This window comes from Adiantum capillus-veneris, chromosome 12 (genome assembly GCF_014529385.1).
Source record: "Adiantum capillus-veneris isolate H3 chromosome 12, ASM1452938v2, whole genome shotgun sequence".
Lineage (NCBI taxonomy): Eukaryota > Viridiplantae > Streptophyta > Polypodiopsida > Polypodiales > Pteridaceae > Adiantum > Adiantum capillus-veneris.
This window is the reverse complement of record NC_140942.1, coordinates 45,018,123-45,089,511: the sequence shown is the minus strand read 5'-3', so window position 1 is coordinate 45,089,511 and position 71,389 is coordinate 45,018,123. Positions and strand designations below refer to the sequence as shown.

Here is a 71,389-nt window from a genome sequence, read left to right as displayed (position 1 = left end):
CAAAATATGGATCACTAATCTTGAGAAAATACAACATTCATTCAACTGCACCTTACAAGCGTTTTCCCTTTGATCAACGTTTTCCTGTGCTGGCGTTTTCCCATCAGGTAGGGCCAGCCCTTGCGTATTTCCCAAAGCAAGAAGAGCTTGCATTTTTGCCTCAGTTTGGGCATCAGATCGGCCAGTATTAACATTTTCAGCTTGCTGGGCTTGGAGAGTTGGAGTTCATTGCTATCGTACTACCTCAGTTGATCACCAATGACTGATCCTATGGCAGGTTTGTCTGACACATGCCTATGCGTGTGCAAGAAGGCACAAACAGTCACCACGAATTTAACGTGGCGGGTGCGGCGGATGTCAAAGCTTTGCAAGCTTCAGCTGAGCATGAGGAATGGTGGGATGAAGACAACTGCTCCACTCCCAAGGCTTCTGAATTCAAAATACCAAATGATGCTGGCCTTGTTTTCCCACCACGGCTAGCATAAAAAACGTCCTGCAATGGAAAATGCAATATAACATGGAAGAAACGTAGATCATGAACCTTCTAAAGTGGTTTAGAACTAGGTCTCTGTAAGTTAGGTTGCATATACTCTACCAAAGACATCTTTGTACATGGCCGGTTATAGGGAGTTCTTGCCAACGTTTTCCCTCTTGTCAGTGTTTTCCCCTACTGGCGTTTTCCCATTAGGAAGGCCAGCCCTTGCGTATTTCCCAGACCAAGAAGAGGTTGCATTTTTTCCTCAGCTTGAGCATCAGATCAGTTATCAATGTTTTCAGCTTGCCGGGCTTGGAGAGTTGGAGTTCTCCATTGTTGTCCTACTACCTGAGCTAATCACCAGTAATAACTGATCATATGGGAGGTTTGTCTGACTGATGCGTATGCGTATGCAAGAAGGCACAAGCAATTGTCAACGTGTCCACGCCAAAAAACGCAATAAAAGGTGGCTGAAAACAGAGAATTCAGAAATCCACTAATGCTCAGAAGACGCATGACGCCGGAGGGCTACGGAAGAGGACGGGAGAGGCACCAAGAACCGGCCGAAAATCAGCAAAAACAGTCCCAAAACTGAATATGGAAGGTCAAGAGTCGGTACAGGAAGCAATGGAGAACTTCACCGTATTCGTATGCGTCTGACTGATGCGTATGCGTATGCAAGAAGGCACAAGCAATCACCACAAGTTTAACGTGGCGGGTGCGGCGATTGTCAAAGCTTTGCAAGCTTCAGCGGAGCATGAGGAATGGTGAAAGGAAGACAGCTGCTCCACTCCCAACGCTTCTAAATTCAAGATCCCGAATGATAATTGCCTTGTTTGCCCGCCATGGCTATTTAAAAAAACGTCCCAAAACGGAAAACACGACATAAGATGGAAAACCGTAGAACTTGGCCTATGTTTGTTAGGTTGCATACCCTCTACTGCACACATCTTTGTACAGGGCACGTTACAGAGAGTTCTTGCCAGTGTTTTCCCTCTTGTCAACGTTTTCCTGTGCTGGCGTTTTCCCATCAGGTAGGGCTAACCCTTGCGTATTTCCTAGACCAAGAAGAGCTTGCGTTTTTGCCTCAGGTTGGGCATCAAATCAACCACCATGAACATTTTCAGCTTGCCGTGCTTGGAGAGTTGGAGTAAATTGCTGTCGTACTACCTCAGTTGATCACCAGTGACTGATCGTATGGGAGGTTTCTCCGACTCATGCATATGCGTATGCAAGAAGGCACAAGCAGTCACCACAAATTTAACGTGGCCGGTGCGGCGGTTGTCAAAGCTTTGCAAGCTTCAGCTGAGCATGAGGAATGGTGGGAGGAAGAGAGGAATGGTGAGAGAAAAACAGCTGCTCCACTCCCAAGGCTTCTGAAATCACAAACCCAAATGATGCTTGCCTTGTTTTCCCGCCACGGCATACCCTCTACTACAGACATCTTTGTACGAGGCAGATTACAGGGAGTTCTTGCCAACGTTTTCCCTCTTGTCAGTGTTTTCCCTTGCTGGCGTTTTTCCATCAGGAAGGGCCAGCCCTCGCGTATTTCCCAAACCAAGAAGAGGTTGCATTTTTGCCTCAGCTTGAGCATCAGATCAGTTATAAATGTTTTTAGCTTGTCGGGCTTGGAGAGTTGGAGTTCCCCATTGTTGTCCTACTACCTCAGCTGATCACCAGTGTACTGGTCGTATGGGAGGTTTGTCTGACTGATGCGTATGCGTATGCAAGAAGGCACAAGCAGTCACCACAAATTTAACGTGGCAGGTGCGGTGATTGTCAAAGATTTGCAAGCTTCAGCTGAGCATGAGGAATGGTGGAAGGAAGACACCTGCTCCACTCCCAAGGCTTCTGAATTGAGAATCCCAAATGATAATTACCTTGTTTGCTCGCCACGGCTAGCAAAAAAAGTCCTGCAATGAAAAACGCAACACAAGATGGAAAACCCGTAGATCATGCAGTGTCTAAAGTGGTTTAGAACTTGGCCTCTGTTAGTTAGGTTGCATACCCTCTACTGCACACATCTTTGTACAGGGCGGGTTACAAAGAGTTCTTGCCAGCGTTTTCCCTCTGGTCAACGTTTTCATGTGCTAGTGTTTTCCCATCAGGTCGGGCCAGCCCTTGCGTATTTCCCAGACCAAGAAGAGCTTGCGTTTTTGTCTCAGTTTGGGCATCAGATCAGTCACCATTAACATTTTCAGCTTGCCGGGCTTGGAGAGTTTGAGTTCATTGCTATCGTACTACCTCAGTTGATCATCGGTGACTGATCGTATGGGAGGTTTGTCCGACACATGCGTATGCGTGTGCAAGAAGGCACAAGCAGTTACCACGAATTTAACGTGGCGGGTGCGGCGGATGTCAAAGCTTTGCAAGCTTTAGCTGAGCAAGAGGAATGGTAGGAGGAAGAGAGGAATGGTGAGAGAAAGACAGCTGCTCCACTCCCAAGGCTTCTGAAATCAGAATCCCAAATGATGCTGGCCTTGTTTTCCCGCCACGGCTAGCAAAAAAACGTCCTACAATGGAAAACGCAACATAACAGGGAAGAAACGCAAATCATGAACTGTCTAAAGTGGTTTAGAACTAGGTCTCTATTAGTTAGGTTGCATATACTCTACTAAAGACATCTTTGTACATGGCCGGCTACGGGAGTTCTTGCCAACGTTTTCCCTCTTGTCATTGTTTTCCCTTGCTGGTGTTTTCCCATTAGGAAGGGCCAGCCCTTGCATATTTCCCATACCAAGAAGAGATGGCGATCCCTAGAGCTGAAAATGCGATCTGGAAACACGTCGTAGCAAGCACCACACCAATGCAAATAGAGGATAGAGACCTATGAAGAAGAAAGGTCTCTGACCAATCATTGACAAGGCAAAGGGAAGGTGTTGGCCATGCTAAAAAAAAGCAGCAAAAGGGTGCTGAAAACAGAGAATGCAGAAATCCACTAAGTGTTAGGAGACACTGGATGCTGGAGTTTTGGGAAGAGAACGGAAGCGGCACCAAGAACCGGCTAAAAATCAGTAAGAATAGTCCCAAATCTGAATGTGGAAGGTTACGATTGTTTTAAGGTCATATGGATCAGACCTTGGTATATTTCAAACTTGTAAGTGGAGGTTGTGGCATCAACCTTACAGTTAATAACTACAACAATCTTTTCAGTAGTTCAGGCCACTTTGGCAATTCGACAATACATCATATTGTATTGGGTGCTTGCTGAGGACCCAACATGAAGCTTCAAAGATGGGGATCTTCAACATATCATTATACGTTAAATCTTCAACATAGAATGGCTCCTTCCTTGCATAAATCTCAACAAATATGCTCCCAAGTGCCCGAGTTAAAGCCAGACGGGAAGCTTAGGGCATGTACATATTAAGCTTGCGCCTTGTACATACTACCTCAATACTAACCTCATGCAAAGAGAAAAATCTGAAATAAAACCACAAAGGTACTCATTAGTAGGGCACTTGGCATTACTGATGGTAAGACCATAGAATGCCAAAAGAATGTAGTCTCAATGCTTTAATCTTCCTTTTCATTAACCCATTCTCAGGACCAATATTTATCCCTCTCCTCCAACGCCATCAGCCTTGGCCCTTCTTAACTGTTTTATGGCTGATCGTCCATCTCCATCCCCTCCATCACCATTTATACGTTGATCCCATACTTCCAAAGAGTCTGAAAGCCAATCAGAGACAAAGAGTTCATGGCTTTCAACTGTCCCGACTCCACCACAGAGAAGTGACAGAGATCACACACCACTACATCAGGAGATGGAGACGAGGATCACCCAAATACGAGCCGACCCCTATCGCTTCTAGATATCGTCTTATACCCCATCATTGATACAGGATGGAGATAGGTGCATATCAAACTTAGTACACACCAGACACATATAGAGGTGCATTACTTCTAGTATAGAGCTCCATCTTGTCTCCACCCTAACACGTTTTGGGTTATATCCACATCATTGAACATCAAATATTGTATCGTGTCATAGCTATAGCTTCCCCAACTAGTAGTTAAGAGTTCTCATATTTTTCCAATTCGGTTTTCATTTTGGGATATCAAAGAACAGATCACTATTGTACATAGATTGTCTCATAGGTCGATTGCAGCTTTTCGTAGGCCTTAATATTCTCTCTCTCTCTCTCTCTCTCTCTCTCTCTCTCTCTCTCTCTCTCCCCGACCCGCTATCGTACTCTTACCCTTTCCTTTGAATTTTCAGTCAAGAATTTTTATCTTAATTCTATCGTACTCTTACCCTTTCTTTTGAATTTTCAGTCAAGAATTTTTATCTTAATTTTTCCCAAATCTCTCTCTCTCTCTCTCTCTCTCTCTCTCTCTCTCTCTCTCTCTCTCTCACACACACACACACACAAACAAACAAACAAACATATATTCTCTCTTTCTCTCTGTCTCTCTCTCTCTCTCTGATCTCTCACACACACACGCACACACATACACTTTCAAGTAGATAAAACTCTCTCTCACACACACAATACATATACACATTCAAGTGGAAATCTCCCTCTCTCTCTCTCTCTCACACACACACACACACATGTAAATAATTAAAGAAAGTAGTCTCTCTCTCTCTCTCTCTCTCTCTCTCTCTCTCTCTCTCTCACACACACATGTAAATAATTAAAGAAAGTTCTCTCTCTCTCTCTCTCTCTCTCTCTCTCTCTCTCTATACAAAAGAAAGGTGCAGGCGAGCTCGAGGACTCACCTGTGCAGATCAAAGAGCACAGAGGAAGGCGAACAGCAGAGAAAGAGAAGCTGGAGAGCGAACATGCACAGGACCTCGAGGAGGAGCTCGTCTCAGCGCTCGCGGGTAAGGCGTATCTCTAATGCGAGCAAAATCGCGGCAGTATTTGAGTCTCAGCCAAGAATTAGAACAAGACTTTGTTGTGTGCCGTTAAAGGTAGAGAGAGTGAAAAAGAGGAGAGAGAGAGAGAGAGAGAGAGGCTTCCTGTGAATCCTATATAGGAAATAACTTTTCCTATTTAAACCCTTTACTCAAGTCCACTTTTACCTGGGGAAAGGGCACGTGTACCTAAGAAAACTTGTTTTTTTCTATATGAAAATATGTTTGAAAGTCCTTGTGTGTTGGCTGGTCATCTTCAACCTCACCCACCATGAAATAACCGGTAATCCGAAAGCAGTCATCTAGTAAGCAAAAAATTATGGCGATGACACTGAGGTAGAGTGGGCCGGAGTAGGAGACTCTGCGTATGAGCTCCCAATAATACCATGCTTGTGCGATATGGTGCGACTTGATGAGCTGGTGGTTGGAGGAGGTAGGCGTTGGGTGGCCATGTGCAGGAAACGACCATCAATAATTTGGAGGCAATCATCCAACGACGACGATGATGGTAAGGAGGACCTCAGAGGTGGGCGGGAGTAACAGACTCTGGGTACAATCAGAGGGGAGGAGCATGGGAGAAGTTTGCAAGCAATGAGGACGTGGGAGTAGGACTCCGAGGATGATCAGAAAAGGACAGGATCAACATGGGAATATCAATTTGGAGACAGGATCAACATGGGAAGATCAATTGGTGAGCGATGAGGGCGTCGTGGTGCGATCTTATGGGCAGGAACCCTGAGTATGATAAAAGGGGAGAAGCATGATAGGATCGGTTGGCAAGCATGAGAGAAGTTCGCAAGCAATGCGGATGTGGGAGCAAGACTCCGAGTATGATCAAAAGAGGGGAGGATCAGCATGGGAGAATCACGTGGTGGCCAGACTCCACAAGGAAGACATAGAGGAAGACACCACATTTAGTTCGCTCATCACTATTGCAAATGCGGATTTGGCGAACTTTGTACTTGTTTACTTCAGTGGTAGATGCATAATGTCAATCTGCATGTGTCTTGTTATATTCTATAGATGTTCCATAGCAACGCCCACCAAGCACATTTAGTTAGCACAAAAGGGTGTATGTAAGAGCTGATGGTGAGGATGCAATGTGTGTGTTAGGAGGCTTAGAAGTGAACGGACTCTAGGAGGCCGCCTCGTGGAGAAAGACTCGTAGACTTCTTGAGGAAAGACCCTATGTATGATAATATGCTACTACATGACCGACGAGTTGTATAATTGAAGAGAAGCCTTGCCTGGTCTACAAGGAGAAGGCGCACTGCAAATAGGAAACTGGCTACAGAATAAGGCAGGAGAAAGAGTTGATGGTTGAGCGAAGAGAGATAACAAGGGAAAATCTATCGAAAAGCACCCATAACTCTTTATGTAGCGAACCTTCGACATATAATATAAAATTAGATATGCTTCTCTTTAAGCTTAATCAATATGCCACATCTTATGTATTTTTCTTAATGTGTGTTTTGTGTATGGTAGAGGACATATAACACTGGATGTTTCAATTGCACAAGCGCGACTCCATCTTGACAACACTACAAGGTTCATTATCTGTATCCAGCACCCCATGACCACGCGTTTGCTTGGCGTAACACATAAATGCTACGAGATCGTGCACGGCTTTTGTTTCTTATCATTTTTGGAGAGACCACAGTGCCAACTCTCCACCATACTTTTGTATGGCACCTCTGCATGACGTGCACTGTTTCAGTTTGTGACCTTTCATTGCAAGATGATATGTTTAACTATTCACATTGCTTTTTTGTAGCTTGACCTCAAACATTGTCTACCGGCTTGCATGATTGGATGACATTCGTACACGATCATCATGTCAATAGTATAGTTCAATTTTTATACTTTGCTTGTATTTTTTGTATTTTTGAGTTTGTCAAAGCTTCCTTAAGTTTAGTTTAACCATATGTTTTCCTCACGAGTGCATGCTCAATTTCAATCATCTTATCAATAAATCAATAGACATGCATTTCGTTTCTCACAGTCTGGCAATTCAATCTATATATTGAAATAAAGGAAACTGAACTACGCTTGATTGAGAATAAGATGGGTGTTTCGAAGATGGTTCCACGGTTTAGAGACTAAATGGTCGATATTACTAGGTTGAATGGTGCAATTTGCACCAAAGTAGGTTAAGTTGCAACCCTTTTGCTCAATTCAGTTACCCTCTTTAGCAGCCCTTAGTCGTATATGGAGCACTATAGGACACAACTTGCTTCTTCCGAATGCTCATCAAGTCCCAAGCTGAGCTATTATTGGTGCCTATCAACTGTTTCTACTCATTTTCTCGTGTCACCGCAACAAAAACCAAGACGATAATAACAGTAACCAACATTGCTTCAAAATCTATCAGATTATGTACGACATAGGCCCACCAAGCAAGACTAGTTTAAATAAAAATCAAAGGTTTCTCGTTAGCAAAAAGGGGGAGCATCGCTAAGGCCGGCCAAAAAGAGCATTGAAAAAAAAAAGGTTTGAGTGCTCCTGACTCGTACTAATACTGAAACCCACATCCTACATGTGGCCTGCCTTTTAGAGCTTATTAGAAGCATAAAGTTGTAGTGTTTTGAGAAAGCAAGGTCTAAGAGGTTCTAGTACGTGCAAAGCATGGCATATGGTATTGCGTTTTAGGAGGGGTGAAGTCAAGCACACAATTTCCAACTCCTTTAAAAATCACGTAATTCCTAAAACATCCTTAAAAGAAACCAAAGGCGAGGCTTTTCACATTCTTAGATAAAAAGGTGAGAAATGTGAGGCCAAAACTTGGCTTTTTCCTAGTGAGAGAAAATATTGATGTATTGAAAGAGATGCAACTAGTGCTTTTTCTAGTGAGAGAAAATATTGAGGTTACACTCTCTTGAGAGAGATGCACCTCATGCTCGCATATTTTCGATAAAACTCCTTTAAAATCCTCGTAGTAATTTCTTTCGACCATAAATATTTTTTCTTTATCGAATTTTGGACATTTTAGTTGAAAATTGAAGTAAATAGCTTTTTGATTTTAAAAATCAAGGCTTTCTACTCATCTTGCCTTCTTTTTCCTTTGGATAAAAATATTTGGCTTGCCCTCAAAAATAAAAGCCAAGTAAATGTTTTTTTTAATTTTAAAAAAAGCAATGGATGCATCTTTGTTTGTAAATAGAGAACAACACGTCACAAGGGATTATCAAAGCAATGGGTCCTCGCTTGTTGCCAATGGGCGTTGTAGCACCGCAACAACGTGTGTGTGGACATGTAAAGACCCACCCTCGATCCTCATTGACAAGAGCATAATTGTCATCGTAAGGAGAAAGGTTATCCTAGTCTCCTTATCTCATTAGGGTTACTCTTAGAGAAACAATGTTGTTTGCGTGCTCTTTGCACATACAAGGGAACACGATTGTGCTAAACTAGTACGGTCGGTTGCCTTTGGCTTCTGCGGCCTCTCTCCCTCTTTATCGTGTGCAGAGAGGCTTTTCGTAGTTTTGGAGTTTAGCCTTCATGTCGCAGAATTTGACACGTGTAAAGAGCTCCCCTTCCACCATATTACATTAGTTTAGATTTCTAGTGAAAATTTTATTTTTTAAAAAGAGGAACACAAAATTAAATAGTGATTTTTTTTTAGTGTGATGCAATCAGGACTTCTTCAAGGAGGAGTATGTGTAAAGAGATTTATTTTCCTTGGGAAAATTTCTAGACATGCATAATTTTTTTTTAAAATTTTGAAGTGGTTTTCTAACATGAGAGAGAGTGTGTGTTATTTATAGCGAAATAAATGTAAATTGGGCCAAGAACTGAAAATCTTGGGGTATTTACTTTCGGTTATACGCTCTCTCTGCGAGTCTCCCTTCCCCCCAAATGGCAATTCAATGTGGGCGTAAAATTTCAATGATGGGTTTTTTCGAAGAGCAATTTTATGTGTGCTAATTCAAGTGGGTTTATGTGGCAAAAGTGCGAATGTAACACTGCAAACGCTCTGCTATTGCCACAATGCGCGCGCGCTCTCTCTCTCTCTCTCTCTCTCTCACTCACACACACACTCTCTCTCTCTCTCTCTCTCTCTTCCCCCCAATCTCCCAATCTGTAGAGAGACGCACGCACACAACACCTGGTTGCTACCAAGTCAATCGGCTCATTTGAGTCGTTCGACGTCAGACTACAGACAGTGAGAAAGAAACAGAGCGCTTCCGCTTAGTTTGAGAGAGAGAGAGAGAGAGAGAGAGAGAGAGAGTCTCTGCAAGTGGTTTTGTGTAATTTCTGCCTAAGGACATAACTTCTGCACGTTTGGGCTCGAGAAACAAAGACTCTCTGCAAGTGGGTTTGTATAACTTGTGCGTAAGGGCATCGAGTCTGCACGTTTGGGTGCGTCTAGAGAGTAAGAAAGAGGCATAGACTCAGAAGGAGGGAGATATAGAGTGCTATGGTGAAGCAAACACATGCAGATCATCATGCTGACACCGAGAAAGTAAGCAGCCTGCTCGGCATCACATTGTCTGGCAAACCGCGATGGCAGCAGCTGCTCATTTGCGGCGGTGGTTTTTTCTTCGGTTACATGATCAACGGCCTCTGTGAGGTAGTTACCATCCATCTCTTTGTGTCTGTTTGTCTGTCTCTCTCTCTTTCTCTCTTTCAATTACTATTTTGTCCATTCTTAATAATCACAAAACATTCATATGCAGGAATTTGTATATAACAAGCTTCAATTCAGGCAAGTTACACTATATGCTTTGCCTTTGTGCCATGCACAACTCTTGTCTATCAATTCAAGTTGCCTCTGGAAATTTGTTCGGTACATTAAATTTCATTGATATAGTTTTTATGATGCAATCATCATCGCTCAATAGCAGTGTAGAGGATGCGAGTGCAAAGGTTTTTCTCTTAGAATTTGAGCTTCAACTGGACAATGTATTCACGGTCTCTGTGTTTGCTTGGAATGAGTTTTGTGAAGATTTTCATTAGTTGTATGCTATGTCTAGCAATGGAGAGCTTTTGGTTTGCTATCATGTGGATTATGGATCATAGCTCGATAACTTTTTAGGCATTGAAGCTTTGTTTGTACACATCAGGTCTTATGCATGAGCAGCTTGTTAGCAAGTCTGTTTGACCAAATGGGAATGTTGTACTATTTAATCAATACTTTGCATGGTGGAGTTGATCGTTATCTTGTCTTGTGGGTGGCTAACATGAGTCTATACCTTGCACTTTCCTATAAGGTGAATCTACATTAACCTTGGATGCACCTAGGTATATGTAGTCTGTTTGGCACAACCGCATGTGATTAGCCGAGTTGAAAGGGGTGTCACTCATAAATATGTAGATGTACGCAGATTGAAAAAGAAAAGGGTGTATTATATTCTTGAAAAATCTACAGTTGTGGGGATTTTACTACCGCCTTGAACGCATGATATGGAGGGTTTACATATAGTGAACCCCCCAAGAAATGGGTACACAAGCATTATAAGGCAACTTAGAATGATTTTTCCTGTATATGAGAGAGAGAGAGAGAGAGAGAGAGAGAGAGAGCCTTGATTTGCAAGTGTTCATTTCGACGTTTTTCTTTGCTGAATATATATACCAGCTATGGGTGGTACTTTACATTTGTCCAGAGCTTTGTGTATCTGGGGCTTATTGCCTGGCAAGGGTTCAGGCCAAAGCATATAGTGAATCCATGGAGAACATATGTGAAGCTTGCAGGCGTATTGATGGGATCCCATGGACTCACAAAGGGCTCCTTAATGTTCCTCAATTACCCTGCTCAAATCATGTTCAAATCAACAAAGGTATAACACAGGATGTCCATACCTAGTACATAAGCCTGCCTTTATGGACCTTTCAATCTCAGCTTGTGCCGTCGCATTTTCAACAGGTTTTGCCAGTGATGATTATGGGGGCATTTATACCAGGTCTCAGAAGGAAATACAAGCTTTATGAGTACATTTCAGCGATAATGCTCGTCACTGGTTTGATTGCGTTCACTCTTGCGGATGCCCAAATCTCTCCGAACTTCAGTGTTGCTGGAGTTGTGATGGTGTCTGGGGCTCTTGTGCTCGATGCCTTCTTGGGAAACCTTCAAGAAGCCATTTTTACCATGAACCCTGCTACTTCACAAGTAATGATAGACTGCACAAACTTTTCTCTTAGTTGCAAGATATAGTACCCAACTCTCATGCAATCACTAAATGGTTCTACATTTGCAGATGGAGATGCTCTTCTGCTCTACTGTTGTTGGCATACCCTTTCTAGTGGTACCCATGGTCTTGACAGGGGAGATTTTTAGGGCATGGATAGCCTGCTCCAAGGTACAAGATTATCTGTTAGTGGAATGCCCATTTTATATATGTGTGTGCATATACGGATGCTCATATATGTGGGCATGTTCATGTGATATGTGTATGCATGCATGTACATTTATATGTGATATGTGTATGCGTGCATGCACATTTATTTGTATTAGCAGAAGATTATCTATTAGCAGAAGGCCCATTTGTATATGTGGGCTTTTCTATGGATATGTATAGGCCATGTGATTTGTGTATGTGTCCATAGACATTTAGGCTGGATACACACTGCCAATGCGGGTGCCCGTCACTTTTGATGATGGGCGGGCATGCATTACACACTGGCTACATTATTTTATCATAAAGCAAAATCATTTTCAGCAGCTGCGTCCATCGCATTGGTTCGCCGCTTGATTTTGGCTGACCTGGCAAAAGCTCAACCCCCGCCCGAGCTTGGGTAGGGGGTATCGCCTGTCCAAGACCTTGTCCTCTGCCCTTTCTGCCCTGCGTATCAGCAAACACTGCCTAGCCTCCACATCTGCACGCCCAAGCTTGGGCACGCGGTCTGTAACCAGCCTTAGGTGCATTTGTATACATCCTTGTGAAATATTGTATTGGCAAATTTGAGTTGTTTCAGTACTAATGGTGACATGAAGCAAACGAGGTTAAGGAATCTTGGCGATAGTTACCTAGATAACATTTATTTATGTACACTACTATAATGCCATCGTGATATGCTCAAGCCATTGTTGTTCTTTTTTGTTTTATTACTACATAGAAATCTATTTTGTTGCTAATTAATAGCAATAATATCGCAATAACATTTGGGTGCGTAGCTTAGATGGTAGAGCATTGGGCTATTGGTCGTAGGCTCAAATCCCATACTTGAGACTTATAGTAATGTAATGATTATGTTTGTTTGTGTGCTTTAAAGATCACTATGCCTCGGCCTGGTTGTGTTAAAGGGGCCATCTAGACATACATGTTCATGTCTAAGTAGTGATGTAAAAGCTTATTTGTATCGCTTATATCTGTTCATGCATGTCCATATGTATGCACGCACTCTCATCTACACATGCATTTCGAAATCTTGTTGTGTAAGTGCAATATTTCATTGTTGGGTTTCTTTGTTTTTTGATAGAGCTTGTACGTGTACGGCGTTCTTGTCTTTGAGGCCATGGCTACTTTTGTTGGTCAGCTGTCAGTGCTTTCTCTCATAGCAATTTTCGGTGCCGCAACAACTGCAATGGTAATGTTCCATCGACAAACTGAGAGATTTGAGAGTTTAAAACTTTGTCCACCATCACTCACCACATATAAATGATGTATCCATATTGAATTGGATTGTTTATATAAACGCATGTATCCATGTGTATGAATGCATGATGCAGACAAAATTCACCTATTTTTCTTCATATGTATGCGAGTTTTGAAGCTGTGTACATATGCCTAGGGCGATCACTCATCAAAAGTGCCCTGCATCACGTGCATATTAGAGATTATCAATAATATCGCTATATACATGATATATTTACACCATTGAGGTCTTTAAAGACCCTTCTCTCTAATATATACAAAAAAATACATTTTTGGATTATATATTATGCAAAATTACCAATATACCCCTATAATCTGTGGAAACCCATCAAATTTCAAAAAAATTCAATATACTCTTGTATCCATTTTGGATAGATTACCCCAACTATTACACAGTCTAATCTTTTTGACAATAGACATCTATCTTTAAGTGTCTTAGACAAAACTATTCACCAGCAAGCGCACAAATAGAGGCATCTATGTCTAAAAACAATGAATTATGCATCTTGAGAGCTCACAATACCATTTGAAATTCTAGCTTACAGCTTCATAATCTTTGGGAATATAAGTACAAGTCGGAGTAGATGACAATGAAATTGATGATCAGGTGACGACAGCGAGGAAGGCGCTGACGCTATTGTTGTCATATTTAGTTTTTACAAAGCCATTTTCAGGGCAGCATCTGACAGGTCTGCTGCTAATTTTCATGGGTATCATATTGAAGATGATGCCGGACCCATTTGAGAAGCCAAGGCAGTCGTCATACGCCCTTTTGCCAACCACCACCAATACTACTCAGACCCCTATGGCCAGCAATAATGCCGCCTCCAAAAGCTTGCATGAGACTAGCAACCATAATTTTACTTCAACTGACCCTTCTAAAAGCCATCATACAATGGAGTCCTCTCACTTAACCTCCTCCGCTATCTCTAAGTGAAAATGGTAAGGTTGCTTAAGTTGGCTATCTTTTTAAGCCTCACACACACACACACACACACACACACACACACACAAGATCTTCATGGCGTCTAGCAGGGATTGAGCTTCCGACGTCCTCGTGAACAAGGGGAGTTCTACCTATCTTTCCTTGGCCAAATGCTCTCTCTCTCTCTCTCTTCCCCCCCCCCCCCCAAAATGTACACATTGTAAGACTATTCAACCATGCATGTTCATGGTTTCTTATGTACTAAAGATTGTAAGTCTACATTGATTTTTGATGTGTGTGTAGGCTTTCAGTTTAATGTGGCACACCAAACAAATATTGGCACTCAATATCACACACACACACACAAATAAAAAGTGAAAAACCAAAAATAGAAAATAATAATGTAAAATAGGATATTTTGAGATTTTGAAACAAATAAACAAAAAAAAACTACATATAGAAAACATGAAAAACAAATAGAATCTTAGAGAAAGAGAGAGAGTAGAGAGATACATATCCATACGGTACTTTGTTTCAATTTTTTATTTTTTATTTTTTTATTTAAATGGGCCTTACAAGAAATGTGTAGAATATTCAATTTGCATTATTTTTTATTTGAAGGTTGTTTAACATAACTTTGGTATGCACGTTCTGGTTATTCGAATTTTGGAAGCTTGTTGTAGTTGTGAAAATTAATTTGGTTGCTTTGTTGCCTCCTCTTAAGGAATTATTGAAACATGTATGGAAGGTTATATTTTTAAAATTTTTATTTTGCCATCCTCATGATTGTGAGTGGAGATAAATTAACTTAGAATGAATTTACAATAAGCCTCAAGCACAATCTATGCCTTGAGGAGCCAAAAGATAGAAAAGATTCCAGGCCTAACCACAATTACAATTCAAGATGTGATATGACCTTAGCAACCACTTCCCCACTAGCTAGTGTCTACAAGACACTAGTGTTTATTTCCATTTATCAAATTTTTTTGTTTTTTACTAATAGGGAAAATCCAATCTTTGCTATTGTGTATGATTTCTTGTCTGGTTGTCTCAGGGTTTCTTTCAAAACTTGAATGTTTCTCGCTTTCCAAGTTTGTTTAAGAAATCAGAAGCCAACAATTTGCATGCACACCAAAATGGCTTGGCTTCTAAAGATCTTTCCTCCTAGGAGGAGATCATTCTTGAAAAAGGGGATCTACCTATTTGTAGACTTTCTTTGCAAGCCCTCTCGTGGACAGGTAGTCTATGAAGAGGTGCTTGGGGTTTTCAATTGCTGCTTTGCATCCTTAACATATGTTCGTGCCTATTCCTCTGGTTTTCACCTTGATTCAAGTAGGAATGGCTCCTCAAAGTACCTTCCAAAGGAAGAACTTCATTAAGCTAAGCAATTGTGGATCCCAAATGTTCATTGCTATTATCGCCCACTTTGATTCAAGCCACAACAGCTCCATTGTTTGTTAAGCGAAGAGAACCAATCTACTTTGTAAACAAGGTTGATGTACGTTCCAACTACTTGGGGGAAAGAAAAATTCTTGTTTTTGGGCCAATGCTAGGCTTTCCAATCCAGTTTTGCCTCACAAATAGGTGCAATAAGTGTACTAAGCCCTTCAGCCACATTGTTGAAGACTTTCACTTTCGTTGAGGTTGTATTGATTAGTCATCTAGTCAGCCTCTTTCTGGCTCAAGCTGTTTCTGCCCCAACAGTGTGTTAGATGTGTGAGCCCTCTTTGTTTTTTATGTTTTTGTCTATTTCTCTCTAGATGTCTGATCATAGAGATCCAGGGAGACTAGTGGGTGATGGGATTTCTTGAAGTATTTGGTTCTCCCTCCCCATTTAAGTGCTTCTATTGCTTTGGCACATTTACACACCAGCTCACCCGTGTTGTCGCCTATCTTTACGCGAGCCCAAGGCGGTGCCAATAGTTTGTAATGAGCTTCTCTCTTTCCATGGGTCCCTTCAAGAAAAGAGCTTTACCTTGTTTAACATATCCCAAATCATAATAGCCTAGCCCTAGTCCAAATTCACAAATGACACCACAAATTGGTCACATTGGGCCTCCGCATGGATCGTTGGGTCGAGGATGCCAATTTTGCCCTGCTCCTTAGGTCTGGCAACCCACTCTCATTTTCCCCATTGCCATGGTGTCATATCTTTGAAATTGTTCTTCCATAAAAACTGTTTAACAGGTTTCAAAATCTCTTTCCAATTACATTTGAATATTTTCAATATTTGGAGAGAAAGGATAAGTACCTTCACTCTATTGTGAAAGGGAAAGAGTACAAACTCCCATCTTCTCATCTTGCTCCAAATTTTGTCCATGATCCCTTGAAACTTTTACTTGTTAGAGATTCCAACCCCTAGTGGGACCTCACGGTGGCGAAATATCTAACCTTTAGTGACAATTTCTCTTGACCAATCTAATAAGATCAATGAATCATTTTCTAAGAGGGAGATCGCTCTTCACTTCTCGATGTTGTATTTAGAGCTTGAGGCCGTGGCAAACGCGAGCACCGTATCAAGAGCCTTTATGATTTTATTTTATTTTTAATTTTTTTTTTGGGGGGGGGGGGGAGTGGGGGCTTTTAAGAATAGCAAAGATTCATTAGCAAACAACTTGGCCAAGAGTTGCTTGTTATCTTGGAGAGAGAGGCCTTGAATGTCCCCTTTCTCAATGCTCATCTCGAGTATGGTTGCCAGGGGATGTAACCTGATAGCAAAGAAGAGAGAAGTCAGAGAGCATCCTTGTTTACTTGGCCTTTTATCTTTGAAAGCTCCCACTACTCTATTGTTGAAGAGATGTTCTGAGGAGCTACCAACTCCTAGGGTGTGCACCATCTGATACATGCGTGGACCAAAGGCCAAAGCCTTCATGATGTCTGCTATGTGTGACCAAGAAATCTGATTATGTGCTTTATCAAGGTCAAGTTGAAGAAGGGCACATTCCTGGTTAGTGAAGTTTGCATACTCTTTGTTGACCATTGTTGCAAGAATGTTGTCATGTATTGACCTTCCTTTAATGCATGTTGGTTGGGGGTGATTACCATATCCAAGATTGGGAAGATCCTTAGAGCGATAACTTTGGCAATAATTTTGTATGCCATTGTCATTATTGTCATATGCCTCTAGAGCTTTAGCTGCAAGCAACACACTTGCTTAGGTCTAGGTTTGAGAAGACCTCTTTTCACACTCGGATCAAGTACTCCCTCTAAAAGGGCTTTGTTTGCCAATTAAGTACCTCAAGAAAATGACATTGCTGAGAGGAAAAACATGTCACTTATGGACATGGCTCAATGTAAGGTCAAAAGCAACACTTTGTTATATGCTTTTTGGATTGAGGCTTTCATGTGTATTGCGTACGTGCTAAAAAGATGTCCCACTAAAGGAGTGCAGTCTATCACTCCATATGAGGCATGGTATGGTAACGAGTGCATTTTTAGCGTGTACCAAGGAGACATATAAGAGCTCATTAAGAGTATATGATATGATATTGTCGTTACCTTTGTTTATGGTGGGAGTACAAATCTAAGACCTAGTGAGCACACGTACCACCTTTTCAAGTCTCAAAGGACGTTACATAACCAGTTTGTGATATTGCTTTACAAAATAAATGATGGGATATATTTGAGAATGAGTAGGCTAGAGTTATTTCAAAATGGCTCATGCAAATGTTGTGTGATTGTAAGTTGGGTGCACCATTGTTTAGTCGTACTCATTTAGGTTCCCAACATGCCTCTTACACATAAGATTGTTATTTTTTGGTTGTGTCTAGTAAAGCTAGGTTATGTGGGCGTTGGCCTATGGTTTATGTGTCTTGGTGTGATTACTACTTGCGTACATGGAACCCACTTGGTAGAGAATCATCTGATTACCATGTGTGTAGTACTAGGTGTGCTAGGGGATAGGTGGTGTACTAGGAGACATGTTGATGCATATATGGAGGTCTACAAAGAGGCGTAAACCCAGATTCTAGGAACTTGATGTAGAGGTGAGTTTTCATTCACATGCTCTTGTATTACACCCTTATACTACCTATTTTAACCCTATTTAGAGGTGCAATCATGTACTCACTTTGTTTGTTCAATTATCAAGTTTAGGTTGTGTCTAGTCTCTCTCTTGGTGCATGGTTTGATTAATTTTGTAATTGATTACTTATCTTCGTTATGTGCAAGGGGAGAATGCCTCTTAGATCTTACCCACCATGACCAACCAATGGTGTCAAAGCTTAAAGAGGTTATATGGCCACTTAGTTATTAAGCATCCTAGGTTAATCACTCTCCAAATCAATTAAAAATTATAATTATTTGGGAAAGTTCTAGGAAAGATCTATGAGCCACTAGCTTCATTAGATGAATATGGTTGATTAGAGGAGCATTAGGTACATATGGATGCAATGAGAGAGCATGCCATGAATAATGTGTGGCCAAAGGACGTCTTAATGGTTTGAGGATAAATAAGGCTTCTTAGCCCACAAACACCCCCCCCCCCCCCCCCCCCCCCTCTCTCACAAGATCCTTCAATCCTTTAAGCTCGAGGGGAGGGTGAAAAGAAGTAGCATTGTTTGGTTTATGTAGAAAGGGAGAAATCAAGGCTTTGAGTCCAATTGGGATTGCAAAATGTTTGGTGTTGTGTGTGGCATTGGTCTGTGGGACAAGAGCGTTGTGGATTGTGTGGATTGTGTATGGGTGTTGATCTCGACGGGGATGTGTGCGGTTTGGGGTGTTCGTGTATGAGCATACCTAGTAGAGGTTTGAAAATTGTGTTCTATCTATATGACAACTAGGGGATAGGGGTGTTGTTGCAGTCCTAGTCTATAGAGAGGCAGTTGTGTGTGTGTTGGATATCTTCCTTATTCCCCCTCTCCATCTTCTAGTGCCCCCACTGAGAAGCATCTGCTTGCTCCTTGATTGAAGAGGAGAGTAGAGTTTGACGCCAACACATTGTTTGCAGATTGTTTGGTAAGATGTTCAGTGGTTGAATCAAGAATTGACGAAGATGATGGAGCTAAGTGTTGGCCCTATTTTCATAGGTGTTCAAGATCTGGAGGATCGGGTAGTAGATTTTGAGCTATGGATGTTGTCCATGCACATGGTGTTAGACACAAATAAGTTGCACGTACTCAATCTCTTAGGTAGTTTAGGAATATGAATTCTCTTGAGTAGAGTTTGACGCCAACACATTGTTTGCAGATTGTTTGGTAAGATGTTCAGTGGTTGAATCAAGAATTAACGAAGATGATGGAGCTAAGTGTTGGCCCTATTGTCATAGGTGTTGAAGATCTGGAGGATCCGGTAGTAGATTTTGAGCTATGGATGTTGTCCATGCGCATGGTGTTAGACACAAATAAGTTGCACGTGCTCAATCTCTTAGGTAGTTTAGGAATATGAATTCTCTTGAGGAAGCGGGTGCAAGATGTAAGTAAAGATTTTTATATTTTTCTTGAGCAGTTTGGAGATTGTTGGAGGCAGTTGGAAGTTGCTATGGGGTTCGAAGGAAACCAGTACTTCACAGTGTCAAAATTCATGGATTTCCCGAATCCAAGGATTAGAGAAAAGGTGGAGTTTGGTGCATATAGCTATGAAGATATGGTCTATTTGTCCAAGGAGAAAAGCAAAAAGATAAAGGAAAAATTGGAGATGGGCTTGCTAAAGCCTATAGATTATGTGCTTGTTTTTATGACGGTATGTTCTATGGGTTAGTCAAAGGTGGTTCCAATTGTTTGAAGTGCAAATCTTGTTGTGGTAGGACCTATTGTCAATTGTGCTCCTTTAAGTTTCTAGTTTGCTGATGGTGAATGAGCTCGTCTCACCAAGGATGAGGATTTCGTCAAGGAGGATCTATATGCAAAAAGGATAGCAGATACCAAAGTGCAAGAGCACAGGGTCCTAGAAGTAAACGAAGAGGATGTACTATGCCAAGATAGTGGGCAAGCTTTTGTGGAGCAGTAAGAAGATGATAATGTATATGCGGAGTTGGCCTATGATGATAAAAATGATGATAAAAGCTCAATCTTTTGGGAGTCAAGTAAAGAGGATAGTTTGGATGATGAATTCACATCCTTTGATGAACAAACAAATCTTGAGGGTGAAACTACTTTGTTGTGTGCTTGATGATATGATGGTCGGCAATGTGAATGAAGAGCATGTTAAAGCATCCAAGTTTTTGAATGTAGATATGTAAGTGAAGGTGATGTGTGGTACCATGTTGACGACTCTGCTCGTGAAGGTTGCTATGGAGCACGCTATGGTGGTGCATCAGGTGTGAAGCTTCTCTAGGAGGGACAAGGCTGTCTCAATTATGGAAGAACAACAGATGGATGAAGTGGTGGTTACAGGTCTACCTTGTGACTGTGGTGACATGGATCCAAGCTTGAGATTGGATGAAGCTATGCAAAGTGAGTATACACGCTCTTATGAAGAGGGTAGTTCTGTCAAGGCTTTTCATCTTGAGGATACAATATGGGATGAAACACTTTCTTCTTTATCTGAGGATGTGGCAATAGTGTACGTGTTTGAAGAACATGAATATGAAGTTGGCATGCAAGAGGTGTTGGTTGATCCATGTGGCCAAGTTTATATGGGAGAGCTTGAAAATGTAGTGATTGGAGATGCTACAAATATAGAGGAAAGTAAGAAGCCGATGATGGTAGAGGAGCCTATGCTTGAAGAATTCACAGGGCACCAAATGTGTTCTATTGTGCATGGAGGAGAAACCCAGGTTATGGCTTTGAATTAGCTCTCGAAAGAGGTATGCATATCATGGTTGATGGATTGGCTTGTAAATGGAGTTGTGTAGAGGGTCATCCGCTAGCTATAGGGGTCTTTTGAGGAGATCTCTCCTTTACATGGTTGTTAGGGAGGGTCAGGTATGTGCAGTGAACATGATGATGTGCATTGTGGTGCTCTGTTTGGATGCAAGTGGATGCTTGCAGTGGTGAATAACCGTTGTATGTGTTTTATATTCATCATTGGTCATATTCTTGGGTGCAGTACTACATGAAATTGCAGATGGATGGATATGCTCAGTGCCATGTGTTTGATCCTAATGGCAGCAAGGAAACAAGAATAAGACTGTGCACATATGGTTGCAATTTGTTTAGGTTTGCAGTTACCCTTTTTTTGTTGAACATAAATGTTCAACAAGTGGTTTGGGCAATGGTTCAACTAAAGTGAGTCGATGCCAGGAGAGGAAGATAGCAAGACCATGGGCATCTACAAGTGCATGTCAAGGGAACAAAATAGGTATGAAGGTCAAGGTCACATAGGAGGATCCACATGGGTATGTATTTTGCGGTTGTTTTGGCCAAAGGTCTCTGCTATGGGGTTTCCCAAAGGTGAGTGATTGAAGGGTCTAAAGTGCAAAAATGGATATGCAGAAGGTGGTTTTCAAAGTGCTCTATAGGTTGGTCCAAACGGCATGTCAATCAGAGGCATATAGCTCAAGATATGGCAGTTTGAAGTAAAGAGTGCCTTGCAAATCCTCAATGTATTGGACAGGTCCAATATGATGGTCATATACACGTGTGATACTAGGGCTGAAGTGCTCAATTTAGAGAGCATGCTGGTCTTTTCAAATCTCCAATGGGAGTTTGAATGGTCAATATATGAGCAGCTGAAGTTTTGTTGAGGGCCAATTCTGCACAATTTTGACCACCTTGGTAAGCACGTCCTCGGATGTTTTTTCAAGCTTGCCAGGGTTTACAGAGTTAGTATGAAGATTTTGAAGCTAGTGAAAATTGATGGTTCATCAATCGGAGTTGCAAATGACAAGATATTGAAGATGAAAGTTGGCAGTTGGAAGCGGAAAGGTGGTTGCAAATGGTTTTTTCCCATTTTGGGCCTTTTTGTTCATTATTGTCAGATTTTTGAAATGAAAGGCGTTCCTAGGGTTCAAAGTTGGCAGAGTAGAGCTTCACTAGGGCTTTATATGGAAATCATATGACATTGGATCCAAAAATGGTAGCAGTTCCAAAGTGGCACTAAGAAGAGGTTTTTTTTTTAAGGGGGGGCTTGGGGGGGGGGGGGGGGGGGGGGGGGTGAATTTCATGGATTTTGTCACCCATGGGGTGCAGTTCAAGAGTAGGTGCCATGTACAGGCTAATTACCCCATATGCAGGCGCTAGAGGTCATGAGGTGGGGTATATATAGTGGAAGGTGGACTATATTCAAGTTTTTAAAAGGAGAGAAAGGGGAGTTATGGATCCCTCCCCCTCCTTGCATGTGGAGCGTTGCATTGGGCAGCGTTGGTGCACACAGTGGCTTTGGGCGGCGGTGGTTGCATAGTGGCGGCACCCAATTCAGGGTGATTCACGCGGGGACGGGGGTGCATAGGCCTTTCCTTTTGATGGGCAAGAAACAGTAGACCCCCCAGCGACCTCGCTAGTGCTTCCTGATGTGCTTGTTGAACAACTTTGTCATGCTTGTCCTTCATGTTTTTAGCTACAACCACGAATCCAATTGGGCATTTCCTATCCGTCCAATGTTGCAATTTTCATGGCCCCAATTGGTGATATAGAAGGAATCACAAATGGTCCCATACCTCACTTTTTCAGTTTGTTTGTCTTTTGTTCAAGAGTATAAACAAGCACATAATCTCTTAGTGCAAAGTCTTTAGATTTCACGTGCTTGTGATGAAATTCTTTCATGCATTGCTTCTTACCATATATTGCTACTATTGCTCTTAGCCTAGTCTCGTCCAAATTTTCTGGGTCATCCAAAGAGTCAGACCATTCATGTCCAGTCCAATCAAGTTTTCTAGCTACTTGCAAAGTTGTAATTCAAAAATATATGGGTAAAATAGCATTAAACCCAAACACCATGTTATACGGTGTCGTCCCTAAGACATTTTTGTATGTAACTCTATAGGCCAAACTTCGGAGTGCAACTTTTGATCCCATTTGATCTATTGTCATTCACAATCTTGGTTAAAACCATGCATAGAACTTTATTAGTACTTTCGGCTTGACCATTAGCCTGTGGCTGATAAGGAGCTGACTTTCTAATATCTATGTATGACCATGAACTTGTTAAGTAAATACTTGAGGATTTCATTGACAAAATGTGTCTCTCTATCACTACCAATTTCAATACGTAAGCCATACAATGTAAAAACATTTTCTATAAGAAGTTGGTTCTCGCATTATTTTTTTGTGTAGCTTTTGCCTCAACGCACTTGGTTAGGTAGTTTGTGGCTACTAATATGTATCTTGCATGAGTCTTGTAAACCGATGGTTCTATGGGACCCACAAAGTCTAAGACGCACTTGAAAAACACGTGTGTTCCCATCATTGGTCTCATAGGCATTTCATCCTCCTTAAGTGGAATTTTGTTCTTTGACCCTTGTTGCACCTCTTCACATATCATCAGCATGGTGGCCACTATATTTTGTCAAACATTAGATCTTTAGCCATCTTTTCGGCCGAAAAATGACCTCCAGCTTGCCTCGAATGTGCTTCTTACAAAGTAGGCAAAGTCTAAGCTGATATCTTTCAAACAATACTTATACAATTGAGCTCAATCAACTCATATGGCTGTTCCTCTATTTAGATTGCTTTAATTCTTGTTTTTGACATATCTGATGAAAAGGGAACCTGATTCAAACTGCTCCAGTGAGGTGCTACGGTCACTTGAAAAAATGTAGCATGTTCTACAAGGGGTCTAGCTAAACATGAAATGCAATTTTCAACATACATATGGGCATCAAACTTCATGCTAGGCCAGAAGACTCCCATACTCATCAAATTCTCGTAGGTTGAAGTCTTCACATGGTGTACACAACCCATAGTGGCATGCGCTTCCATTATGTATAAAGGACATCAAAGGCTTCCATACATAACCTTAATATGCCATTAAAGCCTCTATGATACAATCTTCCACTAAGCAGTTGAAAAGGATTGATTTGCTCAACCAATTTTTTATCAGCCATTTTCTCCTGATTTATAGTCAATTGTCTTGTGATTAACTTATGCTCTCACTCCATCTAGGCACCATCTCAGTGTTAAAGAGATATACATAAGGAAAATCATCTTCACTTCCCTTAGGATACTCATGGTTTACAAGTCTAGAAAGGTGATCAATCCTTTGATGGGAAGTACCCTTGTTTACCACAACTATGAAATCAAATTCTAGCAAGATGAGCCACCTTACTATCATGCCTCTGTTGCATCTCTTGTTAACAAGATAAAATAATGCCTGATGACCAACAAAGAAAATGAATTGGTTTGCAAGAAGGTAACGCCTAAATTTATTCCCTGCATAGACCATTCCTAAGCCTTCTCTCTTAGTGGTTGTGTAATTTTGTTCATCACTATTTAATTGGCTATTGGCATAGCAAATTGGAAAATATCTATTGCCTTCTCTTGGTTGTGCGATTATACATCCAATAGCAAAAGAAGAGGTATCAACATGAACATGGAAGATCTTATTCCAATTTGTTGCATTAAGGGTAGTGTCAAGAGATAGAGAAGGAGACAGCTTGAGCTCTTGCAAGCGCACGTGCACGCACGCGCGCGCACACACACACACACACACACACACACACACACATGGAGGCAAAAGATTGTGGTATTTCTTCTTCAAAAACTCAAGATAAGAGGTCTACAAAACATAAGGAAAAATACGACATAAAAGGGGAGCTAGTACAATGGTCTAGTATGAACCGCTAGTGAGTGAAGTGAGTAGATAAGTGTGCCATCACTCCAGTAGGTAGACCATCTTAGTGTAGTCCAACTATAGTATCACTAGCGAAGATATGTGTATCCACCAAGGTGTGCCAGTGATGATGACTATCGGTAGCAATCATCCAGGATTCGTACATGTTGAGCTTGATATCTCAACGCTCCCCCTCAAGCTCAATGCCATCTCTCATATGCCAAGAATCGCTTGAAAACACCATAGCTTTGCCATTCCAAGGGCCTTCGTGAAGATATTTGCAACCTACTCATTCGTCGCCACGTACTCCAGGTCGATGTCGCCTGCTAAGACCCTCTCTTTCATGAAGTGGTAGTGCACCTCAATGTACTTTGTCTTGGCATGAAACACTGGTTTTAATGCCAACTATATGTTGCTTAGGTTGTCACAATAAATGACAACCAGCCTTTGTACTTGTACTCCAAAGTTGTGAAGTAGAAATTCCAACCATGCTACCTCACATGCCGCCACTGCAGCACACCTGTACTCTACCTCTGTACTCGAAAGAGAAGCCGTAGGTTGCTTCTTGCTTCTCCATGTGATAGCAACACTCCCAAGTGAGAACATGAATCCGATGGTAGACCTACGATCGTATGTACCACCAGCCCCCAATCCGCATCTATGTAGCCATAGAGCTGCAACTCCACATTAGCCCTATAAAAGAGTGCATAATCCAAATTAGCACTCACATAGTGCAAAGTACACCTCACTACATCCAAGTGTGGTTTCTCGGGAGACTGCATAAACTGACTCACCAATCCAAATGTGTAGCTCAAGTATGGATGTGAGATAGTCAAGTAGATCAAGCTACCCACAATCTTCCTATACATGGTAGCATTATCAAGACTTGCATCATTCCCCAACTTCAAATTTTGACAAAGGGCATTGCAATTGGCTTATAGTCAGCCATACTATACTTTTTCAACATATTCAAAGCATATTGCCTTTGTGACAGCCATACATCTTCTTCTCTGCAGATAATTTCAATGCCCAAGAAATGCTGCAAGTCTCCCAAGTCTTTCGTGCCAAACTCTTGCATAAGTAGAGAATGCACGCCCTCTACTTTAGCCACATTATCACCTCCAACAATCAAATCATCCACACAGATACATATTACTACAATTCTTGCCTCATTCTTTCGCACATACAATAAATGATTTGCATCAGACATCTCAAATCCCAATGAAATGAGGAATGCCACAATCCTCTCATAACAAGATCTAGCTGCTTGCTTCAGCCCATACAATACTTTCTTTAACCTGCATACAAGGTCACGTAGCCTCATATTTTCATAACCTTATGGCTGCTCCGCATACACAATTTCCTCCAAGTCTCCATTCAAAAATGCATTCGTTACATCCATTTGTTTCAACACCCATTTTAATGTGGCAGCCACTGCAATAAACCCACGAACGGTAGCCTTCTTATCTACGGAGCTGAATGTCTCTTCAAAATCAATCCCATAAGTTTGTGCATAACCTTTGGCCACAAGTCTAGCCTTATACCTGCTCACATTGCCATCATCATTATGCTTTCTTTTGTAAACCCACTTACACCCAATTGCCTTCTTTTCCTTTGGTAATGGCACCAATTCCCATGTTCCATTTGCATCAAATGCAACCATCTCTTCATCCATAGCTTTCCACCATTTTTCATCCTTGACAGCATCCTCAAAACATTGTGGATTCTACTTCCTATGTTATCTTTGCCATAAATGCACAATGACGAGCAACATAAGTATCATAAGACAATCTCTGCACATGATTTCTTGCTCTTTTTGGCCTGCGTGGTCTAGGATCACTTCGAGGTGCCCTATTCCCTGCTTGCATTATTCTTGCACCTGGAGTCTTCACAGAGGGTATTCCAAACTCCTCATCCAAACTCTGCTCATAACCACTACTATCACTATCATCATAACCAGCACTCAAATTTGGCAACTTAGGGGCATCGTCAACTTTTTCCTTTCCTTTACTTGATACATTTGAAGAGTTCGCAGGGCTCACTCTGTCACGTAACCTGCCACTCCATGGATTCTCACCATGACTTGCAGTAGAGGACCCTTGTGGCCCACTCAAAACTTGTGATTGCACATTTGTATTTTTTGTAGCCACATTTTCTCTTACATCAGCCCCCAAATCATCTTTTACATCAGCATATCAACTTGCTATTTCTAAAAAAAAACATCCTTGCTCACCCTCACTTTACCCGTGACATGATTGTAACACTTGTACCCTTTTTGCTCAAGAGAATAGCCAACGAACACACGTTTTTTTTTCTTTTGGATCAATCTTGATTCTTAGCTCATCCGGCACATGCACATAAGCAATACATCCAAACACTTTAAAATTGATACATCTGGCTTTTCACCATTGAAATTTTTCTTCAAGTGTCATATCATGTACTGCAGCAGTAGGGGTCCTGTTTATAATGTAGACACATGTAGCAACAGCCTTAGCCCAATAAACAATGAGGTATGTTCTTCTCATTCATCAATGCTCTAGCCACTTTTACAATGTGCCTATTCTTCCACAATCTCTCTCTCTCTCTCTCTCTCTCTCTCTCTCTCTCTCAAACACACACACACACACACACACACACACCCTTGCGTTACCTGAGCCATTTTGATTCCCGCCTCCCTTGCGTTACCTGAGCCATTTCGATTCCCGCCTGGAAAGAAGCCTCAATTGAGGTGTGGCTTTTTATAGCCTTACCATATTGCAGCCTGCGCCCCGCAGCCCGATTCTTCTTGCCCGCAACCTGACGCAATTCTGTCTCGCAACCCGACGCAAGCGCTCCACGTAGGCTGCCCAAACTGCAAGCACTCTACATAGGTTGCTGGCAAGCAATTGTCGAGGGCTGGTTGCAGCTCTTACAGGGATTTACTGCCATGTGGAGATGACCTCTACTAGTATGGCCAGCCGCCTCCGGCGGCCTCTCTCTCTCTCTGTCTCTCCCCTCCTTTATCGCACGCCCCAGCAACCCCTCTCTCCCTCTCGTGCATCATCATCGAGGTTGCAAGGCACATTGGATCTGACCAATCTCACGAGATAGAACGTTGAGGCCTCTTATGTTTGTTCCTATGATAGATTTGCCATTCCTTGAAGACTTTAAAATGAAAGTGAAAATTTATGTTTTCTAAAAACTTCAAGCCTTTCATGTGTCTAGAGAATGGTAAAAGCCGTGAGCCAAGCTTAGCATATCCAACAACAATCAGGGCATTATAAATTGTCGCATGCTCCCAAAGCATTTCAAAGCGTCGTCATTGCATCAATGTTGGGGATAAACTAAACTATTTTGAATTCCTAAGCAACCCCATTGATCAAAAGATATATAACCTTACAGTCTTAACCTCTTAATATAGTCTCATAGGCAAAACGATTTGAGGCTTTTTTTGAAATCAGGGCATAGGACGATGCATGTGCATACATCCTCCATGCTTTTTCTAATCGCTTGCATTAGAAATTGATTGTCAAGTGCAGCAAAAGCTTTTAAAAGGAGATTTTGCAATGGATAGGTCTTACAAACCAAGCCTTCCTTGGGTTTGTCGTCCTTGATGACAGAGATAGGAGCTTGAGCAAGTTGAAAGAAGAAGGTCATCACAGAAGCAACGGTGATTTTGCTACATCTAGTATATTTAAATATTTTCACACTCAGTTCCCTTAAGCTCTATAGGATTTAGAGAGAATTTATGGGTGGAATTACACTAAACCTAGATTTGTCTCAAGCACTAATTGGAGACATTACTGCAGATCATCAAAGGCTTGCAAGGCCTCCATGAATTTAGAGCTCATTGCATCAACACCATGCGCTTGTGGATGCCCAACCGAATGCCCTGCATTATGTCGCATGTTCGCATGGTCCTCCGTATAATCAAGTGTCGTGGCATGAGTGCCTGCATCGCTTGGCGCCGTGATGGATGCTCTACACTGGAAGCGTTGGAAGCAAGGCGTAAGCTTGTATTCAAAACTGAAGCAGGGTAGCTGCGGCATGTGATGAACACGGTAGGCACCACTTTGGCAAGCACTTGAGAACTAAGATGCCCATACGTGAACATGCACATATGGAAGAGAGAAAGGTCGCAAGTGAAAAACGTGCAAGCAGCTGTGTATATCATCATCAGGGAATGTTCTCCTGGTTGCAGCCGTGTCGTAGCCCCAAAAATAGACAATCCATTGCACTTGTTGATAGCGGCGGTGTACATGCTACCACCAATGACGCAGCAGTGCCATCCTCTCATTGCCCTCATCCTATCTTCCAAGTTGTTGCCTTCCTGCTCGCTCAGTTCCATCTGATGCATTTGCTGCTGCAAGTCAAATCGTGTCATTGCCTTTGTTGCTGCAAGTCAAAAAGTGCAAGTAGCTTTCTCCCTACTCGTTGGCACCCTGAATTTCTCCCAATATTACTGTGCGTAGCGGCGCTCACCCTCTCTTTGAAAATCCAAGCAAATGACCGGATGCAACTCACCTTGAGGTGAAGGCTTTACGATGAACTTATACATCTCACCTGCTAACAATGGGCGCTCTGCATGGAAGAGGCATGGGCTTCTTAGTTTTTTGCTCCTGCTTGTTTAACGCGGGAGACTTTAGAGAGAGAGAGAGAGAGAGAGAGCTGAGCTGCTGAGAAGAGCCAGTGTCTATTGGAAAGCAATGGCTGTGTTCCCAAGAGGCTTGCACACAGGGTAGCAGGTAGGAGGGTTGCACACAGGGCATCTCGGAGGTGAGGACTGATGCGAGCAGGCAATGTGCAGGACGTGCATGACGAACAACAAAGGTGGACGGAGGAGGCCATGCGTAGAGGTAAAGCTTGCAGGGAGAAAGCGGAGGAGGCCATGGGCACAGGCGACAAGGGCAAAGACAGCTCGATGCAGTGCTCTATATATCGTGCCAATCTGTTGCAGTATCCTGCAACCCACTCACCCACCCGCAACTCGAGACCTGCTCCACTTACCCGCAACCCGAGACCTGCACACTCAAGGGCGCTTACACATCGACTGCCCAAACTTGGGCAACAAGGTCGTGTGCGTGCGTGGAATCCACGAGGCGGAGTACGATTGGCTGCAGGTATACCGGGGTGGACAAGGTGCTGGGCAGCGGAGGGCCCCCGTCCAAGCTTGGGCGGGGGCTGCGATCGGTTGATGATTGGCTGCACGCATGTCAGCTCTGTCTTTGCACCAGATGAGCAACGGACGTGGTCTGTAACGCATGCACGCCCATCCCAAAACATATTGGGCAGGCTTGTTTCGGTCTGTAAGCGCCCTCAACATATCGGCAACCCGAGACTGTGCTGGGTGAGGATGAAGATGGGGATGCACGTGGGCTGCTGGTGGCTGTGCCATTAAGGCCAAAAGGTTGGGGGTAATGGGAGCACCAAAGGGAGGGGAAGGCGCAGGCATTTGCAACCACATGGAGGGCCACCCCTCTCTCTTTAATATAGATATAGATAGATAGATAAGATTTCATCTCCTCTACAATCTTTGACTTTCTATATCCTTGAACAACTTTTCACATTTTATCTCCTCCGCACACTATACTTTCCAATTCCTTAAGTTCTCTCATTTTCCGTACATGATCTCACATTTTCCACTAAGGTACACAACATGTGTTGAACACAAAATTTTGATTATATATTCAAATTTGGAAACGTTGTAATGTATGAGGATTTGGATGCTTCAAATCACGTGAATGTGGGTCATCCCATTGTACCAATCTTACAAATGATGACACGACTCTACCCCATTGCTCATGTCAAAAATGTGTCAGTATCTAGGCAAAGTACCCTAGATGTTCCAAGGACTTAAAAGAATGAGGTGTCTATTTCTTGAATTATTGAGCAAGGAGTGCAAGAATTCTCTAGTTGCAGTCTAGGATGTTGTACATAGTAATTGCAAGTTTGGTAGATCGTTTGTAGACGTAAGCATGCCACAAATGAAACCTCACTGCTTGCACATGGTCAAAAACATGTTTTCTAAACAAGCATTTGGCATAAATAAGTTGTATATGATGATGTTTATTTACATATTGAAGTTAGTGCATGGTAGTAAGATTGTGGCACGGGCTTACTAGTTCAAAAATAGATGTCATAAAGCAAAAAATTTGTAAGGCATCTCAATTTGGAAAGCAACAAAATTAAGTGCTTCAATGCAACAAGAAATTTAGGTAGAAATGTGTTTCATACTGTTCATGTTGAAGTGTAGGCTTAGGCAAAGTTCATGTTTACAATTAGTTGTAGGTATTTTTTTTTCCGAGAAAGAGATCCTTCTATTAGTTTATGAAACTGCCCATAAGGCTACAACCACCTCTACTAAAGAGGGCTACAACAATCATAAGGGGAGACTCTCCCAATGAAAAAACAACTTATGTACAATGAGGCTAAATCAGAAGATGGGAGGAGGGAAAAGCCACACAGGTGGACGGTAGTGTCATCCTCGCACACCCTCGACCATGGTGAAGAAAGGCCGAGGTCGCCATAGTCGAAGGAACGCCTCTCTACGCTCCCGCATGCGGTCGGTGCTGCCATGGAGTCCCTTGAACTCTCCCCTGAGAGTATGGATCAGCTCTAGCCAAAAATCTCGAACAGTCTCTGCTGGTGGCACAAGGTGAGCGTGAAAGATGGGGAAGCAGCGGGCCCGCTAGATGAACCAAAGTGTCAGGCCAGAGACGAGCTCCCAACGCTCCTCTCGCACTGCATCACTCTTGTGGAGTAAGCTCTGTAGCAGGTTGGAGTGTAGGTCGACCCCCCTTATCACTATCATCCTGCTCGTGGAGAATAGTTCAAATTGTAATGCAAGGCCCGTGAAAGTGGACCAAGCAGTTGCCCCCCAAGTGTACTGCCGTGATGTGGAAAGAGATGGTATCAACCGAAGGACTCGAAGCCAAACCTGTTGTGCCATAGGACAGTCCTAAAGACAGTGACACTGACTCTCCAAAGGATGGTCACAAGCTGCACATGTTGCCAAGAGGCCACTATGTACAAGCCAGCTCCCCACTGCTGTAGCTCTATGTGCAACTAACCACTGGAACAACATGAGTCACCGCGACTGTCTGGCATCTCACAACCTCGCCCAAAAAGCTGACAAGAACTCAGTTGTGAGACCCTTCTCCTACCAATGAGATGCTACAACAGAACGAGCCTCTCTCCGTGCTACCAATATGTGACGTCCCAATCGAACAATGTACTAAAAGAAAGGGACACCTGGATGGTCGGTTGAGGATAGTTGTAGGTATTAGGTCCCCACAATTTCAAAAAAATGGAAAACCTTGCAAAACGATGAAAATGCAAAAGTGAAAGGAGATGGTGTACAAGATGAAAAGCCTTAAAAGTATCAGAAAGTTAAGGACTTCACATTCTCCATATAAAGAGTTTATGGAGCGAGCATGCTTCATTTCATTTCTTACCTTTTATTGTCTTTTCTTCTCCTTGAGGTGACTTTACCTTTCTTCCTCCTCGGAGTTTCATTGCGCTTTGTATGTGGGCCTATCAAACTTGGTTTCTTGGATGCCATTAGGAGATTCAATGAATTAGGTAATAGGTGTCCCCCAATTCATTTTAAATGACAAATCCATCGAAATCATAAAGGATAAAACAAAGGTTGGATTGAGAACCCCATGGTCCAAAGAATTTGGAAAGTCAAAGGCCAAAAGCCACTTTGCATCCTATATAAGGAGTAGTTCTTGTAATCACATTATGAACTATGCATCATGCATACCCATGTTCATTTTGAAATTGAGCTGGGCAACTAACCATTTTCAGTACCCAATTGATAAAAATATTGGGCCCTTGAAATAAAGCTGTGTGTCTACCTTTCAGGGCAGATGCTTAAGGGATATATCTACTATCTACCATCATGTTCTGATACATCATACAATGTATACTGTATGTATGGAAGTATCAGTATATCTCTACAAAACCTGAAGCTCTGTAAACTGTATATAATTATAGTACAAAGCATGCATGTTCCTCTTTCCAACAAGAAAATTTCATCTACCCACTCTTTGTCAGCTTCTCCGCTCCACTCCTCAATTTCAATGCTTCAATTTTTGCTGCATCTTCTTGCATGCCGCCAGCTGAATAGATCTTCGCCATAAGAACATAAGCTAATGCATCAGTTTCATCCACTTGCACTGCATGCTCAAAGGCCCACCTCCCAATGTCGACATCTCCCCATCTCAAGCAAGCACCCAACAATGCACACCACACAGATCGATCGCGCAATGGCATTTTCTGAGTCAACTCTGCTGCCATTTGAAGCTTCCCAATGCGCCCAAAGAGGTCAACCATACAAGTGTAGTGTTCTAGATCAGGTTCACAGCCATAATTTGCACTCATTTCCGAAAAAATGTTCCGAGCTTTTTCTACTAAACCTAAGCGACTACACGCACTAAGCACACTAGAAAATGTAACTGCATTTGGGGAAATGCCCTCGCCCAGCATGCATTCGAAACAGTTCAATGCTTGCTCACACTGACACTGATGGACATACCCTCCAATTAGGACAGACCACGACACAACATCCCTAATTAGGAGCTCCTCAAGCACCCGTCGTGCTTTTCCAAGAGCACCACACTTAGCATACATGTCCACAAGAGCATTGCCAAGCACAACATCATTCTCAAGCAACCCCTGCCTTGCAATCTCGTTATGTATTTGTTCCCCCTTATCAACAGCACCAACACTGCCGCAAGCTTCTAAGATGCACGAAAAAGTTACCGCATCTGGAGAGAGGCCTTTATGTTGCATTTTCACGAAACAGTCCAATGCTTGCTCACCTTGACCCTGCTGAACATATCCGACGATAAGCGCTGACCAACAAAAGGCATCCTGGACAGGAAGTTCTTCGAGCACTGCATGCGCTTTCACAAGAGCACCGCATTTGGCATACATGTCCACCAAGGAAGTACCAAGAATGACATGATTGGCACTCAACAATCCCCTTCTCTTAATCTCATCGTGTATTAGCTCCCCTTTGTGAGCTGCTCCTATGCTGCTGCAGGCTTTCAAAATGCAAGAAAAGGTCACGGCATCTGGAGAAAGGCCCTCCCGTTCCATCCATTCAAAACACTGCAGTGCTTCCTCACCTTGGCCTTGTTGCATGTATCCTGCAATTATTGTGTTCCAAGACACAATATCCCTGACAGGTAGCTCTTCTAGTACTACTTGTGCTTTTGCCAAAGCACCGCACTTTGCATACATGTCTATTAAAGCATTGCCAAGTACTACATGCTTTCGCAGCAACCCTCGTCTCCTGATCTCGTCGTGTATGTGTTCCCCCTTATCAACTGCTCCTAGGTTTCCATAAGCATTCAAGACACACACAAAGGTCACCACATTTGGCGAAACCTGCTCAACCCGCATCTTCTCAAAGCAGTGAATTGCTTGCTCACATTGGCCCTGATGAATGTACCCGGAAAGCAGCGAGTTCCAAGAGACAACGTCCCGTAAGGGAAGCTCATTGAGCACTTGTTCTGCTTTGTCTAAAGCTCCACATTTTGCATACATATCTACCAAAGCATTACCAAGCACAACATCATTTCCCAGCATCCCTTGTCGCGTAATCTCATTGCGAATGGCTTCCCCTTTGTCAGCTGCTCTTATGAGGCCACATGCTTTCAAGATGCAAGCAAAGGTCACAGCATCCGGAGTAAGGCCCTCCTGTTGCATGCGGTCGAAACAATCAAGAGCATCCTGGGCGTGCCCATTTTCAGTATAAGCTGTGATGAGTGTGGTCCAAGAGAAGAGATCCTTGCACTGATGCAAGTCAAGCAACTCTTTGGCTTTGGCAAGCTGTCCGCATTTTGCATACATGGTGACAAGAGCGCTGGAACACTTGTCGACCAAACCTGATTCCGAAATGGCATCGTGTACTCTGATGCCTCTGTGGAGATCTTTGGTCTTGGTGCAAGCCCTCAGCAAGGCAACCAAATCGGTTGCTCGTTTTGTCATGGATCAGCATGAGCTTGGCCTAATACTGTACGTTCGTTGATGCTTTTGTCTCTCTCTCTCTCTCTCTCTCTCTCTCTCTCTCTCTCTCTCTCTCTCTCTGTTCTTCTTCTTCTTCTTCTCTATCTCCGCAAGTTGCCCTCTCCCCCCTCTCTCTCTCTCTCTCTCTCTCTCTCTAGTTGCCTTGCATAAAATAAATCAAAGAGCTAATGAAGCACAGACGAGCCCGCCGGCACAATGTAACATTTCTCTTTGCCTCCGCTCTCCACGTTCACATGAAACGGAAGCATAGCGAAATTAAGCAATGGCGCGAAATACAGACAGCGCATGGTAGATAGCTGAGCGACGGATCATGAGGCTATTCAACTGTCATGCAAAGTTCCACGCTCTCCGCATTTTGCGGCAGCAAGCTTCTTCCCGGGAGGGGGGTTTTGCCCTCAGGACTAAATAACACATAGTATTAAAGAGGAGGGGGGGGTGGGGGGGGGGGGGCCGTGGTGTGTGTGTAAGGGGATCGAGGGCAGAGAAGTGCGCGCACGAAAATCGGAGAGGTTGCAGCCGTGGATGGGCATTTAAAAATTAAACCCGGCCACAGACTAAACTCGGGCAGCGCCTATGTTTTAATAAAAAAACCCCAAAAACTCGGGCCATGGGTACAACATGTCGCGCGGGTGGGATGGTTACCCCATGCGTCACAATGTGGGCGACGAGGCCCTGGGTTCAAATCGAATCGTCGCCCGGATTCTTTTTCGCGTTGACTTGCCGCGCATCCGAGTTTAATCTACCTCGGGCTCCCCGCATCCACTTCCGCGCCGTCGATCCCCTTACCCCCCCCTCTTTAATGTTATGTGTCACTTAGTGTCGTGGGGGTTTTGCCTCACGACTAACTTACACGGGGTCTTAAGTGAAGGGCGAGCGGTGGGATCAAGGCCAGGGAAGCCGGTGCGAAAGGAGAGGGGATCTCGGCGCTCCACGTCAGCATAAAAAGTAAACGCGGACAGGCATGCTGATGTGGCATGGCTGAGTGGCGTGGCGGGGCTGAGCTGGAAAAAATTTGGATTTGCGTTGGGCACGGGGCGCATGATTGGGGGGGGAGGGAGGGTGGCCTTGGCCATGCAAAGGCATGCAAGAGGCTTTGGATGCAAAATCCGAGGGAGCAGGTCTTGTCGGCACGATTGTTGAGCAATTGCCAATGGGGTATTGCACACAAGGAGGTCCCTGTGATCTGGCATATCCTTTTTGTGGAGGGGGTCGGTGAGCAACAGGAAGTGTGGGGTGCTGGAGAAGCCCAATGGTGCCCACAAGGGGAAAAACACAGCGTTCCAGCAAGAAAGGGGCCAGAAGCGGGCATGGTGTTGAGTAGGCATCCTCGGTTGGGGAGGCTGCAGGGGCAACCACTCCTCCAAAACCTATCCGAAGTAGCCCCCGTGTGAGAGCAAGGTAGATCATAGACTTGAACGCTAGTCCCATAGCCAGCCCTTTTGAAGAAGGCCAACCCCAAACGCCTGCTTCTACCAATCCACGACCTAGGAAGAAGTTGGAGAAGGCATTTGATTGGGATGAGGAGAAGGATGAGAAGATGCCAGCACAACCCATGTCCTACCACAAAAAGGCAGCAGAGGTTGCAGTTGCAAAAAGGAAAGGCAAACAACTCCTTGATGAGGAGGTAGGTGACACCAAGTTGAAGGAGGGGCAGCCGAATGATACAAAAATGAAAGCAGGCCAGCCAGGTGAATGCAAAGAAGATGACAAGGAGATTGAGGGTAGTAGCATGCAGTTCATGTCGTCCAGGTTGATGCCATATGTGGAGGTGTTCTTGCCCGATGGGAAGCTTGCCCGGCAATGTCGTGCAAGTGATGAATGCCCTGGACGGTTTCGCTTTGAGTTGGTGAGGTGGCGCATGGAGAGGCATCTCAAGAGAGAACATGGCCTTGATATACACATCCTAGTTTGAAAGTCGGGTCGTCCTTCCCACACTGAATTGCCCTCGAGAGCCAAGGCACCAAGGTCGAGAGTAGAGAAAGTTGAATGGCAGAAGTTGGCAAAGAAGCGGTTTGAGGACAAAGAGAGGAAGTTCGCAATAAATGTAAAAAAGGTTGAGGATCTTCATCGTCTTCGAGCAATTGAGAAATGGGACAAGCCGCAGACCAGAGTTTAGAACCGTGCCAAAGGAGCAATTTGTGGAGAATATTGTGAAGGAGTGCATGACTACCTACCATGCATCAGCCCAATTGCGCCTTGCGCGCATTCAAAAACGTATCGACGAAGGCTATGATGCGCATGTAAGCTGGTTAATTAATTGGTTAAGTGACTTCTTTCCTGCATGCCTATGTATGTTGTTTATCCCTTGTATGTTTGAAGTTTTATCATGTTAGCATGGTTAAGTTCCTTGTTTACTTATGGTTGCTATGATAAGCGTTTAAGTCTCAAAGGTTAGGTAATTTCACAGCTTTTATGTTTTGAAGGGCAGCTTGTGAGCATGATCAAAGTGTTTCTATGCTTATGGATGCTACAATTTAACTTACATTTCTTGTATGGTTTGAAGCTCCATGAAGCATGTTAGCTGGTTGTAGCTTTCATGGCCATTAGGTCTTTCCTCGCGCTTGTTTGTTACTATGGGCCTGTTTTACCCACCCACCATTGTCCAAGTGTTGCTCCATTTTCTTGTGAGAATGTTTAAGTTCCTTGCATGTTTTGAAGCTTCATGAAGCATGTGAGCAAGTTATAAGTTTCATGGCCATTGTCTTTCTTTGTAATTGGGAGTGCCATCCCACTTCTTACCTAAAGTAGGTCCTATTTTCTCTCATCAATCACCCCTAAATTAGTGGCCAATTACCTTCTTACATTAGCTCCTAGTTTGCTCTAGCTATCACGCACAATGAACTCCCGTTCATGTATATAAACAAGTCTTGTATCAATTCAGCATGTTATTGTGCAATTGAGGTAATACATTCAGCTAAGCTCTCTTTTCCATTCATTATGCACATTAGTCATTAGCTTAAATTGTTTTAGTGTTTGTTTTGGTTTTTCCTACATGGTATCAAAGCCCCTATTAGCTTAATAGCTCACTCAAGCTTGCAAGCAACTAGATCCTTAATCCTTAATCCCTCTTAGCGACATTCATCTTGCTACTTGCTCCTCTCTTCCAAGGCATACGAAAAATCCCTCTTAATGACATTCGTCTTGCTGCTTGCTCCTCTCTTCCAAGGTGTCCGAAACCTAACGGCATGGCAGAGATCTCTTCTACCCCTTCTCTTAAAGCTAGACATCAAACCATAGACAAACTTAATGGTAACGACTATTAAGTATGAGGGTTGAAGACGGAGCTCTGCGTCAAGGAGCTTCTACTATGGGATGTTGTCCTGACTGGAGGTCCAAGTCTTGTGTCAGCGGAGTCTATGTGATCATCCTTCATTGCGGAGATTGACGAGTGCCAATGGTGCGATCTTTGAAGTCGGCAGAAGCTATATGGTTTTTCTTTCACAAGACAGATGAGCATATCGACTTAGTTTACTAAGATTCCTTGATCAAGAGATTGGTGAACACCAACATGCAAGAAGGATAAAGCACTGCCAAGTGTATGGATGCTTGGCAAGTTCTTCTTGATGAGGTCATTATCTGGGGATTGGCCATCCCTGAGACATTACAAACCATTATTTTGATGGTAGCCCTTCTATCCTCTTGGTAGGCATTCATCACCACATATTGTGGACCTACAAGTCCAACCCTTGGTGGCCAAAATCCATCAAGGAGAAGCTCTATGCGGTCAATCTACAGGAGCCCAATGAGTGGCACTTTCCACCAACCGCAAAGCCGGCCAAACCTCACGGCAATACCTCCAAACACCAAGGCTCCTTTAACACCAGTACGCTCCCTCCCTATTACCATTGAAACTTCAATCATGGTGGTCGTTAGAGACAACATCATGGTGGTAAGAGCGATTTTCATGCTTACATTTAATGCAAATTTTGACACAAATATGGCCATCTAGAGAAAGATTGTCCTCAGAAAATGAGCAAGTAGAGGACTTCTCTGAAGCTTCATCCACCAAAGGTTCAATGCATGCAACTTCAGCCCATACCGTCAAGCCCAAGCTCATTATACTGAGCTCTCACAATATGATGGCAGTAGTCAGTCTCTTCTCATGCTGTCCCCATCCACCCATGCAACTATATGTTGTGTGCCTCCATGGTTCAAGTATACTCTGTCCTTGTTTATCTATGTTTTTCATTGATTGTCCTAGGTCTTGGTTTACCAATCTTCACCCGTTTTTCCATGGGGACCTCGATGACCATGAAACCCAGCACTTGATGGCCATGAAATCGAGGATTGACAACCCAAGAGGTCATTGGGGTGTACCTTGAAATCGGCGAGTTATGGTTCAAGTATACTTAGAGTTGTCCTTGTTCATTTATACTTGTCCTAGTTTACCAAGCGCCACCTTTTTGCCACAGGGAACTTTGGGTTGTAGGTTTCATGGCAATCTGGTTGTGGGTTGAAATCAGCCTGTCACCACCAAGAATGAGCATTTGGCCTTTGGATGAGGGCCAGCCTTCTTGATCTTAGAGGAGCGACGGTGAGACGGTGGACAGCGTGGATCTCGAGGAGATCCGACGGCAAACAAAAAGTTGGTGGTTCGTCCTAGATTCGAACCCAGACAGGAGTCATGGCATCTAGTCCCCTAACCGGATTCGCGTGTGCATTTCGTTGAAACGTAGGTGTGTTTAAATCTACTTATGCTTGTCTGAGATTACTCTCTGGGGATGTCCGAGTTTACAAAACTTGGAAGTTTTGTAAACTCGGACATCCCCAGAGAGTAATCTCAGACAAGCATAAGTAGATTTAAACACACCTACGTTTCAACGAAATGCACACGCGAATCCGGTTAGGGGACTAGATGCCACAGCTCCCTTCTAGGAGGGGACTAGCTCTCAATTTTTGACTTACCGTCGAATCTCCTCGAGATCCACACCATCTGTCATCCGCCGTCGATCCCATGGCATCTTAAGGGCGGTTTAGTCATGAGGGTCTTAAGGCTGGCCTCAGGCTGGTTGAGGACACAGTAGGAGAGGTGGTCCAAGTAAACCATGTTCACGTATACTTTGAGTTGCCATTGTTTATCTACGCTCTTCCTCGATTGTCCTAGGTGCCAAGCTTGGCCGTTGTTTCGAAGTGACGCACAAAAATAAAAAAGGCGAACCCTTACATGTGTTCGAGTTTACTTTTTAGGTTCAAGTTTACTTTTCAACATTTTTGTTATGTCTGTGTTTTCAACGCGCGGATTCCATTTGTCTATGTTTGGTATGCATGCAGAGATGCATGATGAGGATTTTACATGCACGCCATAATAAAAAAGAATAGGTGCATCCCGCTCCATGGCCGATTTATTGCATTACTTTTATCACGATTTTGTTTGATTTTAATGCGCTGATTCCATTTAACTATGTCTGGTCTTGGTGCATAATGAGGATTTTACATGCATGCAATAATAAAAAAGAACCCGTGCATCCCGCTATATGGTTTATCGAGTTTTTGTTTGGTTTTAGTGCGTTGTTGCAGCTTGTCTATGTCTAGTCTTGATGCACATGTGCATGACGAGGATTCTACATGTCCAGTTTTTGTTTGGTTTTAATGCGTTGTTGAAGTTTGTCTATGTCTGGTCTTGTAGACGTTGGACATCTCGCTTCATGATTGATCTAAAGCATTGTTTTTCTGGAGTTTGAGTTTTTTCTTAATGTGTTGACCCCATTCTTTTATGATTGGTCTTGAGGCAGAGGCTAGTGAAGGTGTTGCCACCCTGGCTGAATGTGATGATGGATGACATTGAGGAAGAAAAGGAAAATAATGATATGCAAGGCGAGAAGGGGAATGTGTCATAATAATCAATATCTAATTCTCCTAAATGATTTTCTCATATTAAACTGATCATTTAATGTGGGGAAGTGCCAAGGGAGAAAAAGCTAGAATATTGGTTAAGTTAGCAGACCGGCCACAGTAGGGATCCAAAGGAGGGAAAATAGGGATCCAAAGGGGGGGCCATCTGCAAAAGAGCCATGTGAAACAATGGGCTAAAAAGACCCTAAAGTTCAGCCCATTAAGACTTCCAAAATGCTAAGGTTCCAAAATTCAAAGGTTGTGTCCAAAGGTCAACCTTAGGGAAAATTGGATGCTTAGTGTGTACCCAAAAAGTCTTTCTACATCCCTAGATGGGAGGGGGCGAGCCCCAAAGCTAGGGGATGAGAGAGAAAGCCACACACACACACACAGGCTCCCTTTACACAAAGGGAATGAGGGACACATGTCAGCTCCCTAGGCCAGATGCCCACAAGGTGTGCCCAATTCCTATTGGAAGACCCTTGAAGTGGACCAATGAGAATTAGGCTAGAGTAAATCTAGTTTAATTAATTTAAAAACATTTAATAAAAGAAACCAATAAGAATTAAGTGTCCTAGAAGACTATTGGGCAGTCTCCCAAGGGGTCCAATGAGCATTCAGGAGCCCCATGGCTTGCCTGATTCCTATTGGCCAGGAGGCAAAAGGGTCCAATGAGAGTTTAGTTTAATTATTTAATTATCTAAAGCTCTCACAAAAGGGGAAAGGGGGACACATATCAGAAGGCTATCACTTATGCTGCTTAATCCCTATTGGCTTGACCTGGGGAGGTCCAATGAGGCAAAAGCCAGACTAACTTAGCAGCTAGGGCTCGCCCAAGAGAGAGAGGGGGCTGATTTTTGCTTGGCATTAACACACACACTCTCACACTTGACCATGTATGAAGAGAAAATACTCTATCTCCTCCCAAGCTTTAATGGAGAGCTCATCACCTACTCCAAGCTTGTGAGATAGAAGCCTACATCAACACTCTCTTGGCATGTGGATGCAAATCCAACCAAGAGCCAAGCTTCAATGCATGCTCATCTTCTCTACCAAGCTAATTACTAAGCTAAGCTATGCTAATATGAGTGATTATGTGAGGAGATGTACTTCTTTCTCGTAAGTTACTTCTTTTTCCTCTCAATCTACTCTCATACCCTGCTAGCTCTCACCATCTTCGAAGGTGTGTGAGGTCTTGGGTCTGAGAACGGGGATAATTCAAGTTGTGTTTGATTAAGTGTTTTGCTTGGTGTATGAAGCTTCCATCTTCATTGCACTAGCTAGTCTTGAAGGAACACAAAGAATTGTATTGTACAATGTCTCTCTTGATGGGAGAAACCATAATACAAAGCCTTTTGGAGGGGGGACCGGCTCCATGCAAATCCGGTCCTCAACTGTTGTCAATAGTTTAATTGCTCTCTCTTTTGAAAGTATTGTCGATGCTATCTAACTAGGTGTTATGCTTTTTGTTGCTCTCTCCACCCAAGCACTCTTGTAAATCTCATTAGGAATCAACTCTAATGAAATGCCCACTATGTTCATGCTAAATTCCGCTACACAAAAGATTTTAGGCCATTAAATGTTACATTGGTATCAGAGCTCAAGGTTTCTCTTTTCTTGCTCAAGAAGGGAGGTCCTCAAGCTAGCTACAAATGGTTGGTATTATTAATTGCCTGTGAGTAAGTAGAATAGGGATTTTTCAGCCTTGCAGTGCGCCTGCCTTTGTGCAGTTAACGGGGCATCACCGTCGAGAGCTATGGTCTTAATAGTGGAGTCCTACGGGGCTTGCCTACGGCTTAACCACTATTGAGCTATTAGAAGCTTGACAGGAGCCGGTGCTGTTTTGGTGTCGAAAGACCCTCTCTTCTATTCCTTGCAATTAATGATATTCGAGCCGCGGGTACAGTAGCTTGAGTGCTTTTTCTAAAGGGGTAAAGAGGAGTAGCAACTAGGGCTTGAAGTGCCAAAGTACACCTAAAAAGTTTACACCTAAAAGTTGTTAGAATGGCTGACAATATTAAAGAGAGTGAAATTAATGTTGATAACTTTGATTTTGCTCATGAGCAAGCTACTAATGATGCTTCAATGCTTGTTAATTATCTTGTTTCTAGGCTTCAACAAGCCATGGGCAATCCATCTCTCCAAAGTGAAGTGCAACGGCAGCTCCGTGCTCACGGGATTCTCCAAGCTCATCACCATGACGAGAGAACACCTAGGAAGCCTCCTTGTGAGACTACCAAAAGAGGTCTCTCTCCGATTCGGGAAGAAGAAGAGAATCCATATGAAGGGCTCAAGAACTTACTTCTTGATGATGCATCTCCTTCCCAAAGGAGAACTCAAGAGCCTCCATCGAAGGAACGAGAAAGAAGCGAGTCTCCCGCCACCTCGGCGGAGATGGCTCCACGAAGACGGCGGGCTAAACGCTCTCCATCACCACCAAAGCGGAGAAGACCATCACACTCTTCTCCACGCCATAATTCAAAGAGGGATGATAAAAAGCAAGAGAAGAAAAAGGCGAGAAAGAGGACACCCTCTTCTCCATCTTCTTCATCCTCTTCCTCTTATGAAAGCTATGGTGAAGACGACAAAGATCAAGACAAGAAAAAGGCGAGAAAGAGGTCACCCTCTTCTCCACCTTCTTCAAATTCTTCATCTTCTGAAGAAAGTGATGGTGCAACTTTTGAACCATCAAAAAGAAGAGGCCATAGGAAATCCTATGCCGCATGGAAGAGGTCGTCCAAGCTGAAGAAATTCAAAGAGGGAGGGAAGAGCATCTCTTTCCTTACCTATGATGGCACCTTCGGTGCTACAGACAAAGTTTTGGCCTTTATCCAGCAATTCGATGCGGCGTTTGGAGATGAGGGCTTCACGGAGTCCTCTAAGCTACGCCATGTAGCTATGCACTTTCAAAAGTCCGCCAGACAATGGTGGTCTAGCCTACGAGCCAACGGTGAAGCTCCACGAACATGGAAGGCTTTAAGAGCTTCCATTATGAAGCAATTTTTGGCCACCGATGCCAAAGACAAGGTACTCACCGAATGGCGAAGCTTAAAGCTCTCTCCCAATGAATCCATCCACAAATATGTAGACAAGTTTTGGGACCTACAACTCAAAGCCACTGTCTTCAAAAAGTTGGATTTTGGAGAGCAAAAGCAACAATTTTGTGCGGGCTTAACCGAAGAAATGGCGGAGTATGTCAACTCCCAAAGGCCACGTACCATATCGGCGGTAATACACCATACTATGGTGGCCTCGCGAATCAATTTCCAAACGAGGGGTAAAAGAAATAATAAGCCCCCGGAAAACAAAGGTTCCAATGAGCCTAAGGGGAAGGACAATGTCCAAAAGTCTCCTAAGGGCAATTCCAACAAAGCTAAAGAGAAGGGAGTTTACAAAGGAAAGAATAAACTCTCTCCTGAAGAGCTTGAGCGTTATCGTAAAGATAACCGGTGTTTCAAGTGCGGCGAACAAGGGCATGCGTACCGCGCTTGTCCCCAAAAGAACAACCGCCAAGATCCTCCTAGAGCTTCTTTGGTTGAAATCCAAGAGGAGGAGATTCACCAAACTCACCACAAAGGATCTCCTCTATGCCATGCTTGGGGAAAGGTAAGAGAACATGATGCTTTTATTCTCTTTGACCCTGGTTCTACTCACAATTTCATATCTATGGAGTTAGCCACCAAGCTAGGCATACAATCCTATGAGATGGGAGATATCCTACCCGCAGACAGTGCCTTCAAGGGGCAAGAAGCTTCAGTCACTCCCTTAATCGGGAAATTGAGGCTTCATGTCCAAGGCTATGTGGACAAAGAGGACTTCTTTATCTCTCCTCTCAAGCATGAGGATGTAATCCTAGGGGCACCATGGTTTGACCGCCTGGCTGCCCATGTTAAATTTCCTGAAAGGAGAATCTCCTTTAAGTTCAGGGAAAAGGACATGTATATAGATGCTAGGGAGATGGGTAACACCATCCCCATTGTACATACACTAGCTTTCAACAAGTCAATAAAGAGCTCTATTTCCGTGTACATGATTTTTGTTAAAGATTCTCAAAATGAACCTAATGCTTTAGCAAAAGAAAATAAAAGCAACCAAAAGGAATTAGAGTTATCCAATTTTCTCAAGGGGTTTCAAGATGTCTTTATTGACGACATCCCTTGTGAGCTACCTCCTAAACGAGGTAATGACGACCATGCAATTGAACTTCTTCCAGGAAGTTCACCGCCTAACAAACCTCCTTATAGAGTTTCTCAAGCTCAACAAGAGGAGATTATGCGGCAAGTGCATGAGTTAATTGAGAAGGGCATGGTTAGGCCTAGCTCATCTCCATTTTGCTCACCTGTGCTATTAGTGCAAAAGAAAGACAGCACATATCGTATGTGTGTCGACTATAGAGCACTAAATAGGATCACTATCAAAAATAGGTTTCCCGTTCCACGGGTAGAAGACCTATTTGATAAGCTACAAGGATCGACCTACTTCAGTAGGATTGACCTAAAAAGTGGCTATCATCAAATAAGGATAGTTGATCAAGACATTGTAAAGACCGCATTTCGTACTACATTTGGTCTTTACGAATACATTGTCATGCCTTTTGGCTTGACTAATGCACCAGCCACATTCAACCGCTTGATGGAGAAGCTGTTCAGGCCTCATCGAACCTTCATTGGAGTGTTCTTTGATGATATTATCATCTACTCTAATTCATTAGAGGAACATAAGCAACACCTCCAGGTAATATTTCAAGTTTTAAGAGAGAATAAACTTTATGTTAATCGAAAGAAAAGTGAATTTTTCTTGCAAGAGATTCAATATTTAGGTCACATTATCTCTCAAGATGGAATCCAAATGGATCCATCCAAGTTAGAGGCAATAAAAGGATGGCCTAAACCAAGGAATCTTCATGAACTAAGAAGCTTTATAGGTATGTGTGCATACTATAGACGCTTCATAGAAAAGTTCTCACAAATTGCAGGACCATTACATGACCTAACAAAGAAAAATGTTAGGTATACGTGGTCTGCTAAGGAGAACAATGCTTTCGAAAAGCTTATCTCTCAACCTGTGCTTACACTACCGGATCTCTCAAAACCATTTGAGGTCCAATGTGATGCTTGTGGTGATTGCCTTGGGGCTATTTTGCTCCAAGAAGGGCACGTCATAGGCTATGAGAGTCGAAGGCTCGACCCTGTTGAGCAAGCTCTAGGCATATACGAAAAAGAACTCCTTGCAGTTCTACATGCCTTAGACTCATGGAAGCACTATTTATTGGGGACTCCTTTCATTCTGCGAACGGATCACCAAAGTCTTAAGTACTTCATGACGCAGACCAAGCTCTCCGACAAACAAATGAGGTGGGCAAATTTCCTTTCGCAATTTCATTTTCATATTGCTCACATTGCTGGCAAGCATAATCAAGTAGCCGATGCACTCTCAAGACGACCGAGAGTGAATGCGGTTTCCATAGCAACTCACAATGATCTATCTTCAATGATAGATGAGTATGCTATTGATCCCGATTTTAGAGATGTGATTTCAGCCCTTGCATTAGGGAAGAAAGAAGAACCATTTACTTTACAAGATGGTTATCTTCTCTATGGCAATAGACTATGCATTACTAACTCACTACGTGAGAAAGTAATGTATGAATCTCATGCTCCCCCATATGCGGGGCATAGAGGGATTCAGTCTACCCTAAAGGGAATTGAAACATATTTCTATTGGCCTACCATGAAAGTGAACATACATGAGTATGTTTCCAAATGTGTGGTATGTCAAAAGACAAAATTTGATAGAGGGAAGCAACTTGGATTGCTTCAACCCTTGCCAATCCCTAATTCACCGTGGGAGAGCATATCCATGGATTTTATCTTTGGATTGCCTAAGTCTATCCATGGGAATACGGGAATATGGACGATAGTAGACAGGTTTAGTAAACAAGCTCATTTTATACCTGTCAAAAAGACTATCAAAGCCCATCAAATGGCAACCCTCTTCATTTCATAAATTTTCAAGTACCATGGCTTGCCAATGTCCATAGTGTCGGATAGAGATCCTAGAATGACCAGTAATTTCTGGAAGGGTCTCTTTGAGAATTTAGGAACAAGGCTAAACTTCTCTTCGGCCTATCATCCACAAACTGATGGCCAAAGTGAAATAGCTAACCTAACTATTCTCGATCTACTAAAAGCCTATGTAACGGAAGTAGATCAAAGATCCCAATGGGAGAAGTACTTACCCTTAGTAGAGTATGCTTACAATAACACTGTACATACTTCTACAGGAAAAGCACCTTTCGAGGTAATTGAGGGAAGATCAAAAAGTCCCTTGCTACTTAAGGTACATGGGAAGATCTTCGCTGCAGATGAGTATAGCCGAGACCTACAAGAATCTTTCCAAAAGATTAAGGATGCTATCTCTATCTCACAGCAAAGGCAAAAGGCTGCTGCTGACAAGCACAGAAGAGCCCAAGCCTTTAAAGAAAACGATTGGGTCTTGTTAAAGTTTCCCAAGGCTCGATTAAGGCACACGACGGGCAAGAATCCTACGGGCCACCAAAAGTACTATGCTAAACTAGCAAAAAGGTACTATGGTCCCTTCCAGATTCTTAGGCCAATCAATGAGATGGCCTATCAACTTAAGTTGCCCAATCATTGGCTCATACACAATGCTTTTCATGTGAGCCTCTTGAAGCCTTACAAAGGAGAGCCACCTCAAGAACCAACTATTGAAGACCCACCGGAGATCGAGGACCACGAGGAGGTGCTGCAGCCCGAGTCCATTCTCCGACATGAAGACAAGGTATTAAGAGGCGGTAAGACTATCAGACGATATCTTATTAAGTTTAAGAATTATCCTTTTGAAGATGCTAGATGGATGCAAGGCATACAATTAAAGGATAACCTAAACCTTGTCAATGCTTACAATGCTTCCCAAGAGTAAGCAAATGTACAAAATGTTAAAAATGAACAAAATTTTTTGTCTTATAAGACTCTCTTTTTCTTTATTTGTGCACAAAAATGAAGTAGTATGCATGCTTAGATCAAGTTTGCGGAGACGACGTCTCCCGAACACCAAGTAGAGCTTGTCACTCTACTATGGAAGACTGATAGGACTAATGTGCAGACATGCTTGCGGCAGCCTCAGGCTCTCAAGCGCCAAATGGACTAGTCATCCATTATGGAATGATGTCGTAGGGTAACATAGGGATCCTCTACCCGCTAAGAAAAGGACTCATGCATATGCTTTATCTTCTCTACACCATAGTCGAGGACGACTATGATTTCAAGAGAGAGGTAATGTCATAATAATCAATATCTAATTCTCCTAAATGATTTTCTCATATTAAACTGATCATTTAATGTGGGGAAGTGCCAAGGGAGAAAAAGCTAGAATATTGGTTAAGTTAGCAGACCGGCCACAGTAGGGATCCAAAGGGGGGGCCATCTGCAAAAGAGCCATGTGAAACAATGGGCTAAAAAGACCCTAAGGTTCAGCCCATTAAGACTTCCAAAATGCTAAGGTTCCAAAATTCAAAGGTTGTGTCCAAAGGTCAACCTTAGGGAAAATTGGATGCTTAGTGTGTACCCAAAAAGTCTTTCTACATCCCTAGATGGGAGGGGGCGAGCCCCAAAGCTAGGGGATGAGAGAGAAAGCCACACACACACACACAGGCTCCCTTTACACAAAGGGAATGAGGGACACATGTCAGCTCCCTAGGCCAGATGCCCACAAGGTGTGCCCAATTCCTATTGGAAGACCCTTGAAGTGGACCAATGAGAATTAGGCTAGAGTAAATCTAGTTTAATTAATTTAAAAACATTTAATAAAAGAAACCAATAAGAATTAAGTGTCCTAGAAGACTATTGGGCAGTCTCCCAAGGGGTCCAATGAGCATTCAGGAGCCCCATGGCTTGCCTGATTCCTATTGGCCAGGAGGCAAAAGGGTCCAATGAGAGTTTAGTTTAATTATTTAATTATCTAAAGCTCTCACAAAAGGGGAAAGGGGGACACATATCAGAAGGCTATCACTTATGCTGCTTAATCCCTATTGGCTTGACCTGGGGAGGTCCAATGAGGCAAAAGCCAGACAAACTTAGCAGCTAGGGCTCGCCCAAGAGAGAGAGGGGGCTGATTTTTGCTTGGTGTTAACACACACACTCTCACACTTGACCATGTATGAAGAGAAAATACTCTATCTCCTCCCAAGCTTTAATGGAGAGCTCATAAACTACTCCAAGATTGTGAGATAGAAGCCTACATCAACACTCTCTTGGCATGTGGATGCAAATCCAACCAAGAGCCAAGCTTCAATGCATGCTCATCTTCTCTACCAAGCTAATTACTAAGCTAAGCTATGCTAATATGAGTGATTATGTGAGGAGATGTACTTCTTTCTCGTAAGTTACTTCTTTTTCCTCTCAATCTACTCTCATACCCTGCTAGCTCTCACCATCTTCGAAGGTGTGTGAGGTCTTGGGTCTGAGAACGGGGATAATTCAAGTTGTGTTTGATTAAGTGTTTTGCTTGGTGTATGAAGCTTCCATCTTCATTGCACTAGCTAGTCTTGAAGGAACACAAAGAATTGTATTGTACAATGTCTCTCTTGATGGGAGAAACCATAATACAAAGCCTTTTGGAGGGGGGACCGGCTCCATGCAAATCCGGTCCTCAACTGTTGTCAATAGTTTAATTGCTCTCTCTTTTGAAAGTATTGTCGATGCTATCTAACTAGGTGTTATGCTTTTTGTTGCTCTCTCCACCCAAGCACTCTTGTAAATCTCATTAGGAATCAACTCTAATGAAATGCCCACTATGTTCATGCTAAATTCCGCTACACAAAAGATTTTAGGCCATTAAATGTTACAGAATGAAACCGGTGAAGAAGAGCACAACGAGGATGTGTTTTGGGAAGATGACTTTGGTGATGATGAGATCCCAAACGAGCAGGCAGTGTCAGGACAAGGGTCCTATACCCTAAGAACTAGGATAGTCATGGACTACGGCCAAGGGTCGGGCTAGGCAATGTGGACAGGGGATCCGTCTAGGGCAAGGGGCTAGGAGCCCGCCTATATAAAGGGAGGTTGGGAGGAGGATCCTAGAGTCTAGTTCCCTAGTTCTTACACTGGTATCAGAGCTTAGGAGTCTCTTTTCCACTCTCTCTCTAGGCGTGGTCTCTTTAGGCCCCTGAAGCAAGCTCTTTGAGTGTGAACTGTGGCTTTTTGGGCCTTTTTTAAAATAGACTGTTTTTTTTGCCAAAACGGGCCGCCTTTCCTGTTTAGGAACGGAGTGTGGGGATTTCGCGAGGGGATTGTCTTGGAAGCAGCGCCATGGGGAGGTAGAGCCTTGTGCCATCTTCTTGCGGCCATAGCTGGCCTCACCTACACGCCCCATCCTCATCTCTTTGCTCGCAGAAGGCAGCACGCTCCCTGTGAGGTTTGGCTTCAAAAAAAACACGCTATTTTCACATCGGAGGCCTTTGGTCATTAACCTTAGGCCTTGGCCACTACAAGCGGCCCTTCCCACAGGCAAGGCAACGCCTTTATGTGCCGGCAAGCCTCCCCTAAGTTCGGGTGATCCGGTGGAAGGCAAACGACCGCAACTCTTTGTTGAGCAGGCATAACTCATCATTCCGAACCAGCTGCAAACCAAATTTGGCAGTTTTGCACACCACAAAAAAGAACCGATTTTTCGTTTGCATTAGATGCAAATCTAGTTATCGGTTACTAAGCATAGATCGGTGTTTTCAAGTACATCCTCGGTTGCAAATCAATTGCTGATTTCGCGGTTGCTTGGGATTTACAATCCGACTTCGAATTCGGCGTTCGGTTTAGTGGAAGACATAATTACCCAGTTAAAGTTAATTATCGCAACCGGCTATGAGCTAGTGCTAAAGTTCCTCGGTGATTTCACCTCTTCGCCAATTCTACAGAGACTTGAAATTCACCTTCTTTACGACCGCCGACGAAGTTAGCACGGCTAACTACCTCTGTGTTCGATACGGCTACGAATTTTTGTTGCACTCCAAGGTACTTTTTTCTCTTTTGTTCGCACAACATAGATTCGCCACGAGTGAGGAAATTGATGATCAACACATGTTTGACTTTGAATACCTGGAATTGGCTACACCTGTGGATGTTGTGGGGCCGGATACTCTCACGGAGAGTACCATCGTGGCAACAGGGATGGACGGTGCAAACCCGGGTGATCTATCTCTGTCTCCTCATTTCTCAACCCCTCCTCCTCAGAGCGTGTTGGATATTCTACAGGATGACAGTCAATTGCCGGATGCCAGGGAGTTTGTCACTCGATAGGACTGGCAAACTTTTGATGCACGATTTTGCAAGCTAGTTGTCAGGGTCCAAATATTGGTGACGCAAGTAGAAAATCTCACACAACTAATTTACAAAATGCTTCCAGAATCAGCTTCTCACTCGCCAGCAACCCAAGGGGTTGTCTGCGCAACGGTTATGACCAAAGAGGTCCAGCATGTACAAGAGAACTCGGTGGTCGATACAAATTTGGTTGTGACCAACGTGGTCAGGAAACTACTCTCACAATCAGACTTCCAACGGGCAAAGAGTCAAAAATTATGTTTTTATTGCTTAGGACCGCATCAAAAAAAGCAGTGTCCACATGTCCGACAACTTAAGCATGATGCATCAGTTCGTGATTTGACATAAACTCCAGTTTTGGTGCACGGCACAATAGTTATATGGATTTTGAACATGTTATGCTTAGCCATTTTCTCATACTTGAATATGGATTTTCAGCATATTGTAAGTTTTTTTTTGAATTGGGTACTATTACACCCCAATTCTTTTTCGGCCATAGTCATTTTTGGTATGACCAGTCACATGATCTCGGCTTATACGATCTACCGCGAAAACATTATGAGATGCATGCAAGATCACTGAATTAGGGTGTATATGATACACATGTCCTACAACTTTACGTTTCGCATTTACTTTGGACAAGCCAAATGCTTCGCCCATTTCACATGACACAAGACTTCTAATTCGAACTCTGATTACCTCTGCGATAGGAGCAGTTGGCAACCAAGTTTGGGGCACCTACATTATTCAGGATATCATCTCATCAAATCCCTACCGGTTTAACCGGTGCAAGGCACTTAGGGTGTTGACTTTCACGGTTGTCACGGTAGCCATGGGCTTCCATTTTTGTATGCAAGGCATGCTACCCAGATGGTGTAAAGTACGCTCTCACAAATCACTCTGTCAAGGACACTATTAATTATGCATCGTTTCCCATAATTTTTGGTTGCTATCAAGGCACACACCACTAAACAGAACCTAAGACTTCTGCTGGATTCACAACCCATGCATGGTAGACAATCAAGATCTGACTTGTGTTCCCTCTCGCGATGCGAGCATCATACAGTCAGATGGTTGCATGCTTATAGGATAAGCTACCAGTCAGGCATAAGATGTCTAAGCGCACACATTCTGGACACACACAAACTAGACATTTAAGGAAAGTTCCTCATCCCAGCATGCTCTTCTGTTCGTTCTTCACCTCTTTTTCTAAGGAACAACATGATAATTTTCTACAAAGTTTTGGTTTCAGGTTTCACTACTGAGTTCTCCTGAGTCAAGATGCTCTAAAACTCTCAACTAGAAATTTGGCAAGGTTCCATTCACATTAGTCTTCATCGGTTTGACGTTTGAACACTAATTTCCATGATATTTATGAACCACGCGCGCTGGGTAAGAGCCATTGCTAAACCTAGGAAAAGATCCACTTGTTAGTATTCCTTGGACGATTATTCTCAACATCGAGCAGCTCTACATACATTTTCGTTAATTGACAAGCAAGCCTCTTGTCATTACAGCTGTCATTCCGCATGTTTAGGATGACATTTTTGCACTACATGTTTTCAGTGCAACGCTCATGTGCGTTTTTCGATAATCTTAAACTCACACCGGCTGATCTCTACCACGGAGTATAGACGCAGCAACCAGGGGTGCCAACATGGTTGTAAGAGATCGGTAGTTCACTCGTGTGGGTCTCCTGCTCTCTCTATAGCACTACGAAGTGTCTATGGACATACGGTCTTGGGGTAAGACCCGGCGAGTGATTGCTACATCACCCCATAGGCATTAAGGATCACAATTTGATCTGCATTGAGGATCACAGTTGATCTCTCCCAGTTCTACTTTCAAGGAAAGAATTCCGCAATCTACCACGCGGTAGCAGATGAAAACACTTTTTAAGTTGATTCCACTCAATCTATACACGGTTAACTATGTTGGTTACTGTTATCTCCTAGTTGAGCAGTTTCTACAAAGAAGTCTTATCAAGGGATTTGACTACGTAGATTCTAATTCAACTTGGTGATGATGAGATCCCAAATGAGTCAGAAGAGGACAATCTACAAAAAGAGAAAAAAGAAGATGGAGGGGTCTTGGAGGGAGAAGGGTCCAAGGCGAAGGAAGGTGAGGCTGCAACTAGTAGCGGGTCTACTAGCTCTAGCTTCCAGTATGGCCTTGGAGATACGCCACTGTACGAGATCCGCTCCGTGATGATGCCAAGGATCTTCCAGTGGTTGAGGCTGAGGGTCACCAATGTGATGAACCCAACAATGTGCACATTGTGGACCCCTTTGATAGATTTGCTTCCATGACATTGAACATTGTGTTTCCCAAAATGAGGTAAAGCTGATTATGGCTGTGTTTTTGCCGGTTTTTTGGGTTGTCACTAATTATGGCTATGTGTTTTTGTTGGATCTTGAGCTTGTCACTGATCGCGGCTATGCTTTTATTCGATGGGCTGATTATGGCTGTGTTTTTTTGTTGGGCTAATCGTTCCAGGAACTTTGTGCATGGACTCATAATGGAACATCGGCAAAAGTTGGCAATTCGGTCATCTACAAAGACAAGTGTGGTTATCGATGTCTCATCACCGAGCCATGAGACCCATGTATCTCTGAAATTCACCATCGAGAATGGCCGAGTATTAGTTTCTCAGGAGGGGGCGGTAGGGTGGTCACCATACAGACAAATATTGCGAAAGCCAGGTGATTTCATATCCCAACATTGCATCTTTAAAGAGTGTTGGTACTAATTCACATTATTCTAAGTCTTGCATGCTGGTTTTTTAGTCTTGCTTCTAATGCTAGCATCACATTCAATTCCGCAAGATTCAAACTGTCCATGAATGTAGATCAACCCCTAGTCAATGCTATATTGCATAGAGAGGCTAGCTCTCGGACTATACACTTGTTTGGCCAGTAAGGTTCCTCTCTCCCTCGCTCTATCTCTCTCTCTCTCTCTCTCTCTCTCTCTCTCTCTCTCTCTCTCTCTCTTTGCTGGCAATTTGTTCTTCTAATTATTTCCAGGGTTGTTGTTTGCATGCAGGTGGATGGAACATGTTTTGCCGCCTTCTATTCTTAAGAAGGTTTGCTTTGTTGATGCTTTATGGTACACAATGTCTGGCCACCTTCTCAAGAAATTTCTCTCAACACAATTTGCTAGCCTTGACTTTTCGGAAATGGTATTATGTTTTTGGCCACTAATTTGCAGGTATTGGTCACATCCAAGAAAGACACCGTGCAATGCTTCAAGAATAAATACTCTTATTCACAGTTGTGATCTTCTTGTTTTAGGCACCATTGGTCGTTGTTTGTTCTTTATGTTAATAGAGGTGCAAGCTCCTTTGCTTGCCCGGAAAAAAACACTATTTGCTGTATTTTGACCCCTTACATGTCACGAGTCCGTTTGAGTGCCTTGACGCTATGCACATGTTAGTATTCTTGATACCTATGTATGAACATTCCTTTCTTCTACATGACCTCAAGAAACTAACCCATTCAGTGCCATGAATGTTTTGTAGTGGCCTTCGGAGCCTTGCTCAAGTGGTGCATGATACAGCCCTTCAGCGTGCGTTGGTTGATGAGTCACAACTTGAGCTCAAGCTTGTGGATGCCTCGCAACAGCCGAATAGCATTGATTGTGGATTTTATGTCATGAAATACATCAAGTACCTGACTAGCCAAGGCACACATCAAGTGCATTTTATATGTGTATCTCTTGGAAGGTTTACAAACAATTGGGTTGTTTTGTAGGGAGCTTATTGTGGGAGGATTGGAGGAGAGGCTGCGAAGGAACTGGCTGACACGGATCTAGTTTCAGCACGACGAAGTATGCAACATGAAGCAGCAGCTCCATGATTGGTGTATGGAGTACTTGTCCTCAATATAGGCTTATTGTGTCCCAGCTCTAATTAGGCTTAACAACGTCAATGACTACGACAAGTTGTATAAGCGACATAATATATGATTTGCTTTACATCTTGTGATTTTGGGTTTTCGGCTGTAATAGATGCTTTGTGACTATGGCTATATGTATTTTTTATTGAATTGATATTTTCCTTGCTGCTCTTTTACTAGTCTATTCGTTATCTCGCAAAGGTTTCACTCTAAAAATGCTATGGTTTAATGCTCATGTCATCCCAGATTATGTCTCGATTTGTGATTTTATGGTTTAGGTTGCCTTCTCCCGGGCTGTCAGTCATATGCATTGTGTTTGGAATATGGTCGTCGATTGAAAAGTGAAATTGAAATGTGTTGAAGCATGGCCTTTGAATCTGTTGGTTATAGCATGCGGTTGTTCTCAGCAAGTGAAGTTGCAATCGTCTCCATCTTCGAACTCATAAGTTATGGCCATTGTCACCTCATTATGCACCCATTTGAATTTTCTAGTTATATGCTGGTTATGATCATTTGTGCTCTCTCTGGCATTATGTCTCGAATAAGGTCATCGATTACACGAATTGTTCCTTGACCAAGGTCATTGCCTGTAATTTCAAACTTTTTATTTCAATTCACAGTGCCCGGCTTTGTTGGTTATGGCTATGCTTTGAAGGTTATGGTTTGCGAATGCATTCTGTAAAGGTGAAATTGAAATGTGTTGAAGTCCTGGCCTTTGAATCTGTTGGTTATGGCATGCGGTTGTGTTCTCAGCAAGTGAAGTTGCAACCGTCTCCATCTTCGAACTCACAAGTTATAGCCATTGTCGCCTCATTATGCGCCCATTTGAATTTTCTAGTTATATGTTGGTTATGATCATTTGTGATGTCTCTAGCATTATGTCTCGAATATGGTCATCGATTACGCGAACTATGCCTTGACCAAGGTCATTGCTTGTAATTTCAAACTTTTTATTTCAATTCACAGTGCCCGGCTTTGTTGGTTATGGCTATGCTTTAAAGGTTATGGTTTGCGAATGCATTCTGTAAAGGTGAAATTGAAATGTGTTGAAGTCCTGGCCTTTGAATCTGTTGGTTATGGCATGCGGTTGTGTTCTCAACAAGTGAAGTTGCAACCGTCTCCATCTTCGAACTCACAAGTTATGGCCATTGTCGCCTCATTATGCGCCCATTTAAATTTTTTAGTTATATGTTGGTTATGATCATTTGTGCTGTCTCTAGCATTATGTCTCGAATATGGTCATCGATTACGCGAATTGTGCCTTGACCAAGGTCATTGCCTATGGTTTCAAACTTTTTATTTCAATTCACGGTGCCCGGCTTTGTTGGTTATGGCTATGCTCTGAAGGTTATGGTTTGCGAATGCATTCTATAAAGGTAAAACTGAAATGTGTTGAAGTCCTGGACTTTGAATCTGTTGGTTAGTGCTTTGGTATGCAACAAGGTTATAGCATGCGATTGTGTTCTCAGCACGTGAAGTTGCAACCATCGCCATCTTCGAGCACATTTGATTTTTCTTGTTAAGGTTGGTAAGTCTCAATATGTTGGTTAAGATCATCATTTCTCTAGTCACTGGTTATGGTTTTCGCATTCTTTATTTCAAGTCTTAAGTCTCTTATGCAAGTATTCTCAATAGATAGAGTTAGGGCTTTGGTCACTCTCCACGTTTATAGGTTATAATCATTACAGCCAGCATGGCGTCAGCCCTTGTCATTGGCTATGGTAACCGGAACTTGACCATGGTGGATTCAAACTTGTTTACGGCTATTGTCACCAACATAACATGCATGAGACATTGAGACATGATGGATCGATTTGACACAACACTACTCACTTGCCCAATGGTTTGGTACAGCCTCCTAAGCTAAGAGATGTCGATCTAAAAATTGATGCAATACGTGACCAAGTACGGTACTCACACCTTGAAATCTACAGATATCGATCCAAAAATCAATGCAATAAGATAACTAGCATTAAAAGCTACAAATAACAACCCATTAATTGATGCAAAAATTAATGTTCAACCTCCAAAACCATCCCCACTGCTTCAGCCTTAGACACAACACTATTCATTTGCCCAAAAGTTCAGCCTTAATCACAACACTATTCATTTGCCCAAAAGTTTGGTACATAAGCCTGCATTGAAAGCTACAAATATCAAACAAAAATCTATGCAATAATTGCAATTTTCCGTCAACCTCCAAACCCATCTCCACTACTTCAGCCTTAGACACAACACTATTTATTTTCCCAAAAGTTTAGTATGTAAGAAGGCCTTGAAAGCTATAGATATCGATCCAAAATCGATGCAATAAGTGATTGGGCATTGAAAGCTACAAATATCAACCCAAAAATCGATGCAACCTCCAAACCCATCTCCACTACTTCAACCTTAGACCCAACACTGCTCATTTTCCCAAAAGTTTGGTATGTAAGAAGCCCTCCAAAGCTATAGATATCGATGCAAACATCAATGCAATAAAAGACCAGGCATTAAAAGCTCCAAATATTGATCGAAAAATTACTGCATTGTTGGTTGTCCACCAATTTGGTATGTAAGCAATCCTTGCATGTCCGAAGAAAAGGGAAGACAAAAACTATCAACATCCAGCAGGACTGCCTAGCAATGACCATTTAAGACAGCACTACATCACTAAAACTCCCAATCAAAGTAGTATTAATACAAACACGCATTATGAAGAGCCACTTACAATCTTGTCTCGATGGCATAAACCACCGCATGTACTACTTTGTTATCCAATAGCAAGATTTTCGAAGGGCAAAGAGCGGTAGCAACCTCGCTTCTCATGTTATGAGAACCATTCGTTGTTGGGATGCAAGGACCCCATCAAGTATTGAGCTGTCCCCACATCGAATCGTAAACCTCCTCTCCTCCGTACCAAGATCTCCAAGTACACATCTAACCACTTGTCATAAAATCTAATATCTAACCAACCCAAATGATTTTCTCATATTAAACTGATCATTTAATGTGGGATAATAAACGGGAACAAGGGTTAGAATATAGACATGTGGTTACGGATCTATCTCAACACGAGGCCAATGGTAGAGAGGTCCAAATGAGAGATGGTATGTCAAAAAGCAATGCAACCTAATGGAGCTTAAAAGACCTTAGAGTTAGCTTCATTAAAGACCTTCAAAAGTTAGCGTTAAAAAGTCCTTTGACCTTACGTAAGCTAAGGCTAACATCGAGGTGGGAATCGTACCCAAGCATGAGATGCTAAGGCACTTAAAGTGGTTGTGGGAACCTTGCCCAAAGCTTGAGGTGCTATTTATGCTTAAATGATTAAGGTTTTTGAAATGTTAAATTCAAAGATAAGTTCTAAAGAAACATGAACGTCCATGCTTGATTGAACAAGTCCTTGAAGTATCCCATTCAACCAAATGACTTAATAAGCATAAAAGACACATGCTTGCTTGATTGAATAAGTCCTTGAAGTATTCCATTCAACCAAAATGATTTAATAAACATAAAAGACACATGTTCAAATTATCCTCCACATGTGGCCCTCATGATGTGCTTGAATGCTATTGGTTAGGTTTCAAAGGGGTCCAATGAAAATTTAGATACATAAAAATGAATAATTAAGTTCTTTCTCTCAAAAGAGGAAAAAGAAGACACGTCCAAAGGAAATAATAACGAGAGAGGGAGAGAGAGAGAGAGAGGTGGACCAAGCATGAGAGGGGGGCGTATACTCTCCCACACACACACACACACACACACACATTCTCTCATTGTGTGGATTGCAAAATGCAAGAGCTCCATCTCCTTCTCCAAGTTTGTTGAGAAGTGGAGAGCCTACACCAACACTCTTGGCTATGGAATGCAAATCCAACCAAGAGCCATGCTTCAATGCTTAAGCTTTCCATTTTCTTTATCTTCATTACTATGCTATTATGTTATGCTAAGCAAAAAGAGTGATGATAAGTGAGGAACTATTTCTTTCTCGTATGGAATGTTTCTTCTTCCTCTTCCCTACCCTCATTCCCTGCTAGCTCTCTCCACCTTCGAAAGTGTTTGAGGCCTTGAGACCGAGGCTTGGGATAGTTAATGATTTTTGCAAAGTTTATGTTAAGCTCGTGATGCATGAAGCTTTCCATCTTCATAGCATCACCAAGGTCACAAAGAACACAAAGATTGTATTGTAACAAAGTTTCTTTTGATGGGAGAATCTATAATACAAATGCCTTTTGGAGGGGGGATCGGCTCCAAGTAAATCCGGTCCTCATCTATTGTCATGTTCTCTAATATTCTCTCTCTTGCAAAAGTATTGTTCATGCCAAGTTAATTAAGTACTATGTTTATGTTGCTACCATCAATTAAGTTCATCCTCCAAGTTCTCAAAGTAATCTCAGAGAAAATGCTCACTCTAATTCTCTTAATTCCGCTATTCTCAAAGTTCATAGGCCATTTGCATTACATTGGTATCAGAGCATTTGGTTTCTCTTTTCTTGCTTAATAAGAGAGGTTCTTAAGTAGCATGTCAATGGTTGATTTTGTTAATTATATTAGGGTAAGTGGTATTGGGATCCATTATCGGTTTTGTTGAGCCTACTATATGGAATACGGTGCACACCTCGGGAGCTTTGGTTTTAATTAATAATGGAGTCTTCTTAGACTTACCTAAGGCTTTACCATTATTGAGCCATAAGAAGTCCGAAAGGAGCTATCCCTCGGCAACTTCGCTATGTTAGACCCACTCCACTACTCTCTATAATTAACCAATTCAAGCCGTGGGTGTAGATACTTAAGTGCCTATTTTCAAAGGCTAAGAGGAGTAGCAACTAAGGTTTTGAATTTCCAAGGCATACACTAAGTAAACACATAAGTTTAATTAACATGGCTGACAATAACCAAGAGAGTAGAATGAACATTGACAACTTTGATTTTGCACATGAAGGTGCTAATGATGATGCCTCCATGTTTGTTAATTATCTTGTTACTAGATTGAAAAAAGTTATGGGCAACCCCGCTTTGCAAGCCGAAGTTACTCAACAACTTCGTGCTTATGGGATTTCCTTTGCTCTCCAAGAGGAGAGAGAGCTTAGGAGGCCTCTTGATGAGACCCCCAAAAGAAGACTCTCTCCCATACGAGAGGAGGAATACAAAGAGCAAGAAAGTAATGAATCCCTAAGTTCCTCCAAAGATGTGGCTCCACGAAGAAGACGGACTAAACGATTGTCAACTCCTCCCAAGAGGAAACGGTTAACCCATAGTCCTTCTCCTTGTCACTCCAAAAGGGAAGAGAGGAAACAATGGAAGAAAAGGGCAAGAAAGAGGTCACCCTCTTCTCCTTCTTCTTCACCTTCCTCCTCTACCGATGAAAGCTATGGATTTTCTCCTAGAGAATACAAGAGGGGAGGACATTCCAAATCTTACCCTGCATGGTGAAGGTCACAAAAGCTAAAGAAGTTCAAAGAGGGAGGAAAGAGTATCTTTTCTCACCTATGATGGCACCTTTGGTGCTACTGACAAAGTATTGGCCTTCATCCAACAATTTGATGCGGCCTTTGGAGATGAGGGCTTCACGGAGTCCTCCAAGCTACGCCATGTAGCTATGCACTTCCAAAAATTGGCTTGTCAATGGTGGGCTAGCCTTCGTGGCAACGGCAAAGCCCCAAAGACTTGGAAAACTCTACAAGTTTCCATCATGAAGCAATTCCTTGCAAGCGATGCAAAGGACAAAGTGCTCACTGAATGGTGGAGTTTGAGGCTTCTCTCTCATGAATCTATTCACAAATATGTGGACAAGTTTTGGGATTTACATCTCAAGGCTACTATGTTTCAAAAGATAGACTTCACCGAGCAAAAGCAACAATTCAGTGCGGGACTACCTGAAGAGATGGCCGAGTATGTCAACTCTCAACGGCCTAGTTATATCAACAAAGTAATCCACCATACCATGGTTGCTTCGCGCATAAATTTCCAACAAGGGGCTAGACGGAATGTCAAGCCCATGGAAAATAAAGACAAAAGTGATGCAAAGAGAAAAATTAATACCCAAAATTCTTCCCAGGGCCATTCCAACAACAACAACAACAATCGGTCCAAGGAGAAAGGATTTTACAAAGGTAAAAATAAACTCTCCTGAAGAGCTTGAAACTTTTTGCAAGGATCACAAATGTTTTAAGTGTGGGGAGTAAGGACATGGTTATTGTTCTTGTCCCAAAAGAAATGCTCGCAATGAGACTCCTAGAACTTGCACTATCGAAGCTCCAAAAGAGGATGCTCAGTGCAAAGGATCACCTCTCTCCTATGCTTGGGGAAAGGTAAGGGAGCATGATGCCTTCATCTTGTTTGACCCTGGCTCTACTCACAACTTCATATCAACGGAGTTGGCCACCAAGTTGGGCATTCAAGCTTTCGAGATGGGAGATATTGTAACGGCTGACACAGCTTTCAAGGGATAGTGAGCCTCCGTTACTCCCTTGATTGGGAAGTTGAGGCTTCATGTCCAAAGCTATGTCGACAAAGAAGACTTTTCATCTCTCCTCTCCAACATGAGGATGCTATCCTAGGGACGCCATGGTTTGATCGCATGGCTGCCAACATGAAGTTCCCTGAAAGGAGAATCTACTTCACCTACAGGAGAAAGAACACGTATATAGATGCTAATGAATCTGGTCGTACTATACCACTTGTAAATCCACCAGCTTTTGATAAATCAATGAAAAGCTCAATTTCTGCGTACATGATTTTTGTCAAAGAATCCATTAATGATGCTAATGGTTTATCAAGTGAAAATGGTAGGAATCAAGAAGAGTTAGACTTGTTTAACTTTCTAAAAGGATTCCAAGATGTGTTCATTGATGATATCCCTATGGACTTGCCTCCAAAACGAGCGGATGATGACCATTGAATTGAGCTCCTATCAGAAAGCTCACTGCCTAACAAGCCTCCTTATCGAGTTTCCCAAGCTCAACAAGAGGAGATTATGAGGCAAAGTACAAGAATTGGTAGACAAAGGGATGGTGAGGCCTAGCTCCTCTCCCTTTTGTTCTCCAGTCCTTTTAGTGCAAAAGAAAGATGGTACATACCACATGTGGGTGGACTATCACTCACTAAACCATATCACTATCAAAAATAGATTTTCCGTACCTCGGATAGAAGATCTGTTTGATAAGCTACAAGGCTCTACCTACTTCAGTAGGATTGACTTTAAAAGTGGCTATCATCAAATAAGTATAGTGGAGGAAGATATCCTAAAGACCGCGTTTCGTACCACGTTTGGTCTTTATGAATATCTAGTCATGCCTTTTGGCTTGACCAATGCACCTGCCACATTCAATCATTTGATGGAGAAAATATTTAGACCCTATTGCAAGTTCACTGGAGTGTTCTTTGATGATATCATCATCTACTCCAAGTCCTTGGAGGAACACAAGCAACACCTCCAAGTGATTTTTCAAGCATTGAGGGAGAACAAGCTTCTTCTCAATCAAAAGAAAAGCGAATTTTTTCCTTCAAGAGATTCAATAATTAGGTCATATTATCTCTCAAGATGGTATCCGTATAGATCCATCAAAGTTGGAGGTAATAAAAGCATGGCCTAATCCAAGGAATCTACATGCGCTAAGAATCTTTATTGGTATGTGTGCATACTATAGGCGCTTCATAGCAAAATTTTCTCAAATAGCAAGACCATTACATGACTTAACAAAGAAGAAATGTTAAGTATTCATGGACTGCTAAAGAGCAAAAATCTTTTGACAAGCTCAAAGAGAATCTTACCTCTCAACCAGTCCTCATGCTTCCGGATCTCTCAAAGCCATTTGAGGTCCAATGTGATGCTTCTGGTGATTGCCTTGGAGCAGTCTTGCTTCAAGAAGGGCATGCCATAGCATATGAGAGCCGAAGGCTCAATACAGATGAACAAGTCTTGGGCATTTATGAGGAAGAGCTTTTAGCTATTCTACATGCCCTAGACACATGGAAGCACTATTTATTGGGGACTCCATTCAGTTTACGAACAGACCATCAAAATCTCAAGTACTTCTGACTCAAACAAAGCTTTCCGACAAACAAATGAGGTGGGCAAATTTTCTTTCGCAATTTAATTTCCACATTGCTCACATTGCTGGTAAGCATAATCAAGTGATTGATGCAATTTCACGACAACCAAAAGTTAATGCTGTGTCTATAGCAACCCACAATGATCTATCTTCTATGATAGATGAGTATGCTACTGACCTTGACTTTAAAGAAATAATGTCCGCCCTTTCTTTGAGGAAGAAAGAGGAACCATTCACCTTGCAGGATGGTTATTTTCTCCATGGCAATAGGGTATGTGTTACCCAACCCCTTCGTGAGAAAGTCATTTATGAATCCCATGCTCCTCCCTATGCGGGGCATAGAGGCATTCAACCTACTCTTCGAGGAGTAGATATGTACTTTTATTGGCTTACCATGAAAGTGGACATACAAGAGTATGTTTCAAAATGTGTGGTATGCCAAAAGACCAAGTATGATAGAGGGAAGCAACCTTGATTACTCCAACCATTGCCAATCCCTAATTCACCATGGGAGAGTATATCCATGGATTTTATCTTTGGATTATCTAAGTCTATCCATGGGAATACAGGAATATGGACAATAGTCGACAGGTTTAGCAAGCAAGCACAATTTATCCCTGTCAAGAAGACTATTAAGGCACACCAATTGGCAACTCTCTTTATACCCCAGATTTTCAAACACCATGGATTGCCAACATCCATCGTATCAGATAGAGATCCTAGAATGATCAGTAATTTCTAGAAAGGTCTCTTCAAAAATCTAGGTACAAGATTGAATCTCTCTTTGGCCTATCACCCACAAACAGATGGCCAAAGTGAGATAGCCAATCTTACGATTCTTGATCTACTAAAGACCTATGTTACAAAAGTAGATCAACGCTCACAATGGGAAAAGTACTTACCTCTTGTAGAGTATGCGTATAATAATACTATCCATACTTCTACGGGAAAAGCACTTTTTGAAATCATAGAGGGAAGACCTAAAAGTCCCTTGCTACTTAAAGTACATGGGAAGATCTTCGTTGCCGATGAGTATAGCCGTGACCTGCAAGCATCTTTTCAAAAGATTAAGGAGGCTATATCCATCTCTCAACTAAGGCAAAAAGCTATTGCTGACAAGCACAGAAGGGACTTAACGTTCAAAGAAAATGATTGGGTCTTACTTAAGTTTCCTAAGGCTGGATTGAGGAAAACGACGGGCAAAAATCCTACGGGCCATCAAAAGTATTATGCTAAACTAGCAAAAAGATACTATGGTCCTTTTCATATTTTGAAGCCAATCAATGAGATGTCTTATCAACTCAAGTTGCCTAACCATTGTCTCATACACAATGCTTTTCATGTAAGCTTACTTAGGAGAGCCTCCAAATGAACCAATTATTGAAGACCCTCCCAAAATCGAAGATCAAGAGAGGTGCTACAACCCGAAGCTATCCTTCGGCATGAATACAAGGTACTACGACATGGTAAAATTATCCGACCGTACCTTATTAAGTTCAAAAATTATCCTTTTGAAGATGCTAGATGGATGCAAGAAATCCAATTTAAGGATAGTATCAACCTTGTCAACCCTTACAATGCTACATTAGAGTAAGCAAATGTACATGTTTCTTTTAAATGATCAATGTTTTTGTCTTATAAGACTAATTCTCTCTTTATTGTGCACAATTTAAGTAGTATGCATACTAAGAATCATGTTTGTGATGACGACATCTCTCAAACACCATGTAGAATTTGTCACTCTACTTGGGAGGTTGGAATGGACTAAAGAGCAGACATGCTTGCGGCATCTATGTTGCCCAAGCACCAAATGGATTAGTCATCCATCTTGTAATGATGTCGTAGGGTAAAAAGGGATTCTCTACCCGCTAAGACAAATTGACTAATGACTATGGCTTTATCTTTTTTACCTCATAGTTGAGGACGACTATGATTTCAAGAGAGAGGTAATGTCATAAAATCTAATATCTAACCAACCCAAATGATTTTCTCCTATTAAACTAATCATTTAATGTGGGATAATAAACGGGAACAAGGGTTAGAATATAGACATGTGCTTACGGATCTATCTCAAGACGGGGCCAATGGTAAAGGGGTCCAAATGAGAGATGGTCTGTCAAAGAGCAATGCAACCTAATGGAGCTTAAAAGACTTTAGGGTTAGCTTCATTAAAGACCTTTAAAAGTTAGCGTTAAAAAGTCCTTTGACCTTACGTAAGCTAAGGCTAACATCGAGGTGGGAATCGTACCCAAGCATGAGATGCTAAGGCACTTAAAGTGGTTGTGGGAACCTTGCCCAAAGCTTGAGGTGCTATTTATGCTTAAATGATTAAGGTTTTTGAAATGTTAAATTCAAAGATAAGTTCTAAAGAAACATGAACGTCCATGCTTGATTGAACAAGTCCTTGAAGTATCCCATTCAACCAAATGACTTAATAAGCATAAAAGACACATGCTTGCTTGATTGAATAAGTCCTTGAAGTATTCCATTCAACCAAAATGATTTAATAAGCATAAAAGACACATGTTCAAATGATCCTCCACATGTGGCCCTCATGATGTGCTTGAATGCTATTGGTTAGGTTTCAAAGGGGTCCAATGAAAATTTAGATACATAAAAATGAATAATTAAGTTCTTTCTCTCAAAAGAGGAAAAAGAAGACACGTCCAAAGGAAATAATAACGAGAGAGAGAGAGAGAGAGAGAGAGAGAGAGAAAGAGAGAGGTGTGGACCAAGCATGAGAGGGGGGCGTATACTCTCCCACACACACACACACACACACACACATTCTCTCATTGTGTGGATTGCAAAATGCAAGAGCTCCATCTCCTTCTCCAAGTTTGTTGAGAAGTGGAGAGCCTATACCAACACTCTTGGCTATGGAATGAAAATCCAACCAAGAGCCATGCTTCAATGCTTAAGATTTCCATCTTCTTTATCTTCATTACTATGCTATTATGCTATGCTAAGCAAAAAGAGTGATGATAAGTGAGGAACTATTTCTTTCTCGTATGGAATGTTTCTTCTTCCTCTTCCCTACCTTCATTCCCTGCTAGCTCTCTCCACCTTCGAAGGTGTTTGAGGCCTTGGGACCGAGGCTTGGGATAGTTAATGATTTTTGCAAAGTTTATGTTAAGCTTGTGATGCATGAAGCTTTCCATCTTCATAGCATCACCAAGGTCACAAAGAACACAAAGATTGTATTGTAACAAAGTCTCTCTTGATGGGAGAATCTATAATACAAACGCCATTTGGAGGGGGGACCGGCTCCAAGTAAATCCGGTCCTCATCTATTGTCATGTTCTCTAATATTCTCTCTCTTGCAAAAGTAGTGTTCATGCCAATTTAATTAAGTACTATGTTTATGTTGCTACCATCAATTAAATTCACCCTCCAAGTTCTCAAAGTAATCTCACAAAAATGCTCACTCTAATTCTTTTAATTCCGCTATTCTCAAAGGTCATAGGCCATTTGCATTACACCACTTGCCCCCTCTGAATGACATCATTGAAGAGAGTAACATGTTGATTTAGAAGAGGAGACTCTGAACCCGTTGGGGTTTGCTCAAGTGTCAAGGGTAAGAGAGCATGGCATGTATGGCATGAGTGGCTTTCTCTTGAATCAAGCAAAATACATTTGCTACAACAATAAAAGCAGAACACTTTACGTCTCTTTTTGAAGCGTACTCGGCTCCTCCCTCGCTGATGTTTGCGTCTTAAAATGCCAGTAGTTGAGGCCTTTGGAGGGACAATTGAGACCAACCCAACTTCAGCTCCACATCCATCGGCTTCTTGTGCCACACCATGACCAAGCCGAGTTTGTGTTACATGTGCTTGGATCTGTCTAATTGAGCCTGTTGTTGCTGGCAAGTCAATGCGCTTTGGGACAATCATAGTGGAGACGCAATCCCTTGAGTTGCAGAACTGATTAAAGAGGATCAGTTTTAGGTCAATATCACACTGCCCCAACTGTTCTTCAAAGCTTTTTAAAAGTCCTTTCAAGTCTTAGATGCATCCAAGAATTTGGTTATCAATAATGGCTACACTTTCCTCGGCGATGGTGGGTAGTTGGCTTGACATATCTTTGTCCCCCATTGAATCTTGGTCCCCCATCATTGCATCTTGCTCCCTTGCTTGAGCATTGGCCTCCCGAACCACATGGTTGAAGGCATGTATGCTATCAAGAACTGGGAAAATACATAGAAGTTGAGGAAAGTGCTTTTGAACTATTAGTCGGATTTCGTAGTGATGCTTGCATTCTGAAGCCCAGTCAGGACAATCACAATAGCTAGATTGGACGCTCACATGATACCATTGGGAAGGAGATGACATGCTAAGAATTTTGAACAGCAAAGTGCTTTCCTCTATCACTTGAAGGGTGGTAGGATCAGCTTCAAATCTTTTCAAAATCACCTCACCACCTGCTAATCTGGATGTGTGTTGCTTGCTTGACCCAACTCGATTAAAACGCCCGGAATCAGCTGCGACAAGTTTAAACACAAGAACTTAGGAGTTGGAATATACAATAGAATACGATACTAGTTACAAACTCCAAAACCAATCGACTCTTGCCAATCTCTTTCTTTTGCTTAAAGAACTCAAGCAAGGTTCCTCCGATGTAGGTTCCATGCAATGAATCACCCACAAGTGCATGCAAAAGGACAAGTATCGATCTATTTATCTTCGCATCAAGCAAAGTATACTTGATATATTGCCATAACCTTTCAACCAGGTTTGTAGTGTCCACATTCCCATGTACAAATAGACGCCCAAACTTTGGCCACCTTGTTTGCCACATGCATGTGCTGCATTGAATATGTATCCAACAACTGGCTATATCCCCTATTAAAAATCTCCTCAGTTGGTGCTTGCATTAGATTTGATAAGTGGTTATAGACATCAGCTCGCTTGTGCTTAGGGATCTATGAAATGATTTCAACAAGCTGGTTATTAATATTGATAGCAGCCCTTGACACACCAAAGGAACGAAAATCTATGCAACAACTACAACAACTGCATACATGCGGCAATAAGTTCTCCACCCATGCCTTCTTGACATGGAACTAGCATAGTAATACATGGCATGCAACTTGTTTTGGGTTTCCGGCTTCATCTTCTCTCTAGCAATGAGGATCCACATTGACCACCTTAAGAATTGCTTCTAGCTCTTGCTAATTCTTGTCAATGACAATAGCTGCATGACAAATTTTGCCTAGCCTTGCAAAGACCATCTTGAAGGTCAACTCCAAAGCCACTATTTTGTGATTAGTGCCCACATAGCTCGTGCATAACATCAGCCATATTGGCATCCCTACACCAATTTGGTTGGGCAAGACTTCAACATAAAGCGGTAACCCAAAGAAATTTTTTTTGAATGTGCTATCCACTGCCCAAGAGTTATGATGAGAGAAACAAATAGCAATTTCAAGCATGTCCTCATCTTGAATGACAAGAATAAATGGTCTCTTGCATTCATCATCTGCCCTTGGGTTGTATGGTTGGACAAATATGACCTACAAGCAAGCGCATGCCCATGAACAAAAAAGCATGCAAAATGTGACCAGAGGTTGAGCTCTCAATGGTACCTTCTTCAAATCTTGCAAGCGAAGAGCTTCCATAAGCATTGCAGTCCAATCATGCTCTGCATATTCTCCTACAGTAAGGCCAAGAGATGCAACATAATATAGATCTGCAAAGAATTACTTGTCAAACAATACGATTCAACCCTTGAGATGCTTTGGGAGAGAGTGAAATACCTTGTGTGTGCATCCAGTGTAGCAACATTCGCACTTCTTTTGGTATCATGAAGAACCAATAGATCACATGATCAAGTGTAGATGCATGATCCATGTGAAGGTGTTCCTTTGACTTTGATATTTTTGCAACATGCCAGCAAGTGCCTATATCAAACATGTCCTTTGTGCAACATGCAGTTACAGATGGATGCATTGGCAGGTGATAAAGGTTTGCACGAGAGCCAGTTACATGTCCCTCATGAGTACCTTGGACTTTGATAATCACCTTATCAAATTCTCCAAAGAGTTGGACCACCACCTTGAATCCACATCTATGCCTTTGGGATTTTTGATCTCGTTGCTTGTGTGCACCTTTTCGTTGAATGCTACCCCACCAATGAGACGTGTATTCTTGCACCTACTTGCTTAATCCATGCTTCTTTGTTGATCTGACCAAGACAAGCCTTGTCTGATGCTTTATCATGATGTTTGCCAATTGTGTCTCCACTTGGGATAGGGTTGTCTCAATTGATGTGCTTGAAGTAGTAGTAGAACAGTTACAAGCAGGCCAAGAGGAGACATCATGGGAAATAGGTTTCTATTCCAACAAACAACACACACAATTACCAAATCTCTTATGTAGTCATGAAATATCCCATTTTTTCTCATGTCAATGCACCATTCGGTCTTGATTGCGTTAATAGTGGCAACCACTCCCAAGTGTTTTTCATGCCTTGAGGGACAATGGGTTGCACATACAATGCGCACCCAATCTTCTATGTATGCGATTTTTAGGCCGGATGATTTCAGCTGCAAGTAAAGTTGTTGTGAGGTGGCAATTGGGAAAAGGGAGAGACCATCTCTCATTCTATTCCACCTCTTTAGATTCATCATCCCTCTCACATCATGTGCTTTTAGAATTGAAAGTGACATTGTGACTGTCCCAGCCAAAGTATTCACCATTAAGGAGTACATCTTCTCATCAAATGAGAAGAATGTGTTTGATAATTATTGTAATGCATCTAAGGAATTCCCCAAGTCCTCAACATTAGGCAATGGATCCATACAAACATCCATCTCATCCCAAAGATTATGGTGTTCCAAAAATCCATATTGATCCAGATCATCATCACTTGATTCGCCCTCTGTAGTAGTCGCAAAACCAAGGTAATCTTTAAACGAAAGATTGGCTGCATTGTTGGCTTGATGCACCTTCAGGAGCATAACAATGCAAGCCTGACAATTTTAACCCCTTGCAAGCAACCCAACTTGCTGATATTAAACATCCACAAATTAGTGAGACTTTGGTAGACAAAGAGACATGCAAAATAGTGGAGACATTAGATGCTTATTGCAAAGCACACACAAGGGAGAGACATTTGTAGACAAAAAGATCAAAATAGAACCTGGTTGACATGCCCATCGGGCTCCGTTGTGTGTAGCCTCATCAAAGGCACTTTTTTCTGTTCTTTCTCAGACCATAAGCAAGCACCCAGATGGTGCCCCTCCCAAACCCTAAAACTTAATGGCTATTACTGAGGTGCATCAGCAGCCTTACTAGACAGCCCTCTCTTTGACAGGCACACTTTGCATCCAGCCCCATATTTTGCAACAAGTAAGGAGGGTGGTCATGCACCAGAAGCAGGAGTGTAGTACAGGATGCCTGATTTGCAACAAGCAAGGGCGGTCCTGCACCAGAAGCAGGCGCGCATAGCGTTCGCAGTTTCAAAAATGCGACCCGCGCCCCACGCAAATCCAATTTTTTTTCCATCTCAACCACAATTCAGACAGCTCAACCCTGTCACGCCACCCAGCCACGTCACATCAGCAGGCCTGTCCGCGTTTACTTTTTATGCTGACGTGGAGCGTCGAGATCCCCTCTCCCTTCACGCCCGGCTTCCCTGCCCTTGATCCCACCACTCACCCTTCACTTAAGACCCCGTGTAAGTTAGTCCGGATGGGGGGTTTGCCCAAACACTGGTGAGTCCAGAGAAGCTCCTCTTCTCTTTTGCCCAGTGGGTGTCTCTTAGGGAGGACACACATTGTTGCACATATTTTCAACATCTCGTTTTTTGTAAATTTGTACATATGGACATGACGCACGATGTCAAAAGGATGTGTGAGCTTTCTTTTTGTGGGTTTTAAAAGCAAGCATACGTACATGAAGTGCAAACCGCTAGTGTAGTGATTGTTGTCGGATTGCTTTAGATGGTTGTAAGTAAGTTTTTTGAGGTGTCACTTGTATATGACTTAAACTCATGAAAAAACATACAAAAGTTCAGCCAAATATCAGAATTTTTCAGGTCTTGGGTCGGTATGCCTTCTCCATGCATTTCGATGTAGTTTTTTTGCCCTCGACTAGTCTTGGCTACGTGTAGTCGGCTAGGGCAGTTGGCTGTTCGCACCAAGTTTGCACATAGAGGTGCATAGATTATAAATTTGTGATCTTCAAAAATTTTGTTTCAGAAAATGCAAAGAGTTTTTAAGGCTTAAAAGCATCCCTTTTGGAGTTGTGGTTTGGGAGATACGGTCTATTTCCCACAGGGTACAAGATATGGCAACCCGCATTCATTTTGGTGTATGGTAGGTTGTGGAATCTCTCTTGTTTGGTGGTGTGTCTACACTTTGAAATTGTGGCTTTAAAGAGTTATTTGGTAAAGGTGCAAGCTCTATTCCTCAAGTGCATTGGTTTGTGTGTGCTATAAATCCATTCCAAGGCAGATGCTTCCTAGTTTTGATGGTGGTCTTTTGGGTGAGCGTGTGCTTGTAAATTCCCAATGGATCTCTTGCATTTGAATTCTGGTGTTGTTGGAGTTCTTTTGATACCATTTGTGGTTCCGAACTTGTGTCTTGAGCGCTATTGGGAGATTGTAAAATCCCTGGGAACTGCTTAGAAGAATCCTCCTCCCTACCTCCCTATTTATAGATCCTTGGCCTTGTAGGATTCCTTGCCCTAGCATTCGGCCCTTGACCTAGGTCCTTAGCATTGACTTGCCGTACATTAGCATGAAAGGACTAAATCCAGTTGTTACACGCTTAGCAT

At 42.6% G+C, this 71,389-nt stretch overlaps 3 protein-coding genes, 1 long non-coding RNA gene and 4 pseudogenes across 5 annotated transcripts in view; 4 read left to right on the top strand and 4 right to left on the bottom strand.

Moving 5' to 3' along the window:
* Positions 1-5,411, bottom strand: part of LOC147445682 (uncharacterized) — a 10,080-nt gene extending 4,669 nt beyond the window's left edge. The window contains exon 1 of the long non-coding RNA XR_015189799.1: positions 5,202-5,411. This is a non-coding gene — a long non-coding RNA (uncharacterized LOC147445682). The remainder of the gene's footprint in view (positions 1-5,201) is intronic.
* Positions 5,412-9,281: 3,870 nt separating this feature from the next.
* LOC147445681 (UDP-galactose/UDP-glucose transporter 2-like) lies at positions 9,282-14,148 on the top strand. 2 transcript variants are annotated; one of them, XM_086525123.1, is made up of 7 exons: positions 9,289-9,909; positions 10,016-10,044; positions 10,915-11,116; positions 11,203-11,445; positions 11,534-11,635; positions 12,756-12,863; positions 13,539-14,148. In XM_086525123.1, exons 1-7 carry the CDS (start codon positions 9,757-9,759, stop codon positions 13,866-13,868), a joined length of 1,167 nt encoding a protein of 388 aa, XP_086381249.1. In that variant the 5' UTR covers positions 9,289-9,756; the 3' UTR covers positions 13,869-14,148. The 2 variants fall into 2 exon arrangements, with proteins under 2 accessions (XP_086381250.1, XP_086381249.1); XM_086525124.1 differs by lacking the exon at positions 10,016-10,044 and having other exon boundaries at positions 9,282-9,909; positions 10,943-11,116.
* A 17,685-nt stretch (positions 14,149-31,833) lies between these two features.
* LOC147445680 (pentatricopeptide repeat-containing protein At2g33680-like) lies at positions 31,834-34,920 on the bottom strand. The gene has a single exon (XM_086525122.1). The coding sequence runs from the start codon at positions 34,479-34,481 to the stop codon at positions 32,523-32,525; it is 1,959 nt and encodes a 652-aa protein (XP_086381248.1). The 5' UTR covers positions 34,482-34,920; the 3' UTR covers positions 31,834-32,522.
* Positions 34,921-35,617: 697 nt separating this feature from the next.
* On the top strand, positions 35,618-36,148 carry LOC147445679 (uncharacterized; annotated as a pseudogene).
* Positions 36,149-36,249: 101 nt separating this feature from the next.
* Positions 36,250-40,357, top strand: LOC147445678 (uncharacterized; annotated as a pseudogene).
* A 10,464-nt stretch (positions 40,358-50,821) lies between these two features.
* LOC147445677 (uncharacterized) lies at positions 50,822-55,607 on the top strand. Its single transcript, XM_086524618.1, has 6 exons — positions 50,822-50,890; positions 52,690-52,874; positions 53,183-53,291; positions 53,710-53,768; positions 55,235-55,263; positions 55,546-55,607. The coding sequence occupies exons 1-6, from the start codon at positions 50,822-50,824 to the stop codon at positions 55,605-55,607; spliced, it is 513 nt and encodes a 170-aa protein (XP_086380744.1).
* Positions 55,608-66,088: 10,481 nt separating this feature from the next.
* On the bottom strand, positions 66,089-66,943 carry LOC147445676 (uncharacterized; annotated as a pseudogene).
* Positions 66,944-67,922: 979 nt separating this feature from the next.
* On the bottom strand, positions 67,923-69,570 carry LOC147445675 (uncharacterized; annotated as a pseudogene).
* Positions 69,571-71,389: the final 1,819 nt, after the last annotated feature.

What these genes read in the sequence shown, in the direction of transcription:
- LOC147445680 (XM_086525122.1), bottom strand. Translation starts at nt 34,481, where the DNA reads ATGACAAAACGAGCAACCGATTTGGTTGCCTTGCTGAGGGCTTGCACC.
- LOC147445677 (XM_086524618.1), top strand. Translation starts at nt 50,822, where the DNA reads ATGACCAAAGAGGTCCAGCATGTACAAGAGAACTCGGTGGTCGATACA. An exon ending in ATTTGGTTGTGACCAACGTG is followed by an intron (nt 50,891 to 52,689) that starts GTCAGGAAACTA and finishes TTGACTACGTAG; the next exon opens with ATTCTAATTCAACTTGGTGA. An exon ending in CACCGAGCCATGAGACCCAT is followed by an intron (nt 53,292 to 53,709) that starts GTATCTCTGAAA and finishes AATTATTTCCAG; the next exon opens with GGTTGTTGTTTGCATGCAGG.
- LOC147445681 (XM_086525123.1), top strand. Translation starts at nt 9,757, where the DNA reads ATGGTGAAGCAAACACATGCAGATCATCATGCTGACACCGAGAAAGTA. An exon ending in TGAACCCTGCTACTTCACAA is followed by an intron (nt 11,446 to 11,533) that starts GTAATGATAGAC and finishes CTACATTTGCAG; the next exon opens with ATGGAGATGCTCTTCTGCTC. An exon ending in CATGGATAGCCTGCTCCAAG is followed by an intron (nt 11,636 to 12,755) that starts GTACAAGATTAT and finishes GTTTTTTGATAG; the next exon opens with AGCTTGTACGTGTACGGCGT.